This window comes from Amblyomma maculatum, chromosome 5 (assembly GCF_055883805.1).
Source record: "Amblyomma maculatum isolate TAMU_Amacu chromosome 5, ASM5588380v1, whole genome shotgun sequence".
Lineage (NCBI taxonomy): Eukaryota > Metazoa > Arthropoda > Arachnida > Ixodida > Ixodidae > Amblyomma > Amblyomma maculatum.
Window position 1 is genome coordinate 119,398,227 of NC_139348.1, and position 72,089 is coordinate 119,470,315.

Genomic DNA, 72,089 nt, shown 5'->3' on the forward strand with positions numbered 1-72,089 from the left:
TTGCCGGGCGATGTTTATTGGGCGCAGCTAAACCTAAAAAAACACATTTCGGCCCTCCTTTATCAGATCACAGCAGATTGTGGCAAGCTCTCCAAGAGATGAGAGTTCCAATTCACCTCATCTGTCTCCTCAGGAACCTGTATGAAGGGCAAGAGGCCACAGTCAGAACTGGACATGGTCTTACTGATTGGTTTCCGATCGAGAAAGGAGTGAGGCAAGGCTGCATACTGTCGCCCTGCCTATTCAACCTATATGCAGAGTGCATCATGAGGAAGGCCGGTCTGCACGAGTCTTCAGCTGGAGTGAAGATTGCTGGAAAACGTATCAACAACCTTAGATATGCGGATGATACCACTTTAATGGCAGAAAGTGAAGTGGAACTCAAGAGACTTCTGATGCGCGTGCAAGAAGAGAGTGAGAAGTTAGGGCTTAAACTGAATATTAAAAAGACAAAGATCATGGCGTCTTGCCCTATCAAGTCCTGGAGCATCAATGGACAAGAAGTGGAAGCTGTGACAGATTTTCTGTTCTTGGGCTCCAAGATTACCTCGGAAGGAGACTGCAGCCATGAAATTAGGAGACGCCTGCTTCTGGGAAAGAGAGCAATGGTTAGCCTTGACCGCCTAGTAAAGAGCAGAGACATTAGTCTGCCAACTAGGATCCGTATAACTCGTGCTATGGTCTTTCCAGTTGTGATGTATGAATGCGAGAGTTGGACTGTGAAAAAGGCTGACCGCCGAAGGATTGACGCGTTTGAATTGTGGTGCTGGCGAAGACTCTTGAGAGTTCCTTGGACTGCCAGAAGATCAAATCAGTCGATATTGTCGACCATGAACCCTGACTGCTCATTGGAGGGTCAAATTTTAAAGTTAAAGCTCAGCTACTTTGATCATCTGATGAGAAGAGAGGAGTCGCTGGAGAAAGATTTGATGTTGGGAAAGGTTGAGGGTCGCCGGAGAAGGGGTAGGCAGCGAACGCGATGGTTAGATGGCATCCTCGAGGCACTGCAGATGAAGTTATGTGATGTTAGGAAGATAGTGAGAGACCGGAAAGCATGGCGTGACATGGTCCATAGGGTCACGAAGAGTCGGACACGACTGAACGACTGAACTGAACTTATTACTCACGCCAAACTGTGTGTAAAAAATATGACTTTCAGAAATGGCTTTCCCGGCGACGCAGTTAAAAGCTCAAATCAATGCTACGACGGACGAATGCTACAAGGAAATTATAAAGCTAATGAAGACAGCTGTAAAATATTCACAGTCGCATTAGTAATTCCGCACCACTTTCTTTCCATATTAAATAGCCCGTAATTGATCTTGGTGGGAACAAGCTAATAAATCCGAAGCAGACTTTAATGAAAGGTTGAACTTCTCAGAGACAGGGACGACTAATTGTATAATGGACCCGTCAGACTGTTCGTCGGTTTGGAATCGATGTTGTCTACGAAAGTCAGGGATCTTGGAGAGGCGGAGAAACTCTTACGGTGATGAATAATCGAACGTCACCGCCGGAGAAAATAGAAAACAATGAGTAATTTGCGCAGTCCAAAGTCAATATCGTCGCGAACCATCGTATTTATTTATTTAGAATGAGTTTGCAACAATCAAATGACAGATTATTCTAACGCAGCGAATACATAAACGAGCGGCAAAATGGACTATGTTTGAGAAAAAAAATGTTCATGCGAGGAAAAAATTAGCAAAAAGAAGCGCATTGCGATAACCAAAATTAAAAAGAGTGCTTAAACTCTGCCTTGGAACTATAAGCGCTTCCTATGATATTTGAATGCTATATTAAGGCGAAAGCCTTTATTGCCTCATCGTTGCAGTAAGCAGAAGTGTCAGGCTTTTGCAGCGGCTTCGATTGGTCGAGACGGAATGACGTCATAAAGGTCTCGACCATTCACAGAGCACCGCCACAGTATGCACAAATACGTGCTTTATATGGCACATGGCAATCAATGATCTATTACTAATTAATACCTAATGAAGTAATGATGAATAATTAGTCAGTGACTAAATAATGTCTAATTAATAATTATGGCTAATTAGGAACAGTTGTGTAATTAAAGCATTAATTACTAATTAAAAGCATGGCCTTGTGTACCCATATGGCAATCACTGATCAATTACTAATTAATGGCTAATAATTTACAGAATAAAATTAGCGACAGTGGCGTAATTAATTCGTTATTACTAATTAATGGTGTGCACTTGGTAAAGTCAACCACATAAAAGTAAACATAGAACAACTACGAAGATACAAGGATCATAAATGCCCTCGCAGAATGTGAAAGAACAGTCGCTCGCTTTATTTGTAGCAGCATTTATCGCCACATGCGCAATAGACGCTTAGCAGACTGCAGTACGCACGCTTTCGCCTTTCATCACTTTAGTCGCCAAAGTGTCATCGAAATTTTTTAGAACACAAACATGCAAAGATTACTGATAAGTGAGGTGATCGGTCGGCAATTCACAAGCTCATCGGGTAAAGCGTTCCTTGCCCGAACTGCATACAGAAAAAAAAGAATAACAGATATGTCTATATGGATTCTGCATTCCTACAGGAGATCGTTGTGTTTGCGCCTGGCAGGTCTCGGGCTCGAAAAAGGCAGGTACTTAATTGCTGCTGTACATTTTGAGTGAATTATTGAAGAGCCGATAAAAATGATTTTAAACGTAGGAACACGGCCCGCTGGCTAATTGTGGGCAATTCAGAGATTTGCCCGAAGTTCTGGGGGTGAGGTGTACCGATCGTATCTGTAGAAAATATACTGGCTGCTTTACACTGAATGATTGCGTACGGAAACCAAAATCGTATGCTATATTTGAGTACAAGTCGGACAAGCGAGCTTTACGCAAGAGATTTTTATTTGGTCAGGCGCCTTTTAATCCGTTTCAAGGAATCAAGTGCAGACAGTAACGTATAAGACATGTTTTACCCATTATAGGTATTCATTGATGAGTATACCAAGGTATTTAAATTCGGTAACGTTTTCTACCTTAGTGTTATAAAGATAATGGTGAAAGGAGGGAAGCGCTGTTCTTTGAAGCAAAAAGCTTCTCTAGGCTAGTCAACTCCGAGTCTCGCGTATGCTCCGTCGTTAGAAAAAGCAACAGCTGCGCATGCGCAAACCACGTGACGTCACAGAAGAAGAAGAAGAATGATGCACTGCGCCAGGTTTTCAAGCCGTCAGCGTGGCAACGTGACACCGTATGCCGGGAACGAGAAAAAGAATAATGGCTGGAGACGAGGCGTCGGGTGCTGCTGCTCGGGCCGAAGCCACTGCTGCACGGCGGAATGAAAACAAGAGCAGGGAGCGGGCCGAGGAAAGTGTAGAACTGCGTGCCAAGCGGTTTGAAAAGAGACGTATGAGTGACGCAGCAAGGCGGGTGCGTTTTACTGCTGAAAAGAACACTGAATGTGACGATGAGGTTAGCCGTTTACGAACAGTGGACCTTGGCGTTCGGGTGAGTGAGCTTGGCTATGCTACTCGTGAGTTTCAGCCTCGCTTCCCAGACAATCCATTTGAAAGTGTATGTAGTGGGCCAACTACGCCAAGGAACAACAAGCTAAGCCATGGCATCGCCGAACCTTTGCGCTTCTGATATCCAGGCCTAACCAAGCTAAGCCAACACCAATGTTTCTAGTTATTGATATACAAACTATTTACTGACGCTGATGACCATCTGACTACTATCTGACATAGAAGTAGCCTGCGCTCTTCAGATTATAAGGCGACATGCTGTAGAGGTGTGTCCTTAAGATAAATAACTTCTTTTTATCCAAATTGTTTGCTTTGGTTTGTGGGGTTTAACGTCACAAAACAACTCAGGCTATGAGAAAGTCCATACTGCAAGACTGGAACGTTTGACTCCCTTAGGTTCTGTAACGGTCTTTGACATAGTGCAGCTAGAGTACGCCTTGCGTTTTAGCCCAATCAAAAACCTGCCGCCTCAGTCGTGATTCGCTCCTGCATCCTTAAGCACATTAGCCGATGGCCCTAGCAACCGCACAACCACGGTGGGGCTTATCCAAAAGGTTCGAGCGCTACCACGAGTCGTCATATGAAGGACAGGTAAGTGGAAATGTGTCAATGAATTTCAGTCTCCATTGATGCAGCCCCAGCATGCAACTGGAAATATTAAAAAAATACAATGTGCTTAATGACCGCAGTCTCATGCAATTACATCGGTGTATTGATGCTATATTCATAATCCCCCAGTTCAGGGTAGCAAACCAGTTCCTTTACCGGTTAACCTCCCAGTCTTTCCTCCTCATTTTCCTCCTCTTCCTTGATAAGCACATTTATTTTCGTGTCATGAATATGCAATAGGAGAGAATGTCTGCTATGTAAGGACACACTGAAAACATTTTTTACAAGATCAACGTAGGAATAGCGGGCTAGGTAGGTGCGCTCAGTGTATCAACCCTGGTTTGAAGCGAAAGGTTCATTGTTCTTGCTGCCGCGCATTTTGCCTAGGCGCAGTTTGACCTTTAGCCGGCCTTCAGCCACGTGCCTAGCGGCGCGCGGCCTGCTCGCTAATCTCATCTTCTTCACACGTCTGGTGCACGGAGCGGGCGGCGCTCGCTTCGTCTTCTGCTGCTCCTTCGCTTCTTCTTGCACATCGCAGACGTGCGTCTTCTTCAGATATCCATGGAACTTCATTCGTACCGGCACAAGTCGCCGGTCTCCACGAAGCGCTACGCGAGAAGTCATCAATTAGCTATATGCCTCACTACGCATGCGCAGTGGTCTTCTGCTGCTGCGCCGTGGCGGTGGATACAAGCTGTGCAGCAGCCGCTCGCTTGCGAAGGCGTGTAAATGCGTTGAGAATTGCTGAATGTCTGTAGTGCCATGCAATCGATGATGCAACAATGCTTAGTGCACGTGCTCACTACGCTCGGCTTGAAACCGAATCTACTTATCCTGCCGACACCGCTGGCCGTTAAGCTGTGGGACGTAGGCAAAACAAAAATGATAGAGAAAAATGAGTCTCTCGAAGTAGCCACAAGAGGGACTTGCAAAGAAACGGAGCAAAGCGCAGTAGAAGACGATGCGAAAAGAACAACAACAAATAAACTATTCCATCTCATTCACAACAACTACTGCTTTTGCTTGGTATATCTGGACTTAGCTGTTTAGGCCAGTGCAAATGTTTTTAGGAAAGAGTGTCTTTGCTGTTGCAGAATATACAGAACTCTTATAACAAAATGAAATGGCAGAATCCTTGACACAAAAATGACGATGGTGCCCCCTTCCCAAGGGTATCAGGAAAATAAAAAGAGCACCATGAGAGAGACAAAGCTCCCACCTATTCATTATGCAATAGCCCCCTTGGTGTTCTGGGCACGAACTACATTTTCTTGATGTTAGGCAAAACAACCAGCAAAACACTTCTACGATCGTTTGTGATTTATTACGCAAAAGCCGCTGTTTCTTTTCAGTTCAGTTCAGATCAGTCGTTCAGTCGTGTCCGACTCTTCGTTACCATATGGATCTTATCACGCCACGCTTTCCGGTCTCTCGATAACTTCCTAACATCGCATAACTTCATCTGCAGCTCCTCGAGGATGCCATCTAACCAACGCGTTCGCTGCCTACCCCTTCTCCGGTGACCCTCAACCTTTCCCAACATCAAATCTTTCTCCAGCGACTCCTCTCTTCTCGTCAGATGACCAAAGAACTTGATTTTTAACTTTAGAATTTGACCCTTCAATGAGCAGTAAGGGTTTATGGTCGACGATATCGACTGATTTGATCTTCTGGCCCTCCAAGGAACTCTCACGAGTCTCCGCCAGCACCACAATTCAAACGCGTCAATTCTTCGGCGGTCAGCTTTGTTTACAGTCCAACTCTCGCATCCATACATCACAACTGGAAAGACCATAGCACGAGTCACACGGACCTTGGTTGCCAGTGTAATGTCTCTGCCGTTTACTAGGCGGTCAAGGCTAGCCATGGCTCTCCTTCCCAGAAGCAGGCGTCAACTAATTTCATGGCTGCAGTATCTTTCCAGGGTAATCTTGGAGCTCAAGAAGAGAAAATTTGTCGCAGCTTCCACATCTTGTCCCTTGATGCTCCAGGACTTGATTGGGCAAGATCTTTGTCTTTTTAATGTTCAACTTAAAGTCCAAGCTTCTCACATCCTTCTTGTACGCGCATAAAAAGTCTCTTGAGTTCCACTTCAATTTTGCCAATAAAGTGGTATCATCCGCATATCTAAGGTTGCTGATACGTTTTCCAGCAATCTTCACTCCAGCTGAAGACTCCTCCAGACCGGCTTTCCTCACGGCTTTTCTCACCGGCATACAGGTTAAATAGGCAGGGCGACAGTATGCAGCCTTGTCTCACTCCTTTCTGAATTGGAAACCAATCAGTAAGACCATGCCCAGTTCTGACTGTGGCCTCTTGCCCTTCATACAGGTTCCTGAGGAGACAGATGAGGTGAATTGGAACTCCCAACGCTTGGAGAGCTTTCCACAATCTGCTGTGATCTACGCAGACAAACGCTTTCGCATAATCGATAAAGCAGAAGCAGATAGGTTTCTGGAACTCCATGATCCAGCAAAGGTTGGCAATCTGGTCTCTCGTTCCTCTGCCATTTCGAAATCCAGATTTCACGTCCGGAAGCTCCCGATCCACATACTGCTGCAGCCTAGCTTGGAGGATTTTCAACATCACCTTGCTAGCATGCGAAATATGCGCTATCGTGCGGTAGTTGGAACAATATTTGGCACTGCCTTTCTTTGGAATGGGGATGTAAACTGACCCCCTTCAATCCTGTGGCCACTGCAGAGTTATCCCAATTTGCTGACATAGAGTTTACAGAACGTTAACAGCGTCTTTGTTGAGGGTTTGAAGCAACTCAGCTGGAATGCCATCAATTCTGTTAGCTTTGTTCTTAGCAAGGCTGGCTAAGTCCCATTCAACTTCACTCTTCAGGATGCCCGGCTCGAGATCAGTAATCACAATCGTCGTATGTTGGGTTTGCACATCCGGGTCCTTCTTGTAAAGTTCTTCTGTGTATTACTGCCACCTCTTATTTATCTCTGAGGCTTCAGTGAGGTCTCTGCCTTGTTTGGTCTTTATCACGCCCAGCTTAGCACAGAAGCTTCCTTTGATGTATTTGATTGTCTTATACAGAGCTCTTGTGTTCCTCAATTGGCTGTTGTCCTCAGCTGCTTGGCACTGTATGTTCCGGAAGGCATTCTTATCTCTCCTTGCTATTTTCTGAAAATCTGTATTGAGAACCTTGTATCTTTTTCTTCTCCCCGTAACGTTTGCCATCCTCCTTTTCTCAGCTATTCGCAAAGCCTCTTCAGATAACCAGTTTTCTTTCTTGCATTTCTTTTGCTTTGGAACTACCTTCGTAGCAACTTCTTGTATTATATCATGAACATCAGTCCACATCTCTTCAGGCGCTCTGTCTTCTAGATCTAATTCTTGAAATCGATTCCTCACTTCCTCAGCAAAAGCAACTGTTTCTTTTACGTAACCTATTATGTCCATGCCCCTGTCATCTTATATGTCCTTGCCATCAAATACATTGTTTCTTTTCAGCAATAGTCCTCGCTTGAAGCTTATGAATAATAAATAACCCATCAATATGGAGGGGGGGGGTAGGGTAAAACAATTAAAATACACTGGCAGCTCTGAAGTCGGAGCCGTGTTTGCCACAAAAAAGCTTTAAGGTCGCTACAGCCTAGCAGGCTAATATGCCTGTCGTAATTCAGCTTTGTTCTTTCCCTGCATTTTCTACTGCAGTTATTTTTCACGCCCCTCCGGTCACTGCGTACTGCAACAGAAAGAACGTAAACGGGCCTACAGCACCGTCAAATACGAAGCGTTGCCATATTTCAAGGCTAAGAAAGGAGACACACTGCTGGATATTGGCTGCGATAACACTCTGGGCTTTCTAGAAGAAGATGCCTTATGTCTAGAATGTCGCAAATCTATATCGAAACGGAATAAACAATAACATATAATTGATAAAAAATTCTCGCTCTTATTTTAAAAAAATTCTTTTTTGTGTGTGATAAGAATTTGGCTTGCGCACTTACCTTGCCACTAGCACGATAGTACAATTCTACAAGGATCCAAAGAATTTTGCTCCTGTTGATGACAAGGGCACATTAGCTTGATGAAAAGAGGTTCGGTTCATTTGGGTAATTAAAAATCAGCTCGCGCCGGCAGATTCCATGTTCATCTGGCATACTCGCTGTATTGTGTTCACTACCACCAGACATATAGCGCACCGATCAATAGAAATTCGTTGTGTGATCAAAGGGGTATTCATCAAAGTGCACTGTCTGGCAGGAACCCGTCTAGTGGAAACTATTCATGGCAGAAAACATTCGATCGGTAACCAATCATTCTGGTAAGATCCCTGCACTGTCGTTGAAATAACTTTGTTTATATTTTGGACGCTGCTTGGAAGGTTTTTCTCTAGGAACTGTTGTTTATTCGACATAAGTTGCCCCTATTATTAATATACTGTTTAAATAGATGAAATACGAAACGATTCTTTAAAGGTTTCTTCGAGTAAGGAGTAATATTCCTTTGCTAAAATTTCATATTTGTTTACTAATTTGTTATGAGTATTTTCTGTTAAAACTCTGGGAAACCTCACACGTCTGCATAATGAACTGAAAACCATAAAAAATGCTCAAATAAATATTTCTAAGCAATCTGCTGATTTCTGGTAGATAAGAGGGAGAAGAAAACTTTGAGCGAATTATAAAATATTTATATTTCCAGCGAAACGCTCTTATCAAAGCTGCTGAGTATCAAGTGAATAATCTGAAGTTTTGTTCATGGTACCATTACGCTACCTTTGGGAACATCTACCGTAGGAATAGTCAGACTTTGGTTTCACTATACATGTTGTATGACGCTCTAGAGGGGGCTTAGGTGGATGGAGATTTCTGCTGCAATTGCAGAACAGCTGCCAGTTTCCGCTGGAATCTACTTTCATCTATGTATAAAGCATTAGGCAACATTTTTTCTCTCTTCAGAATGCAAGAAAAGCAACGAACAGCCGTACCGCTGCACGAATCATCAAGTGCTAGAGCCGAGATGCACTGGAATACTGCCCTCTCGGTGCGAAGCTAGGCAAGCTGTGTGCCGCTGTGTACCAAACAAATTTCGTAACTCTCTCGGAGAATGCGATGACGAGAGCAAATGCAGTAAGTAGTCCTGTTATCTCACTATCACATGTAATTATTTTTTAAATTAAAGTTGAAATCTTGATTTATGTCAATAACTAGAAAGCGCCTGACATATTTAGGCCATCAGCGGGCATGGTGAATTTTGATGTGAGGTGACTTGTATGGGACGTATTATAGGATTTAAGGCGAACACAGATGCGGAAGCGGGGTTTAGGATATCAAAATGAGAATTTTAATCAGCCGAACAGACCGTCGAAGAACATCACTTTTGCGTCCGTTAGATACCAACGTTCTCGTTCACTTGGGAACAGAGTCCACCGGCACTTCATTTTTTTTTTTCCAGAGAATAGATGCAGAGACATGTCTCTCTCTCTCTCACACACACACACGCATATGTGCGCGCACGCGCACGCGCGCGCGTGTGTGTGTGTGTGTGTGTGTGTGTGTGTGTGTGTGTGTGTGTGTGTGTGTGTGTGTGTGTGTGTGTGTGTGTGTGTGTGTGTGTGTGTGTGTGTGTGTGTGTGCGTGTGCGTGTGTGTGTGTGTGTGTGTGTGCGTGTGCGTGTGCGTGTGCGTGTGCGTGTGCGTGTGCGTGTGTGTGTGTGTGTGTGTGTGTGTGTGTGTGTGTGTGTGTGTGTGTGTGTGTGTGTGTGTGTGTGTGTGTGTGTGTGTGTGTGTGTGTGTGTGTGTGTAGAGCGATGTGAAGACAATCAAATAGTGATGATTTAGGGTGGGGAACACCAACCAAGCTCACAATCCTTATGAAAGTCGAATGTTTCAGCCAATAAATAAATTTACTCTACACCAATATAATCGAACGAACCATCCTGAACGAGCTCAAAGCATCGTTCCGACTTCTTTTTGCGACCAAGTGATATTCGCTTTGTGCGCTGTCTTGCTTAGTGAAGTGGACCTTTGAGAAAGCTGCACCACTTGAGAACTTTTGTAGACAGAGCACTATCAGGATATATCCGTGATTGTAACATAATAAAAATATGTTATAGTCACACCGTGTAAACAAAGCGGCAAACCTGCTCAAAATGTGTCCTCCTGATAAGCTTAGCTTTAATATTCTCTATACGTCGTAGTAAGTGGCTAGGCCCCTTAATATCAGTAGTAAGAAAGGCGGCACCGCCGACAAGCTCGATTTTGTTGAGCAAGGCGTCAGATTGACAAGAGGATTGTAATGTTAGGAATGCCTACTACACTCAGACATCTTGCCCTGGTTAGACGTCTTGCCCTGGTTAGTGAGTTCTATCGCAATTTAACACGAAGTTGGCTCCTTGGATTCTTGCCCTTAATGTTCTGTCACTTTTGCTATGTTTGTCCTTTCCACATGGCAAGTAAACTATTCCGGGTGTGGCGACTCTCAAGTGCATATGTGAAGGCTGGGTAGCGCAAAAAATTATGTACATATATTGTAAAGCTAGGCCGCAATAATTTCACAATGTTCCTTTTCTGAGATAGAGTATCGGGGTTTACAGTTTTGGATTTAATGAGGGATAGTTACACAGGTATTGCAATCCGGGAGGAGGGGGGGGGGTAATGTGGAATTTTCGGTTTTGACACTTGCTTTAAAATATGTGTTTACTGAGCATCAAGGAACATGTTTATGAGGTTCTAAACCTCGGCAATATTTTATGTCAACTTTATTCACAGCGCAGCCCTCTGCAAAAACTGTAGAAGTAGCGCGTGAGCGTGAGCAAAAAAATATCCAGATTTACAACTACACTTTGCAGGTATGTGTAGTTATTTCTCTTTTCCATAAACAAAAAACAAGCAATGAAAGTACATGATCATTTTTCTCTATGCTGCATTATCTTGTGTATAAACCTATTGCTGCGTGAGTATAATCACCAATTTTAGAAACAGATGAATGCTGCCAGCACAGAAACACTGATACGAATTAAAATTACAAAATACTTTGATAATATTAGAAATGCCATAGCCCATATGCTGTCTATATTGCATAACGCACGCAAAAAAAAAAAAAAAAAGCTGAGAAACTCGGCGGCAGTATTTGCAGCGAGCCTCCTCACGGCCGATAACTACGAATGCGCATTGCACTCGTTGGCTTAGGTAAATCCGGCAAAGCTGAATAAAACAACCTGGAATTATGTCGACGCTAACGCGAGTGGCTATAATATTCCCATATATATCGCGGCGCATCTTTCACGGCAATAAAAATGATAAAGACACATTTCTGCTACACTGAGTGTAATCAAAGAAAATGCTCATGATAACTCCACGCGGTAAAACCAGAATAACAAGTACGCATCTCAGCGGCAGTCAGTAGCAACCAATAAACATTACAAAAGTTCAGTTCACCAAAGGCAAGCGTTCCTGGAAGCGCTATAAAAAAAACGCGATGCCCCAGAATTGGTATGGACAGAAGCAGCGTCCCGGAGGAAGAGAGAAAAGACAAAATGTGTATGATTACTGATGCGAGAAAAACCACCACTTAAGTTCCAAATTTAAGAGACATTGGTCCTTTTGAATTATTCCCGAGATAGATATCACACACGCGTTCACAGTACGAATTAAAAAAGTTTCACTTGGGCCAAGAACCACAAATATATTGGCAAATCCTTTCGTTTCACGCTGTGGTAGGCATCCAAGATTTCATGCTCTGGTTTTTCCAGGCTAAACAATAGCATTTTGTACTCCGGCAGGCAAGGCCCGCAAGCGACATGGTTTTTCTGCTGCATTCCTTGCAGTTAGCTGGAAAATGGGTAACTTTAGCAAATGTAATGCCCACGCAGACGCTTATTGAGATAGCATCAGGTTTTCCCAACTTATATCATTCCCCTGTAAGGAAGAAATCAAAATAACACATTGGGGGCTGCCCGATTATTAATAATCATTAAGTGTGAAATATTGCGCGGTATGTATTTTCTATTATCACTGTAATAAGTTCAACCCACCGCAATTTTTGTTCTAGTAGAATAATATTGGCGGCCCATGCGATATTCCTTATACTGGCCGATATTGTTGCCCGAATATTGGTGGCAAGTTATTTTTATTTGCCGCGGCGTATCCAATAATCTTTACCAGAAGTATAATTGGAGGTAGTATGGCACATGCTGGCAAACCGGTACAGTTATTATAAAATATCACAAAAAATATACCCGAATCAAAGATCCTAAAAGTTCTTTCATCTAGAGCAACTCACCCGGCTTCCTGATACGGCTGCGACATTGTTTTATTAGGATATTCTACCTCAACGTTAGCCGACATCGACCAAAACTGAGACCTGTATGGTCCACCAAGATCTCGAAGCCACTTTACGCCCTACTTTACAGCCGCATGCTGCAGACAGCCACCACCTTGATGCTCCTCTCAATTAGGTCGTTATCTTCGGCAAGATTGCCAAGCTACATCTCCTTTCTGCAGCTATTAGTCCTTCCAATGACGGCACGGTTCCTGCTGTTTATTATGACTGACGTACGTATCCCTTTCCACGTTGTCGTTACCCCCGATTGACACACACCCAATAATAGGCGTACGTTTTTCACCAATACAAGCATCGGTCATATTGTTCGGGTTTACACGAAACGAATAGTTTCGGTCACAACACTCCCGGCTTCCAACTTCTTCCTGCTGCGATTACCACTCCAGTCACGTGTCCCGCCATTAGCGCTCCCCAATCACCATCGCCTATTAAGTCAATTTCATTTTATACACTGAATCAGTCCCATTCTTCCCAACTCCGTCGCTTTTCCTCTCCTAGTCCCTATTACCTTTCCGAAAGAGCAGACTAGCAAGCGCAGCGTCTGGGGGTAAGGCTACAGTACGGCATCTGACCAAATACTTCTAGATGTGTTAGCGCCGTAATTTTCTCACCGTACTAGTCGACCAAGTAGCCGTTCATCCGCTGATTGATATAGGAGCAGTATTCTCCGCGACGTGCCTCACCTACCCTGCCGCTAAATAAAAGGGCAGAGACCTATAACCTCAGCCTGCTGTGCATGTCGCAGATGGCACATCTTTCGTCGACGGTTTCCATTCTGCTAGTGGGAGGAATTCTAATTTTGCCCACCATACAACCTATTAGGGCGACAGCCGTTAATGACTTGTGGTCGCGGATAGTATTTGTCCGTCCGTAACGCTTTCGTTACGTGGGAGGCGGCAGCTGGCAGCTCTCATGTCCTAGCACTACCTGGACGTAGGGCTTCCTGACATAACGTTTGGCAGGAGCTGCCAGCTCGGGCCTCTCGATCTTTCATATGGGAGGGTGATATCAGAGCAGCCTGCCAAGACTCTTGCGTTCACGTAATTCTTAGGCACGCAGGTAGTTTCACGGCTCGGTTAAAGGGGGTGTTTATATATTGGCTGGTTGCTTACGCTATCGCGTCATTGCGAAGGCGGGAGTGGAGACAGAGAGAAAGAGGCTTTGGACCACCGCACGATAGAGGCTTTTGCCTCATCGCAGTTTAGTCTTGTAAAGTGCTCCCTAGAATTTTTTTATTTACGGTTCTAAACCACAACCCTGAACATTTCCTTCCTAGTCTTCACTGACTCTATAACCATGCAGTGCGTTTTACTGTTCAGCATAACGTGCAGTAATTCACCAACCGTCTCCCTTCAACCACCTTTACCCATTCTGCATCGCCTTTGCAATGTTGAATTTGTCCGCCTCTCACCTGCAGTCTTAACTTAGGTAGCTTTCTACTCCGCCTCCCATACTTTCTGGCCATATATTTATATTTTAAACAGCCTTGCGACACTTCACATGAAATGTTGCCCTTGCATATGTTCGGCTCACTGTGTCATAAAAAAAAAAAGCATTTTTAATTTTTCTAGTTTGCGTCGCATGACCAGCCACGTCTTGAAGTCATTTCGATAGTCACGATGCACTTTGTAAAGAAATTGAGTTACTGCAAATATCACCAGCTTATCATCATATTCGGAGAGCCATTTCCCTCGATTTTAGGCCTTTTTATGCCACACTGATCTCATGGGATAGCGAGCGGAAATTCTACACCACACGTCCCCGTCTTCAGCGCATTTTTGCTCCCTATGTTTTAACAGCCAGCCCAATGTTACCCTCGCTTCAGATCTCCAAGAGTCCAAGTTCTTTATCGTTCTTCCAAAACAGCGTTTTGTTTATTTTGATGATTACCTTTTGGATCGTACCACGTTTGCATGAGTGAGCCAGAAATAACGGACGTGTCCCAGGCAGGTGATAATTGGCATGCAACTTGACTTACACACACTGTTCACCGAGTGGCTTGATGTAAAGAAACTATATGGCATGGCCGAGTTTCCAGGTGCTGACAACTCGGGCTTCGACTTTGACGCCGGAGGAGGAGATCTAACATCAATGCTCTTGGATTCTAGAATCGCAAGAGAGACGCGCAACTCCTAGACCACAGAGACATTGTAATGAGGCTTTGTGAAAACGGGGCTTTAGATTTACGTCGCGCGAAATTTCATATAATATGGAATATTGCTACTCTATGCTAGTATGTATGTCTGCGTTAATAGTATCCCAAATTAAACTGTCATTAGGCCAGCAGCAAAGGCAGAACATCCGAGAGATCATAAGAAATCGAAGCTATCAATAGCAGTCATTATTGCTATCGTTCCAGTCCCCTTTCAAGGCTGATGTTTACCCCCATTTATATTTACAGGCCATGAAACTTCGATTGCCGTCGTAGCCCCCACGTTGGTCTATGTTTTCAAGTGATTGAGGAAACATCTAAAGGGCATATTGTGCCTTTGGAATGAAAAGTATGGTTTTGGAACCTTTAAATTTTGGTCTATAGATCAACTTCAATCATTACTAACGGGATTGTGCACATACGTCTTAATAAATTTTTCGCAAGCAAAATACCTTCCGAAAACATACCAGCAAATGCCCTCCAACTCCTCGTAGGTACTGTAGCTAATGTAGAGGCACTTTCCACGTGTTCCTTCCCGGTCCCGGCTTGACCAGTCTGACTCAGCAACTTCGCTATCCATCTCTGAGCTATTCCTGCTGCCCATCTAAAGACGCCATCGTTCTCAAACCGCAGGGCTGCACTTCAGATCACAAAATGCCGTTACGCGCGCTGTCAGCTCAATATATTAAGCCATTTCTCAAATGTAGTAGATTTTAGTCATAACCCGCCCCCCCCCCCCCCCCAAAAAAAAAGAAAAAAGAAAAAAAAAACGAGGAGAGAAGCAGGTTGCATGCCTAACTTTAGCAGTTTTTGTTCCAGTGTTCGTACTTCGTTTATTCATTCAGCACTTCACCGTCATCGGAGAACTTCATTAAAGTGAAGTTCTCTTTCGAGGGAACCTCTCAATAAAAAGCCTACTACACCTGTATTATAGGTCACCACTGCAATTGCATTAACACATTTTGATGCACCTGCCTCTAATGAAATTCATACGGCAATTACTACCAGATCGGTTGTGCCCTTTCCCAGCGCCAATCAGGAAATTATCACTTGATCGCCTACGTCAGCCGCCCGCCATCATTTCTAGAAAAGTACTCTGTAAAAGAAGAAGAGAACTTAGCCCTGGCAGGCGCTATTGCTAAATTTCAAGCTTACCTGCAAAGCAGGCCATTCACGGTTTAAACCGACTCTCACACACTGTGTTGGCTTTGTTACAACAAAAGTCCTGCCGGTCGCATCTACGGTTCGATCTTAAGGATTCCCAAATACGACTACACCATAGTCTACTTGTGTGGCCGGTCACACAAGGATCTTAACAGCCTCTCATTATTTACCGGGAAGATACCCCTCGAAGACCTTTCACGATTGTCGTCTTATATCACTCCGTATTAACGAATATAGTCGAACGAAATGCACAGTTAGAAGCTCTTGCTAATTCGCTTGTGTCACCTGCACATGCGACGTCGCACGAGCGAATATACCATGAACTGGCTCCATCTGCAATTCGTTCTATTAATAACTTCGAGAAATCTGGAAATCTGTGCTTGGAAGACACACTTGGCTTGACACAACCGCAATCGGATTTAAGGAGGAATACTTTGCACAAGTTCGACTTAATACCTTCGAAACCTCTCAGCACAATGACACAAACTTTGGTGGCCACATGTGCTTCGTATTTAGAGTAAAATAGATATCGCTAACGGCTGTATGTGTGGTTCTAGATTGAACGGTCCCGTAGCCCCTTGGCTCCATTTCACCCACTCAAGAAAGTACCGAAGTTAACAGCTCCCGCAAACACCGGTATATCTCATGGCCTCGCCACGCGGTCCCTTGCAAGCCCATAACTCACCGACCAATGACCGCCTTGAGATATCACCTGCCAGCTGCCACCTGCCAGACGTATTACACCTGATATTTTGATCACAACACCTGACTTAGAGTTTGTAGGGGATCAGACAGTTAATGCCATTGCATTAACTCTGATCTCAAATATGTTTTTGAGGATGAAAACTAGGCTGTTCCGATGATAGTAAACACGAGAGCGATCAAGAGCAGCAAAGTTTACAAAGTGAAGCTGAGGGCGAGGGATGTCCAGAAAAATTTAGAAAACGTAGGGTGAAGGCAACGAATTGTAGGGGAGGATGATGTGGTGTGTGAAGAGGATTAGGAAGAGTGACGAGTAAAGAAACAAATCTAGTATATTTTATAATCTCTGCAAAATTGTGCTGTAACGCTAGGAATAGAAGTTTACCAGAAGGTACGTATAAAGGCGAATATATTTAGAGCACATATCTTACATAAATATATGCAAGAGCGTACCATGGTTGAAAAGCACTATATTGTCATCTTCTATGCCGCAAAGCGTTCGCAGAAAGAGCTGCCGCTGGACAAGGCAAGAATAATGGCATTGAAACATCACATGTACCCAGTCCTTTATATATTTTGGATTCTCATTCTAATATTCATGCTTCGTTTTATCCTCATGATGAAAGTAAAAAAAAATGAGGATCCTTTGTCGACGCTTTACATCACATAAAGTGATATGTAGTCGAATCTGCAGGGATAAGTTGACTATAAAAAACTTGAAAAAAATTGTTTGCACTAATATATGAGTCTGCTCGTAAACTGCAGAACACGGAATATACGCAGGTTCATCAACATTTGTGAAAATAGTTCATCTTGGAGAACAAGCATATAAGAATGGCTTTTAAGGTCCACTGCAGTCTCGAAGTTTTGAAAATATTTTCCTTAAAAGCTACTTTATTCGCTAATTGTGCCTGTTTTGTCTGGTATAGGTGATTGAAAGCACAGATGCACTAAGTTTACTGACGGTTTTCAGAGATGCACCTGAAAGGCAAAATTGTAAGTGCATGAAATCAATGTTCCTTAGAGGCATTGAAAAAGGCGCTGAACGCACATTGGACTGCTACCATATTGCAAACTTACAGTGAGTATTCTGTCTGAACTCACTAGATTTAAACTTTGTTCGCATCACAATTATTGTGGAGATGTACTTACTGCCTAAAAGAGTCGTTCGCTGAAAGATGCGATGCAATATTTCTTCATTTTCCTGCAACTCGGTACTCACTCTTACTTTGTGTTACGCAAACACATGAAAAAAGAGCATAGAGAACCGCAGCTTGAATATCGTCCGCATCCGAAGCGTTTTCTTTCATATCCGTATTTGAAGAATACAAGCGTTTCCACAACATCCCAACTCTACCACTAGGCTTACCTCCCAACAATGGACACAACTGTACAATATGCTCCATGTAACCTCCAATAAAAACTTATTTCCTACGCCGCATTCAGGTAGCTTTTAAATCCAAAGCGGAAACTAGCACAATGAACAGGGCCTTTTTCAAACCTATGCTTGCCCCAGAGCCCAGCAAGGTGAAAGTTAAGTTTAGTAGGAGTCCCCGATATGGCCCCGAAACCTCTTGGTTGCTGTGCACATTCGATACAGTAGTTTGACCAATCCATGCGAAAGAAGCTGCCATTTATGTGGCAATTGCTCAGAGTAATGCTAAATATATTATCGCAGACTCAAAAATGGTATTCGTAACTTGACATTGCACCGAAACAACGCTCCTGCTAGGCGTATTCCACCGTTCATCCCACATTCTCTACCCGTAATCCCCATCATGTGTTTTCAAGTGAAATTAGGACATATCAGAAGTACAGCCATCCATGAATACGCCCGAGCGCTCCTCAAATAAGCAGTGAATAGCTACCTACGTTACGAAGTGCGCGGGGATGTTAATTACCTACGTGGAAAGTTTAATACATTGACGTTATTCCCGAATGAGCTGTCCAACAGTTCAGAAATCTCTGCCCCAAAGCAATGTGGTTTGGTCCTACCACAAGTGAGCCCTTGCAGACCCTTATCTTGATTCCTAGTTTTATCAAACCTTACCACATTCTCTTATCTGTTCGAGTCCGCGAGCCGCAATTTCCCAAAGTATCCCAAAGAAACTCAGACTTTGCGAGGAGGCATAGTGGAGGTCTCCATATGAAATAGAAGTCCGCCTTCGGGGGCCACTTTTAAATGGATGTGTTGCGCGATGTCAGTGCACGTCAACAAACCACAGGTGGTCGAAATTTCCAGTCCTCCACTCGCCATCTCTCGCAGTCTGAGTTGCTCTGCCCTTTAAATATCAGAAACCTAACCAAAACCAAACTACTCCATGCTATAAGGGCAGTGAAAGACGGGAGTGGTGGGAGGCTATTCTGCTCAGCACATGGCCGGAAGACCAAGTCCAGATCATGCCCTTGACCATGCGCGTCACTGAAGTCCAACAAAGTTCGGCCACCTGGCGCCGCCTGAAATCCTAACCGCTTAGCTGTGCAAATAACATCTATGCTCTTTCACTTCATGTTGTTCTGCGAGTCAATAAATTTGTTCTCTACTCTTCATATAAGCACCGCCTTCACCATGCATGTGATAGCGACCTTCATCTTCGGCTGGATTTAGAATCATCGCTTCTTCACATAAAACTTCCAACATTCTTTTGTCACAATTTCTTAATGAAATTGCAAAACACGACATTGTGCTAAAGACCACCCCATATTGATATAACGCTCCAATAAAACAAGTAACTCGAAACTCTTGTTGTGGTGTAGGATGTTTCTACTGGTGCACAAGGGGCCTGGTGAATACACATTCCTTCACAATTACATGCCATGGGGTCGTTTCAAGGTATACAAACCTACGACCAGTGGCTGCTGGGCTTTGTCAGCTGCTAGTTACTGATTGGTAGATGCTTGTCCTTGATCGTTCGCTATGTATGTTCGTAGTGTATTTACTGGCACATATACTGCAGATACATTAGGTCCTGCCAGAAAAGAGTAAATCAAAAGTGACGGCTTGTACTTACAAGCATAAGTAACTCTCGCTCTTCTTGTTAAGGACCCCTGGCCAAATCTTCTGTTTATACTCAATCATACCTTTGCTACGAGGAAATGGTGAATGAACAAAAATTTAGCTGCACAGCAATACTGTGCTGCTGGCATGTGGGTGTTCTCTTGGGCTGTACTCTACGAGCCGAAAGCCATGCCGCTAGCTAATGCCCCATCCATGCCAGGAAAGGAAGACACATCAAAGCACGGCCATCGGGCGAAGCGGTTTATTTGGGTTCCGAATGTTCTTCCTCGGTCTAAGCAGCGTGTCCGAATGCCCCGACGTAGCGGCGTCGTCACCCCCTCCGCTCAGACCGGAGTGGGAAGGAGGGGCCGCCCGGTGCATTACGCCAGTCACTCTCACCCCCACCATCTCCACAGAAGCTCCGGGAAAAGAGGCCAGAATGGGAAGGATGAGAGCTCCCCTCGCAAGAGAGGGGGAGGATGTTCGCCTCATCGTGCTAGCGAAATGAATACCGAAACTCCAGAGAGTATTTGGCCAAATTTTGATTGAATTTACTATCTAATACAACCTCTTTACACCCAGGAAGAGAGATTGCTTTCAGTTAATATATATTACTGTTTCATGAGTAAGCTAGATCATGCTTGAATATTACAAGCGAGATTTTGTATGCCTTTTATGCGTTTGGAACACAATTCTAAATATCCTATTTTTATTTTCAGAAACAGGCCAAACGTGATGATCAAATCGTACGTATCTTTAAGGCATATTTGAAGTGTTTGTACAATTATGAATTGAACAAGAAAGTACTTTGCAACGTATCAACAATATTTACGTTGAAAAAACTGCGGCCTGGCACAGTGAACCAAATGAACGCGAAATGACTGCGATACTAATGGAAGGGAATGCGGTGTTAGTTACGCGGCTCTGTAAGTGCAGAGGAACCTACCCGCGTATTCTGCGGTCATTCTGCTGACTTCACACCTCGTCCGGAGCTTAGCGATAACTGTCGCGGTGACCCCCATGTTTCAAATGTGCAGGCCTAGGATGCGAATGATGTCTGCATCGGATTGTGGGTCTTTGTTTGGAACTTGACTGGAAGGTGAAAAATACAGATTAATCCGCAGTCTGTGAGATAGTTCTGCACACTGCTGGCTGCTTTCTGGAGTACATCATTGATCTGTCGTGCGCTATCGGTTGTTGCCCAAATGGTGATGTCTTCTGCACACAAGGCCTGGCTTAGGCCTTCTATTGCGTTGAGACGTCCAGTAGGTGAAAAAGGATAAGGTTAAAAGAAACGGGGAAAGTACTGCTTATATAAAAAGGCCTAGTTTTCCTAAATACAGTAGAAGCTAGGGAACAAGTGGCGCGTCAGCTACCAATGCTACTGATAGTGCCCTGTTTGCTCACAGTTATTTTTGTCTTCGCGCCACAGGTGAAAATGCTTTAATGTTTCGCTTTCATCCCTTTCACAACATTTTTCATTTTGCTCTATTTACTTGTTTGTTTATACGCCTCTTAGCAGCTATAATTATAACTTCGCATGAACTGTTTATTGTTCTCTTCTCCCTATGGTCTTTTTTGTGATTCACAGAAGAATCACTTTGAGAAGGAGGTCCGTTATAGTATTTTATCTGTCTATTATGTACTCATAATCATTTCAAATTTCTTTTCAGCACTGCACAAATAAATTTTGTAGTGATCAAAGACAACAGCGAGACACATATTCAACTCACATCAGCGAGCGGGGGTAAGTTTTAGATTTCTACAACTTACTTTTATGTCGTATCATGTTACTGCAGAAATAAAAGCTGAGATGTTTCCTTTTTTCGCAATGTATAGAGCAGAGAAGCTTGAATGTATAACAAAACTAAAAATACGTACCCATCTTTATACACCCACTTACGTGCCAGCGGGAAGCACATGGAGCATTATTTTGGTTAGAAAATAAAACGATTACAAAAACTTGGGCCAAACCTTCAAGTCATTCTACCACCACCAGGCTCGCTGCTCTTTATAGTTGTAACCGAAATTCACGCGTCGTAATGCCTCCTGAGTCAATATGATTGATCATTTAGACATTCAACTTCCGAAAAACGCTACCTCGTGAAGAGCGAAGAGCTGCGATTGTCGCATAGCCTCTTTTCTTTACTGATATCTAGATTGTTATTTCTTAACTAATACACAATGGCTGTGTTGCAAAATGAAAGGTGAAAGCAAGGAAAGTACGCAACATTTCCGTCCTTCAGATATATTATTGCTAAAAGCAATAAAAAGGTAGAGTGCCGTAAATAATCTTATGATATTTTCTTGCAGCAGCCCAACGCCACACTGCGCAAGTGAGAGCAGTCGGGCAAGTCCGGAGGGGCGCCAATTAATATGAGCGGCGCGGCCGCCTCAAAATATTGCACGGTAGATTGTGCTGCCCATTACGTCCAAACGCAGGCGTCATTAGGAAGTTTTAGAATAGGGGAACCCAAGGCTTGGGGCCCCCAAGGTAATAGCGTGCGGCGGCGCGGCGTGCTAGCCTAGCGGCGAGTTTTAGAATAGGGGTTTTCCCGACGCAGCTGAGCCGGGCTTGCGTTCGTCGATTACAGCGCCACGACGGTAAACCAAGACAAGCATTTAAATATATAAAAGCCAACAACGCTATTTTATTAATCAAAAAGTACTATTATTGTGCAAAAACTATCTTAAGACTACCGGTTATATAAACCGTTTCAGTCAGACAAGACGAAATCGGCCAATTGTCAATCCAGGCCGAGACCGGGAGACCTCATTTGAACCTTCCGCGCTTTCCGCCGTCTGGTTCCCATGGCAACCAAAGGAGGCGAACTCGCTAAGCCTAGCAGCTCGGTAAATCCGGAAGCAATCAGAAAATATAGCGCGTTTTATCGCTAAAATTTGGTAGTGCGGGCATCATGAGACATAACATAAGCTTCGTTGGCCTTTCGTTTTCCATGAACGCGTGACACCATGGAACGGCGACGACGAATGTGTGCCGAGGCGAGCGGCCGCCGCTTGGCCGAACGCCGCCATGTTGCCGTAACCCAAACGACCCAATGACGGCTTTGGGCGAACGCTATTTCCGAAAAATAGGGGCCGCCCCTAGCGTTAACCCAAGACCCCAAGCGCGCCTTACGTTCTGCGCATACGCATTTCGACGCCCCAAGCTCCTTGGGGGCCGCAAAGCTTGGGGCCCCCTATTCTAAAACTCTCTATTGCCTCGACCTAACGTTGCGACAAAATGTCACCGCATCGTCCCAGAAGCGTCGGAAAAGAGAAGCACGTGATTTTGTATCAAAATATGACGCAGCTGTTCATTGTATCTTGTTAAATATGATGCCAAAGCACTTCACGTCTCATTTGCCGTCGAAAACCTTGGAGACTAGTTTCGAATTGATAATTATAAAACTGACAGGATGTGTCTCAGACTGTATGTCCTAATTGTAAGTGCAGGTTTCCACCGAGAAGTATTGCAGGTACTGCACCATTATTTAAAAAAACAGACAAACTAAACACTTTTAATCAATTGCTAAAGTGCCTGACAGTGCCTTGATGTCAAACTGCTGAGCAAAGTCATAGTCACAAGCTGCCTCACCTATAGAGCGGTAGTTACGGGATCTCCAGCATCGCATATGAAGCGGAACTTACGGGATCTCCCCGCTCCTCTGAGCAAGCTTCGACATGAATATCGGGACAACAACCGGCAAGCGAGCGTCCTTGACGATGGGCTGTAGCCGAAACAGCCGAGTATTAAAAGGCACATCGCAGCAGGAACGCGGCAGTGCGCTCTGGGAAGATTCAGTCTTCCGGGCCTCTCTCGCGGCCGCTCTGAGACAGCGCCTTGTTTTTCACCAAGCCCGCGATGAACTCATCGTCTCTCCTCATCTTGTACTGCCGCCGCTACCGATCAACTCTGCGACAACGACTCCTCAACGAACAAGGAAGCCGTGAGAAATCCTCCTTGCCCCAGACTGTCAGTTAATAGAATATTGTTTTTGCCTTTATTTAGACCTTGATCTGGCTTAGTGTTTTACGCCGTGTTTGCTGTGTAATTTTTGTCCCTAGCTACTATATCTGGAATAATTTTGTTATTCTTATAGTCTTCTTTCATGGCAGTGTTTTGAACATTAACGCTTTTTCTCTTGACATTTACCGAGTAGTCTTTTATCGCTATCGTGTTGTTATGTTTTTTCGGTTCTAAAGTTATTATGCGGTGTAAAATGAACGACTAGCTATAAATATCCTTTTGTTTGTTGAAAAAAGTGACTTTCTTGGACGTACTCCTCAATTCCACGCCAATATACGTACTTCACTGGTTGGCCGGCCTAACTTTTAACTCTGTTCTCAAACCTCATAGAGCGACGCTGTGTAACCGTAATGGGGATCCCGCGCCTGTTCTGACTGTAATGGCGGGAGTTTGTGACACCATGCCAATCTGTTTATTCGCATTATTTATTTTATTTATTCGGAAATAAACAGTGGCTCATTTTTCGAGTACGCAGATCCACCAGGTCACGGGAGGATTCTATTTTAGTACCCTGGCATCGCTAAAGAGTTGCCAAAAATGCATGAAAGCAACGAACCTTATAATGCCACTTCTTAAGAGTTTCCTAAGCGTCTTCTAAAAATTTCGCCACTGTTTCAGCTAGGAGGGAATTCTCAAAAATTACCCCACTGTGCTTTAAGCATCATGTGTAGTTTCCAAAACAGTGTATGTTCCCATGGTGGCTGATCAGCTTCGGCTTTTATATTCTGCTTCTAAGATCCCATATTCATGTCCTATGAAAAGCTGCAAAATTTCGATGGATTGCAGATATAGTTTTTGTCGTGTGGGGTGTCGGCGCTTGCAATAAAATATCAGGTGGTAATAATAATCTTTATGCTCCATTTAAATGGGGTAAATATATAAATGTTGCTTTGTGGCATTCAGGCTGACATACACATACAGCTTCTGTAAGCTGACAGGTGACTTCTCCTAATCTGCGAGAAACTGAAATCTGGATTGGTCGACTATTATTGCATTAACACCCTATTTATTAAAATCGGGTGTATTTTAGCAGCAATTTCAGCCACCTAAATCGTGCCGTTCAGTAAATTGCTAGGTCGGAAGGTGCCGTGGCTGCCTCAAACAAAGTAGCTAAACGTCGGGATTCTGATTGTTTGTGCACCCAAGGTAAATAACTGGAACGAAAGGTGTGTATTTATTGAGGTGGTATAATATGTAAAGATTATGAAATGCTGAGATAACAGATTCACGAACAAATTGCACTCAGTGTTTGAGTTTGAGTTTGGGGAAGATGCAATACATAAAATAAAAGATACCTACGAAAGTGCGCGATAACTAAAGGTCTTAATCTGAATCGTGCGTCGCATGTATGAGACGGAATCTGGGATATAATTAAGGACAAGCAATGTCTAGATGAGACTGAGGTGACCTTGCGATGGCTAGGTGAGGACAAAAGGAAGAAAACATGGGGTGCAATTTGAATTGAATATATGAAGTTCTTCACAGCGTCTCTTATTGTGTCAGTCCCCCTTCCGGGAGAGAGAAGCGAGATTGGGAAATCTTCGAGCAGCTGTTTCTATAGACGTGAATGGACAAGGCCACTTGAGAGAATAAATATGAATTTCATGTGTTATATATTCTACAGGAATTTATTAAATACTATTATTCATGAGTGGAAAAACTTGATGAATGCCTGAAAATGTCTCGGCCAAATAAATATTTTCCCTTGTGGGCTGTATAGATGTGTCAGATGTGCTGACTGGAGGAAAATTAGATGTCCAATAGAAAGGCGTTGGTCGCGATATGCAGAACAGAAATTTTTGCTTACCCGTCTTCGGGGCTTGAGAAGCCCACGTGCCGAATGGACTGCTCCTGAGCTTGTGTCATGCGGGGCGCCGAATGACAGGGGTTGCAGGGTATTTCAAATTGGTCATGCAGACGGTATTCTTGCGATGTCATTGCACCTTGGCGAGGAGGATGCGGGTTGCATTCCTTTTTTAATACTTTAAAAAACGACAGTTATCGGGCAGTCATTGCCGTCTTGAACTTTGCTCACTCACAACGAACTGCAGATTTGCGCAGTTTCCTCGGCCTGGCGTCTTATTTCTGTCGTTTTATAAGGCATTCTGCAACTATTGCTGCTCCACTTCATGAACTACTTAATGCACGCAGCCCTTTCGTGTGGACTGAACAGTGCGAAACTGCTTTTACCGTCCTAAAGCACGCCCTCACATCAGATCTTGTTTTTGGCCACTTCAGTTACAGCACTCCAACCATCCTGCACACTGATGCCAGTGGTCACGGTTTTGGCGCTGTACGTCTGCGGTGCGGTGCAATTGCGCGTGAGAAAGTGGTTGCCTTCGCCAGTCGGACTATGACTCCAGCTCAGAAAAACTACACCATTACCGAGCAGGAGTGTATTGCAGTCGTCTGAGCTGACAAAAATTTCGCCCTTACCTATACCGTCAGCACTTCACAATTGTGATCGATCACCATGATCTTTGCTGGCTTTCTTCGCTCAAAAATTTGACAGGCCGACAAGGATACCATTTCGACGTCACTTATAAATCGGGTCGCCAACACCAAGACGCTGATGCTCTTTCTCGCTGTCCACTTTCGGAATCAGCTTGCTGTTTTTCTTCCCAATGCATTTCCACCTCTGACCACACTCGACCATCTCTTTCCCCGACGTATATCACAACAGTTTCGTTTGACGACTCTGAGACTAAACACGCTCTCCGCTCTCCGCTCACTGCAATTAGCCGATTTCTACTGCCGTCCTATCATCGACCGCCTTATCGGCGCTTCGGACACACCCAATGCTCGGCTTTGCCTACAGCTTCGTAATTTCAAGCTCGAAGACTACATCCTACGCCAGAATACTTGTATTGCCCTGATAAAATGCGCTGTATTCCACTCGTGCCGCGTGATCTTCGGCCACTTATACTGGCGGCTCCCCACGATGACTCTACTGCAGGTCATCTTGGTTTGACAAAACCCATGACCGAGTGAAAAAACGATTATTTGGACCTAGCCTCTATTCCAGCGTTGCCAAATACGTCGCATCCTGCCCTCTGTGCCAACGTCGCAAATAACCGACTTCGTCCGCTCGCCTTCTATAACCTCTTCCCTGTACCGCCACGCCACTTAACGTAGTCGGCATCGACTTATACGGTCCCCTACCTCTCTCCGATGGGGGTAACCACTGGATTATAACAGCTGTCGACCACCTTACACGATACGCTGAGACAGCACCTGTACCGACTGGTTCCGCTCAAGAAATCGCTAATTTCTTTTTGCGATCACTTGTATTGCGTGATGGCGTTCCACAGGTGCTCCTAAGTGAACGCCGTACGCCCTTCTTATAGACAGTCGTTGTCGAAGTTCTTCACGCGTCATCCACCCTTCATAAGACAACCTCGAGCTACCATCCCCAGAATAACGGTCTGACTGAGCGATTTCATCGTGCCTTATCGGATATGATATCCATGTACATCACACCAGATCATCGAACTTGGGACGCTATTCTACCATTCGTCACATTCGCTAATAATACAGCAGTACAGTGGACTACCAGTTACTCTCAATTTTTCCTCGTCTAAGGCCGTCCTCCCACTAAAATTCTCGACACTTTCTTCTTCTTTACGCCCTACTGATCCACGTTAGTACCTACCCAATTCTTATCGCGTGTGGCCAGATGCCGTCATCTTTCTTGCCCCAACACAGCAGCATGACAGGAAGACCGCAAGAGTCTCTACGATTATACGTATCGCCTGGTCTCTTTTTGTCCTGGTGACGAAGTAATGCTTTAACACCACTGCGCACCCTTGTTAACTATAAAGTCATGCCTGTTGATCCCCCAGCCGATCGACGCCACCGTGGAACTAAAATTGTTCATGCTTCTCGCTTGAAACTGTTTGTGCGCCGCGGTACATCGGTTAGTTAGGAGCGGCCAGGCTGGCCGCTGCCGACCCCCCGGGCAGATTGTATGATTCTTTCATGGACCTTCTTTCATTTGTACATGCCATCATCTTTCATTTGAACATACCATCTTCATCGTCCTGTGGCGCTGGCTCCAGCAGGCGCCTGGGTTCTTAATCGGATTAAAACGCTAGACAAGGCAACGCTGGCCTTGCCATCACGACCTAGCCTTCTTTCCCAAGATTATATATATATATATATATATATATATATATATATATATATATATATATATATACTAAGGTTATCAGCAATACAATTACGGCAACATTAGACTCCCGCCAGCCAAAGGATCAAGCAAGATTTTGGAGACTACTCCACAATCAATCATATCCACACTATGACCCAGGTTATAGAAAATTGCGTGGAATATAGCCCACCCTGTAGATAAGATTTATTTAGTACGAGAAAGCATATGACAAAGGAAACAATATTGTCACTCGTGCAGGCATTGCAAAATAAGGATGTATATGAGCAGTATATGAGCGTGCTCGAAGATAATGGCAGATATAGGAGCACAGCAAGAATACTTCACTATTGGTATAAGAAAGCCCTAATATTTCAGGTAAAAAAACTGCTATGCAAGGAGACACGGTCTGCCAAGGGCTATTCCCTGCTTGCTATAAGAAGGATCCAGAGACATAAAATGGGAGCCGTTGGGTATCAGGATCAATCACGAATACCTTATAAATCTGTGAATCGCTGATAGCATCGCCCTACTACGTAACTCAGAGGAGGAATTACAAACAATGAATAAGGACCAAGACTAGAAACGCAGAGTTAGGCCTAAAATTAATATGCAGAATTCAGTGGAGAAATCATAGATTCATTCAGCCGCCTAGCCTATCCGACGCATGAGAGCATCTGCCCGATCTAATGCGCAAGTGCGCTAGCTCGGGCCATGATGGCCCTTCTTTACTTTCCGCAACACCCGTGCCCGCCACCGTTGGTTATTTGACCGCCTCCAGAAAGATCAGCCGCTGAACAGGACGCCTCATCTCATGCCTGGTGGACACCAACAGAGCGCATAATCAGGCTATGCTGTTCCGGCCTCGGAGCACGCAGGTGACACCGGCAATCTTTCACAATATGGCAGGAATGTGTTCATCGTGCACGACAACCACATCCACGACCTGGAGCAGTGCCGGGGCTCAGGAGGCAGCTTGATAGGCGGAGCGTGAAAGGAGGAAATAGATACACCGCTATCGATCCACACATGGTCGATGACGACCTTTCGATGGAGGGCGCGCCTTTGAAGGCCTACTGATGTGGATGATGGTTTAGTGCACCAAACTACAGCGAGGCATGCAGCACTCTTTCCAAGCAGGAAATGAGCCGGAGTAAGTGAGCCGTCTCGTCTGGGGCTCCAGTCATGTACGTCAATGGCCGGCGATTGTTATTGGCTACTACCTCGCACAACACTGCAGCTCGTCGAATGTTCAAGCGCTGCGCCCAAAAGTACGCTTTAGTGTATCCTTGGTGAGCCGGATCGTCCCATCCCATCATTCTCCCCGGCAAGGCGATGGCACAACGTTACCGTTCCACTTCGAATGACGCTCACTGCAGCAGTCTGGCACACGAGCATCAGGAAATAAGCAGTACAGACGGGCGCAGTGTTAAAAGGTGAAGGCTTTCATGGAGTAAATGGTTTAGGGGATCCCACTTCGCACAATGAAGCGTCGAAATGTCATGCGAAACTCGGAGGCAGTCATGTTTGACAAATGTATATGGATGGCTAGTGTGACACCACCCGATAAATACTATAATATAAGCTTCATTGGCGCTGGTTTCGATGAGAAGAGAAGAATCATACAGAGTGCTACAGAATCGACTCCGATTATTGAAATGAATGCACTTTGGCTATAAGATCCCGAGAGAAAGGGGAGCCGGAGACAAAGATGGCAAAAACCCCGGAGTGGGCTTCACTGACTGCCGTCCTCTCAGAACCCAGCACTGCTACTGAATAACTACCAGCGACGCTTTTGTGCGCGAGTGGAGAGTTGGCTCATGATTATCGTGAATGACAAGCCACTTCAGGCCGTGTCGCGCTGAAAGGATAATAGAATGCTTGATCTCCGTGGTACCTCATAGTTATTGTATAGGAGCAGCCCATACGAAGAATTACACTCTCGTCAAAAAATGGCATCAACCGAATAATGTGGGACTATTGCATGACATCCCCTCCGGCCTCCAGGTCCACTACTTTCAAAGGAAAGAGCTCGTGTTACACTTGGCGAATCCAGTAGTCATCTGCGCTTAGAAGTTCCGATGATATTGGGTGACCTATCGTAGAGTTTTTCCAAACGCTGTGTTGGCTAGGAAGCGCCGCCACGCGCAACAAACGACAGTATTGACTGTAATAAGCAATCGAACGAGACTCCGGTTGAGCAGTGGTCACAAGTAAACAGGTCTCGGCTCTGCAGAGATCCCACGTTTGATGGGGTCCGCCTGGAAGTGTTTGCTGCGACAATGAGCCCAGAGCTGAACTTTGGTCAGCTGCTCAATTTCTCGTACTTTGTTCTTGACAAATGGTTGTCAGCGCTCCGGTTATCTCAGTACCCAATGGAAGGCTATCTTGGAATTGCACCAGAAGTGGGCCGTGCTTCAGCCAGGCACGGAATTCGCACCAATTAGGCCTAAAGTAGAGCAGCTAGCAGGCATGAAAGAAGCTCAAGATTAGTTTGCAACATGGCTTTTATCAATGTGGATATGCGCCTTGGTGATCAGGAGCTGCGTGCTGTAAGCGCCCACCTGGTATCGGAAATAGGCGCAGCTCCATAAGCCTGTGTGCTTGCGTGAGGAAAGATATGTATCTCAAAATGGCCTCTAGAACAAGCTTGTGGAGCTGAAACAGTCCCAGGAAAGCGAAATGCGATAAGGCGGGAAGCTCATTGAACAAGACATTCCAGTCTGCTTGCAGTCTTGTCGAAGCAGGGCTTCCAGGGGGTGTTGTAATTTCGACAAATCTTGAAAAGTAAGCTTCGCACAAATACAAAACCGGCCAGGAAGCTTAACGGGTGGTAAAGTTCTGCGAAAGACTACATGGTTCTTTTGGTAACAGGCGTTGCCGACACAAATGAATGGACGTGTAGCCCGCCGGCCTTGTGTCGTTAGATGGCGATCCAGGTTAGCCCCAGGAACTTCATGATGCTTTAGTGTTTGCTTTAATTTTTTAGCGCAAATTTGTTTCGCAAAAAGTCATCTTGCAGTAATGAGGTGTTTTAAGCTTATTTCCGCATACGCGTATAATACCAGCATGAGCCATGATGATTTTAGCTTCCTTGTAAATCTTTTGAGCGTTGATGTCTGCAAACAACCACGTCATCGATGTAGAATGCATCACGGAGGCTGGCAACACTCTCGGGAAACTTGCTCCCTTGTGCACGCTGATGATAACTGATCGCTGCGGTCAGAGTGAATAGCCTCGAGGTTGCATCAAACGGAACTCGAGTCATTTGCTATTTGACGATGGGAGGGTTGTGTTCCCGCTGGGTCGGTAGATGATCGAACCACAGGAATCGCAAGGCGTGTCTATCCTGTTCACCAATGACCATCTATAAGTATGCCTTCCTGATGTTGGCCAATAGGACAAATGGGTACCATTAAAACACAAGAAGCCTCAGGAGTTCAGGATTGAAATTGGGGCCCTTCGGAAGCACGTTGTTCAGAGGCAGGTGATTTAGTGAATGGGAAGAAGTGTCGAACGCAGCTCGCAGCTTTGTGGTTACAGAATTTTGATGCACGATGCCGTGATGCGGCATATAATAGGCGTTTGTTTTCAGGTGGAAGTCATCCTTGACCCAATCAGTGTGACTAGCGTCAAAATAAGCCCTAATTGTACAGCCATTCTCGAATAACATGCGCGGGTTACTAAAATACGAAGCTGTGTGAGTGAGCAGCTTTTCTCTATGAAGCTATAGTAATCTCAACTCCGGTGAATGCCAGGTGGCAGAAAGAGAAAAGTTTCTTAATACTTGCACAATTTACGAAAGCCGCCTTCAAATTACACATCACGGGATTTGACGGTTATGCTCATCGCGGATTGAGCAGCATAGTAAATACGAAGGGCTCCGAGGCGCCCCATATGGGCTGCAGCCAAGCTATCGGAGTCCGTTTCAGGCCATTCCTCTGCCATAAGGAAGAGTACAGTAAAACTTGAACAGTAAGCCTGCGGTTAAGGACTAGCAGTATTAACACATTTAGTCGTCCATCCAAAGGGGCTTTAGGGGGCAGTGAGACTGGGTATTGGCCTGCAGATGCTGTCAGTGACAACCGGAATGTAGAAGTTGGCACCGGAAAGAAGGCTAATTTGGTTGTCCAGGGATGTGCTGCAAATAGAGGCAACCGCCACGGCAATGCTTCGGGATTTCATCACGGTGACGGTGCAGTATCGAGACGAGTGTTCACCGAGCATATCTGAGATTTACAAGGCAGCAACAGAAATTGTACATTTCTTATGGTGGCTCTTCAGGGTCACGGTAACTCTTACAGGTGTCGGTGGTTCGATAGCGAGAACAACCGAAGGCAAAAATGTGCAGCTTTTCGATCCCTTGAGCTCGAAGGTTCAAAGAACGTGCCACATTACAGCGAGTAAAAGTGTGCTCACTTCCGTGTCAAGAAGGAAGCGATCTTAGAGCTGCTACACACAGCCCGCGCAGAGTTTGTCGGTAGAAATATCGGCAAGAACCCACTTGTTGTATTAGCCGCGGACGTAAGGGAGAGTCATGTGCACTGAAATGCACCTCGCTGACATGGTAGCCTTGGCTGCTCCATTCTTGTCCCGTAAGCAAAGTCGTTACACGTGTGGGCAAAACAAGGTCGCAGAGCACTGTTCAATGGTTCACCGAACCGCCGCTGCACACCAAGTTCTTTACAGATCGGCATACTATGTCAGTATGATTCGACTTTCCGCACGGAAATCAACCCCGCGAGCTTGCATTCTCGTTCCTTCGCGCTCGGGAAAGGTTGACTATGCAGTCTGAAAGCGAATGGCTAGGGTCACCGCACAGCGGATTTGGCGAAGAGAGGGGCGCGGCAATCGGCTTGCAATACAATCTGCGACGGAGGTTTAGTGTGCAGAGGCAACAGCTACGTCTTTCTGATGAACCGCGAGGAAGCCCTGCCGGAGTGGAAAGCTTGCCCTACCAAGGTACTTTGTTGGGCGAGTTGGTACTTATTCATTATTGATATAAACAGCGCGAACACAAAAACAGGGGACAAGAAACAAGAAAGCCACAGTACATGCGCTTGGATTCTGAAAAAATCAAGGATCAGCTTACCTTGCCTGCTTCCAGCTGCTGGATCCAGTGCCGGAGCTGACCCAGGCTCTTTGACCTTTTGGCATTAGAGGACGCCAAGTTCATGCGGAAGTGTTTTGATTAGAACACAATGAAGGACGACTGAGTCCTACTATTGAGAATTCCTACTTTTGAAGACTTTACCTTGCCGGTCTGGCAGGATTCCAAATATTTGAATTTATCTTCTACAGGGTAAGATTTGCATGAATCGCTGCTTGGTAATTGTCTGAAACGTATGCCAGTCTCCTTGGTCACAAGAGAACATGTGTATCCTAAAGCTTTGGTAACGAAAATGAGTCGAGCCCAGCAAATGACTGGGATCCAGGTAAAAAAAGATGGGGTACCCGGAGGTAGAGGTTCGGAGCTGTCAGGCGGCGCTCAGCAGCTGGAGGGCCACAGCCTGGGCGGCGTTATGAACGCATGTTTGAAAACAATTACCTTGCAGTCATATACTAACATAGATTCCGACTCAGAATTGAGCTCTTTCTGCACCAGGCTCTCAGGCGATACTTTGGTTTCGGGCTATGAGCTCAATGCACTTTGCAAAGATGAGGATGAGGTTCATGCTGCGGTTGAGCGCCGGCGTGGTCAGATGTTGAAGTGTCGCTTCGTGGGAGCCAACGCTCTTTGTAATCATAGTGCGCATGGACCTTCGGCAGCGTCGAATTTGGTGCATAAGTGTGGATCAGGAGCAAACGGCGATTGCTCGGATTTTGGTCCCAGCAGATGTGGAGGAATCAATGAATAACGCAATCAGCTATGTGGCCTGTATCACTTATGGAAGCATGCACCCGAGCCCATGGGCGAGCGCGCTAGCTCCGGCCAAGGCGGCGTTTCGACAATATATTCAAAAAAGTACTAGGTAATGTTCAAAGCTAGGGAAATTGACAGACGCTCACAATAGATACCGCAGTACCGAACGTCGTACGCGAGAATGTCTACATAGGACAGGTAGCACAGCATGAAGATGTAAGGGAAATAACTAGCAGATTAAAGTTTGGATGAGGACTATTTGAAAGTACTAAAATATTGCAAGCAGTTTACCAGTAGTGCTCGAAAAGTAAGTACGAGTTGCATCTTCCGTACTCACGTATGGCGCTCACACTTGGATGCTAAAAAATGGTCCTAATTAAATTCAGGACAACGCAGACTGCTACTATGGAACGGAAAACGGTAAAGTGTAATGTTAAGAAATAGGACTCGTGTAGAGTTGGTCAGAGAAATAACTCGAGTTAATGATATTCTAGTGAAAATCAAGAAGATACGGGCATGGAAACGCATGCAGTGAAGAGAGAAATACGAATGGTCGCTATGAGTAACACATTGGATACAGAGGGAAGGAAAGCATAGCAGTGTGGGGCAGAAAGTAAGGTGGGCGGATAAGGTTAAGACATTCGCGGGGGTCAAGCCGATAAAGCTTGCACAGTGCCAGAATAATTGGAGAATTATAGAGAAGCCTTCGCCCTGCACTAGGTTTAATGCGGCTGATGATGTTGAGTATGATTAGCCATGGGTATGAGAAATAAAATCATAATTATCATGACTAATTATGAGTGCTTTATTTCATTAGTATCAATCTCTGGATGATTGACAGGAGCGATGGATGATTTCTGTTCACAAAAGGAATAAGGCAAGAAAGGCTTCTGTGTTTAAACACGCCCTATGTATTGCACGAAATGTAGGGTGAAGCTTCTGGTAAAGATCCACCTGGCTTTAAGCTACTAGTCATCCTCGACTATCCTGCGATTTGCGGACGCTTCAACCCTGCGACCATTGCCGAACAGCAGCGTGCAGATAAATTCCCCGACATCTGTGGCTAATGGGCTCGCTACTCGCTACCGCATATGACCGCGTCCGCATTTGAACCCACTCACATGCGGTGGTGGATTAATCCACGGAGGATGACAAAAATAGACATCAAGCATAGTCCCTGCTGTAGAGCTTGGGGTCATCACCTCTAGGCGGATTTGCCATCTACCGATTGGGACATAGCAGTCTTGGAAACATCATGTACTGTGATTGTGACAGCGTCAGACGAGATAGTGCCTGAAATGCTCAATTTAGGGGCCTTGGGTCTCGCCGAAGGCAGATGCAAGTCGACTTATTTTAGAAAAGCAAAGCCTCTAATGTGGCCGTTCAAGAGACGAAGGTTCCAAGATAGGAGGAGACCGAGAGGGCATCACAATACTTTGTGACAATTCCATTATCACGTTGCAATCATCCCTGTAGGAGAGTTGATATTTTCACGTTGTAGTGGCAAGGCCGTGATCACGAGTGAACAGACCAGATATTTTAACCAGAGCTGATTCTTTTGACTCAATGTTTTCTTCACAGCATTTAATTTGAGAGCCATTTATTTCTACGTTTACTTTTTGTATTTTGCATCTGAGCCTTGTATTTATTATTGTATTTTGTGTTACAACTTGTATTTAACATTTTTCAATTTTGCTAATCCTGTTCTTTTTGCATATATTATGTATTCGCCCCTCCTGCTTGGGCCTACTGTAGGCCTGCAGTATGTTCTAAATAAATAAATAAGTATAGAAGCACTGAATTTAACTCTTGTTTGAACTGAGGTACGCCCGCAAAAGAACTAAGCGATTCGGCGGCAGCGACAGCAACAATCGTGCTCGGCGGTCTTAGAACAAGCAATGCCCGTCGCACGTGTCAACGCTCAATTTAAAGGCTGCTCAGAACCATCTAGATAACTTCCCAAACTGTTACTAGCACAGCCTGAAACATTGTAGAAACATACACGAGTGGTCGGAATCTTTGAGACAGATCTCCGCGCATCTTGCGCGAAAAAAGAAACTAATAAAGGTACTCCAAATAAAGAAGTAAATACTGGCCGAAGGTTTAGAACATAGGTAAAGCAAATTTAAGCGCAGGGTCACCTGAGGCAAAATGATTATCTTAGTTAAATGATGTAAAATCTCTCAGACGCAGTTCTCGACTAATAGGTGATTATAGTATGCATTGTGGTTTCGGCTTTTTTCACTATATGCCGAATATTTTGAAGCAAACATTTTTGAAGCTCCAAAATTTTGGAACCGAATGCGATAGTTAGCCAAAGTATGCTGATGAAAGTAGACTGGGTGTGTCATGCAGCATCTAAATTCATGTGCAGTTATTCGCCGCGGGCGGTAGGGGTCGCTGACCATTCAACAAAGGTAATAATTTTGCTGGACTATCCCGAGCCGTAAACTGTCATGTCGTCTGGCGGTGCTTTTAGCGTGGTCGACACAGCAAAGTACTTTTTCCAGCGACATCGGCAATGCTACTATGCTGAAAGTGCTTAGGCACTAAATGGGACGCGATGTTACAACATGGAACGAATAGGGTCTCAGTCTTGCTATAACGTTGAATCTAGAGTACGGTTAACACAGCAAAATAAAAGAAAAGAGTTGAGGAAAACTTTTGAAGGGATACACATTTTGTCGGTACAGCGAGTGTATATGTGCGATAGTCTCATCTTTCTTTTTTCTGACTGATTATGGTCTCCAAGCTCAACAGATTCTTTAAAAAGTCATTTTGAGAATGCTGTGCATATTAAAGTGCCTCTGAAGGCACCTTTAGATTGAGAGTAATGAGTATAAAATTTTAATGCAGTTACCCCAGCCTGTACTATGAAAAGTATCTGCGCTTTGTACTAAATATCCTAAACATTGCAAACATAATTGATAATAATGCACGACATTCCATTGCCATTTTTTCTTGTAAAATATCTGTTCTGATATTCATCCCACTTGGTGCTATATTTCACACAGAATATGATCTGTGATATGCTGTCTACCTATTATTCACCTTTTCTTTCAGGTCAGCTTCCTTTTCACTTAAAAGAACAATATGAAGTGCTAGCTGCTCAGGAGACTTGCTTGGTTTTGAAAATTGGGCAGCGGGAGGACGGTACGTAGACTTTATATGTACCAAGGCGAATTGAACAGCAGAAAAGAGAAGGGAGAAATGAGCCTGGGAAGCGAAAGAACTGTAGATTGTTCTAGGATTCTATTTTCAGCACGATAACAGCTTCGTATTTCAGCTAATTTTACAAGAAAAAAGAATTTTTCAATGCCCGCGCAGGCTAATAATTTTGTTTAAAATACTTTTTTTTCCTTCATTATCAGTCTTGTCAAGGAATATTTATTTTTGTGATAGTAACTAACTTGGCAGTCCTAAATCTGTGTTGGTTTCACTAGACAACAAAAAGTCTGTCTCAAATATCTGAGGAACATTTATTATGCCTTTTACTTTTGCACAAAGCAGTTGAAGATCTGCAGAATGTAGAACTGAAGTAGAATCAAACAATAATATTTTGATAATGTTGTATATTGGAAACGATGTGGTTGTACTCATTCGGAAAAGGGTGAAGGCAATAAGGATAAAAATAATTTTGTACATTGCAGCTAGGCACTGCATTGTACTCATCAGTACCTCTTTCAGGTAAGATATATTTTTGGGATTTCAGCCGCATCCTGGAACGAATAAATGTAAAACGCCTCCTTGCCGTAAACACTAACTCCATAAAGATGCCTCATATATTGCCGCGAATACTTATTTGTTGTTTTAAATGTCGCCAGCACGCGGCCTTACAACAGTGATTTAAGCCCACGGACGACCTTTGGCTCTTTGTTCACGCTCGGTATTGCAAAACACAGCTTTATCACTTTCTTTATGACCGAGATTATTATGGAATGATCTCCGACAAGCTCAGTTGTATGTGCAATATTACCGGCTTTTCTATTACCCCCCAGTTAGCTTATCCCTATGTTTCTATGCCTAATGTAAATTGAGTACTGCATGCCGAATGGAACGGCGTTTACTTATTCGGCGACAAGAAAGCATGTTTCCTGTTGCCGCCGCCTCCTAGTTCCCTATTTTGTTTACCGATGCAGGCAGTGTGGGCCTAGGCCCCGCGTTTTATCAGAGGAATTCTACATTGGAAAAGGTTATTGTCGACGCCAGCAGCTTCCTCTGAAAAGCCGAAGCCAATTACTAGACTACCAATAAGGAGTGCCTCGCGATTATCAGGGCCACATCGATGTTCTGTTCGTACCTTTACTGTTTACCATTCAAGGTAGTAAATGATCATATTGCGCTTATCTGGCTCTCCAATTTGAAAGACCACTCCAGCCGCCTCGCTCGGTAGAGCTTACGTCTTCAAGAATTCGCCATCACAGGTGTTTACAAGTTCGGCCACAAGCACTCTATGCAGACTACTTGTCCCGAGCCCCGCTTGACTAGCCGGAAAAAGACGGCAACGAAGGCGCATCCTTGGGATGGCTCAAGAGCCCAACAACAACAATAACAACACCAAAAACGATCAGCGCCAGCGTTTATGCACAGCAGCTATCGAATTCTTGGGTGAACGTCTTAGCAGATTACCTTGGAGGCAAGATCGCAAGGCGTGCCCAGTGTAGGCGCGTTAAAGAAATGTACTAGCCGTTCCCTTGAAGCGTTTGGTCAAGATGCCTCTCTCGGAGGAAATGCTGATGGGCGTTTGGCAGGACAAGGGGAAGGGCAGTGCAGGCAGTGCAGGCTATTTGGCGTTTTTTGTGCACCACCAGACTTGTTTCGCTTCTTTAAATCAAGTTGCCGTGCCTGTATATAGTTTCCTATGCTTTCGCCCACATCGTCACCAATCATGATCCTCTTTCTTCTCCCCTTCCCAGTTCTTAGTAGCAGGCCAGATTATATGCATTAAGGTGAACATCTCTGCCTTTCCTCTCCTATCTATGCATCAATCCATTTATTTTCCCATCAATCCATGGGTCGATCTCTGTCTCGGTCTCTCAGTCTGTCTCTCGGTCGGTCTCTCCGTCGGTCTCTCGGTCGGTTTCTCTGTCTCCCGGTTTCTCTGTCTCTCGGTCTCGGTCCGAGACAGTCCGTCCATCCGTCAAGACTGCTACCCCTCCCAATGTGTTCTGGCGTCCTTTGTCGGCGTTTGGCTATGACGCCCTCGATAAAGGAGACCTTCGCAACCAACGGGACCACGCAGCTTCTTGTGCCCAAGAACCTCAGGCTGGAAATTCTGCGGGCGTTGCACGGTGACCCGACAGCAGGACATATTGGGCTTGCGCGCATTTCGTACAAAATCCAGGAGTATTACTGACCACGGTTATCGGTCCACCTTGCTCATTATGTGAAAACGTATCAAGAGTGTCAGCAACGCTAGTCACCTCCGCCGCTACTTGCTGCGCTAAGAACCCAATACCAGCGTCGAGTAAGCCATTTCAACAAATAGGGGTGGACCAATTGGTCCTTTCAGAATCTCATCAACGGGCGACAATCGAATCATCGTGGCCACCGGTTACGTTGCCCGATATTCTGAAGCGAAGCCCTGCCTAATGGTTTTGCAGCAGAAGTCGCCAAGTTTTTCGCCATTTCATTCTCCTGCGGCACGGCGTCCTCGAAGTGCTTATTACGGACAGGGCAACAGCATCTACGGCGGAGCTGGCACAAGCGATCGTAACATGTCATACAAACCAGCGACAATAACAGCGTATCCATCCGCAAACGAACGGACTAGAACATCGCAACAAAATCATCGCTGACAAGATTGCTATGTACGTCTATATATATGCTGAACACAAGAACTCCGACACTATCTTGCCCTTCGTGATATTTGCCTACAGTTTCGCATTATTTTGTATATTGCACTTCTCATTTTTCTTTATCTTGAGGCTTCATGTCAGGTGCGTGTATAAAAAACACCAAAAGTACTGAAAGCAAAGGTACACCAAATGTTACTCAACGACGAGCTGTTGGAAGCTACAAGGAATGTTATACGTGATTAGCAGGACAGAAGTGATACTTGCTGCCTTTTGGAAAAACAATGCATACAAGGTGAACTACTTGGAAGTCATACACTCATCTAAAAAAGCATCACTTCTAGTTTTCGGAATCAGAATATAAAAAAAGTAAACTCTATACTTTATTTCAGTATTTCCCCTCGTATTCAAGTAGCATGCCATTGAGTCAGGAGGGTAGAGAGTGAATTTTAGACAACTGCATGTTGGACATGGGACATTGCGGGAGAAGCACACAGGGGATGGCTAAGGCAATGCAAATCATTCAGTATTATCCCCTTGCAATAATGAACCCAGCCAGAACAGCAAGAACGACACTACTCACCTGCATTTCTGTTACTCCTGAAATTATTATGCTGCGGGCCACATCAGCCTTGCAATTCTTGCCTCCTTTTGTCTAATACTGTCCCTGTGCGTGTTACAGGAAAACAAACCTTCCACAGCGTTAACAATTGATTTAACTTGACTGTTTCTCTGTGCATGCTTTTGCCTTTCTTGTGTTGCTGTTACTTCTTACTTGTTGTGTCCTTAATGTTACGCTTGGTTTCCCATTTTTCTCATTTGCTCACCAAGCGACAGATTTGTGCTTTGTGTGACGTGTACACTGGCTAATGGGTGCTCAAATGCTACATTAAAAAGACAATTTCTTCTATAAAATGGCTTCCATACTCTATCTAGCACATTGATATAAGGCATATCTCATATTCACTCTCCATGTGTCTTTTCCTTCACTTCTCAAACGTGAAATAGTATATATGAAGACATTTTTCTCTAGCCGACCTCTTCACCCTTCTCTTCACTGACGAATCTTGCTTCATTGAAAGAAACTGCCAGACGCTAATGCTAGTGGAAAACTAGCAAACAATAGCAAAGGCACTAGGCTATGCCTGAAATTTTTTTTCACTGGTGACATTGTAGTTTGATGTGTACCTGCATCAGACGAGCAGTGTTGCTGCATTTATGAAATGCTTTTAGTCAATGCAACATGCTCAGAAACCAATGAGAATTACCAACAGTGTCCTTTTATTTTAACAAGGGCAATAATCTATCTGCCACAATGTCGGCTCATTCTGCAGCGAAATGTGCATTCAGCATGCTAATCAAGTTTGTATACTTCAGTACACATTAAATGTCGTCAGTGTGAAAGCTAACCTGTTTCTGTCAGTGGTAATCTGGCTGCGCTTCTTTTATTGCATTTCCATTGCTCCCAGAAAATCATATCTCCTTATTTTGATTTAGCGTTAGTACTTCGTCACGAAATGCAATGTCACGTTTTTGAGTGCGGCTGGTTGCAAAAATCCCCGTATCGATAACTCAGTAACAGTTATAGGTGCTCGGCTCACCGACCCGCAGTACGTGAGTAACCCAGTGGCGGCGATTGCATTTAGATGGAAATAACACGCTAAAAGCGCTCCAATGGGAGCGCAGGTTAAGATCGAGAGGTATGGTGTAATCCACGAGCTCTTTACTACGCGTGTTTCCATAGCTCGATCGATTAGCTTGCGCTCAACTACGCCGCTCCACTGGGCCAATACCCGCTGGCTACGCCACTGAAGCCGATACATAAATTTTCTGCTGTAGCAAACTTGTAACTATGATAGAAACTGTGGGCTGCTAAGGCAGTTTCGAACGCCAGTGATAGCTTGAGAATGCCATTGTTGTCGTCGGACAGGTGTGTCTCTTCTGTGGGGGCAACTGCAGCCCAAAACCCTGCCGGGCGCTTCCTTCAGCTTCAAGGTATTCATCAACAAATTCTTTGAACGCACTGGTAATAATTGAATATCCAAAGTTGCCGTTGATCTTTATGATACAGTTCATGTTCCGCGCCGATTTGTTGGCGCGACTAAACTCTATATATGAAATTTATGCGCGACCACATACACATCTCAAGTGCAGCGTCGTTCACATTTGACGACCGGCTGTATTTGGGGTCTTTCGCGTCGAATACCGCTGCTCGTTGAGCCCATAGCTGCTACCGGATGTCTGATAGCATGTGTGCTATGATGTGCTGTGATCGCAACCGCCGCAACTACATGTACAGTGCAACTGGTACAGCCGTGTCTACCATCTTACCACCTCTCCAGTCTCGCTGTATCTCGCAACGCGTATGCCAGTCTCGCTTTGCCGCGCGACGCGTATGCGCCGTAAGCCCAGCACGCATCGACTCTATATCTGCTCGGCATCGAAGCGTTGGCAGTTTCCTATTCGGCGCTAATCAGTAGGTGACGGCGTTATTTTTGGTATTCTTTTTGCTGTTAAATTTCATAACCAATTTTTGTGTATACGTGTTTTCGCGCCGCCTCAATTTACACGTCCCGGGTAAGTCATCCCATGGCCGAAAAGGCAAATTTCGAGGAAGGGGCTCCTGCTTGTTTGTCAAAGCGAAATAGATAGATAGGGATGAAGATGGAAGCCAGGGATGTTAATCAGAAAGGCCTCCGGTTGGCTACCCTACACTGGGGAAAAGGGTAAGGGGATTAAAGAGATGCTTCGTTAAAGCTTGTGAGTGCCGTGCCGGAGCTCGAATTTTAAAACTGCTTTGGCGTCAATAAGAAGTGAAATGATAGCGTCGAGGCTAGGCTGCGTGATCACTACATGCATGCGCGTCCTATGCATGTTTGCCTGAATGACTGCCTTAGCGGCTTAGCGCTTGTTCTCCTTAAGGCGAGGTTTCATCCGAACATCGGCGCTAGAGGCCGCTTTTAGTTGCTCGCGCTCGCTGGCTGCCATGCAGCCATGTAGCTCCCTTGCTCGATGCGCGGGCCATCTACTTCGTCGACGGCGCACGTTCACGAAACATGGCGTCTTTTATCACATCTTTGAGAAATATTGCAGTCTCGCTTTTTACTTTGTCCTTTTTGGCGATCAGTCGTGCATTCGTGCCTGAGGGGAATGACTGAATGGGTTTTTGCGAACTGCTCGAAGCAACCGAAAGGGTTTTTGACGAAGTAGTCCTGCTTATCCGCCTCAGCTGCTGTTATTTCACTGTAGCTAAATTTGCAATTAATATGCCAGCGGAGAGCGTTACAACTGAAACATGGGCAACTTGTTTATTGCCAGCAAACAAATAACGCACGCCAAATTATGAAATGTTCCCTTTCAAATTACACTGGTACTTGAAGAAGCCAACTTTAGTAGCTGTGATGCTTGCCAAATGGCAAGCACGCCAATGCATAACTATTCACGGAAAGAGACAAGATAAAAAAACTGGACTAACATCCTTGAAGGTGCGAGAAAAGGTGACGTGCTCCGTAAATATGTGCCGTCAGTACAGTGACTGGCTGCGCATCGAGAAAAAAGGGCGCATGTCTGCCGGCGAAAGTGAGAAGCCAAAAGTGCCCAGCAGCCCCGAAGTTCGGAGAAAGCCTCGCCTCAAAAACACAAGCGCTCAGGCGAATACAGGACGCGAATACGTGTAGTCATCACCCAGGGCATCATTGATGCTATCATTTCGCCGTCTAGTGACCCCAAAGCAAATTTAAAACAGCGCTCTGGCATCCCGCAAACTTTTGCCTAAGGCTGTACTACGATGAATGTGAAGTACTCAGTTCTATATATTCTAGCATTCGTCGACACGTAATCTGCGTATGCGGCTTGAGAAGAGCTAAATCAACAGGCATAAAAAGCTGGACAAGGTACCAATCTTGTGCAGTCCTGTAATTCTTATAGCTCGGAATAACACAATATAAACGCGATTGTATTACTGCGCTTTCAACGAGCATTTATGGTTGTGTAAAGGCCGAAACCATCGTTATTGTCTATTTATTATTTATTCTTATTTTAGCAACTTTTTCCCTCTCCTGATGTGCATTTCGAATTAAAGATCACTCACTCCGTACATGCTTGCAACTTTTATTTAGCGTTAATTTTTCATGAGTAGCGTACAGATTTTGCGCACATACCTTGCAGAAAGAGAATACTGGCGCAGCGTGTCGAAAGAACTGACAGAAAAAAGAATACTGCCGCGACTGGGTGTCCAACCAGCGCAACACTAAGAAGTGGAGCTTCTCTGGTCCACACAAGAGCGCACAATAGCGTCGTCGCAGCAGACCACGCGTATCGTTTAAAATGCCAACACACTCTCGTGCTCTGCGATGAGCACGCATCTTCAAGAAATTTTAACTTCTACACTCCTTCACTTAACGCAGGTAACTACGCCATACACATACTCAATCTGGACGAGGGCTTTAGAGGTCCGCGAGCGTCGTCTCTAAAGAATCCGCAGGGCAACCGGACAGAACTCGCCATGTTTTCGTATTCCCGCGCGTAAGAAGAATTAAGTGCACTGTTGTAATACTTATAAACAATTTTTTCGACAAAGACTAGTCAAGCTGTAATCATGAGGCGCTCCGCATATATGCTCAAATCGAAAATCACCAAACATACACCCTCATGAGCATGGTGAGATAGTCATCCGAAATCAGCAGTTCACTCCAAGCACCAAACTACAAGGCTGCAAAAGGATTCGAAATGCCTTTTCTGAGAACCTACAAACTGCACAGTATATTGGCGTGAACGATTGCAAGCCCCGTTTGCTGTTTTCAATAGACACCGGCATGCGGCCTTATCAATATGATCGCAGCTCTCGTAACGGTATTTTGATCTTATTTCAGATTCGGTGACGCGAGATACGGCTGTATCATTGTGATAGTTGTTTGGAATGATTGCAGCTAGACATAACTGCTTCCGTATTGTTACATGCTGTCTAAATATTTTTGTGTAATTTAAGTTCAGCGCTGCCGAATGCTGCGTGATATTTTAGGTCGACGATCGCCGAGCACGCTGGCAGCTATTGCCACCTCCTTGTTACTTAAGAGAAGATACACGGCGCAAAATGAGCAGGACGAAACACATAAATACAGGGCCAATGCGCTGGTTTAACTGAAATTTATTGCTCAAAGTCGAATCTTATAGAAAGGTGCGAGCTCAAAAAAGCACAAACAAACCAATTGGTGTTCCTCTTTGGCGACAAGCTTGTGGAATCAATGGATACGACTGGTCAGGAACAGAAGTTCTTATTCTGTCAGCGAAATGGACTAAGCCAATAGTCGATTCTTCGGAGCCGAGGTAACCTTTGAAGCGCCGCACTATGTATCAGTACTATAAAAACTGATATGGATAATCTGCATTGGTCTTCTAAGTTAACTATGATCAAAAATTGGGCCATATTAACAAAGACTTTTCAGTTTTTTTTACTTGTTCTATGTTCGAAACATTGATGTTTTCCATATGAAAAACACAAATTTTGTCTGGAACTTTTCTTGACTGTTAAATAGGGATTGCTTACTCATGTTAACAGAAGTATAATTATTAGGGTCATACAAGACCTTTCAAAAGTATAAATGTTTATAACATTGCTTGAGCAATTTTGTTTTCATCTATACGTGCCGTTGGTCAGTGAACACTTCACAAGCCATGCCATAGTATGCTGGAAAGCATTTCGTATGCAGGCGCTTTTTGCATTGCTGACACTGGTTCGTCATGTTTTTCATGCACTCTGCACACATCCTCTGAGTTTTGAGATGATGTAGTGGCCATCAGTTTTCCTATCCTCACGTCTCGGATGAACCCGAGGTCCAGTCCGCACTGTGATTCTCTACTTGAGGTGCAGCAAGGACATGGCGACGTCCCACCGAAATGCTATGTTCTTCATGGCGGCATCAATTCCCTTGTCAAGTTCGCAGTGAACCAGCCATCTTGCGACGACAGCCATATTCCGACCATTGCTGGAAAGGTTCCAACACTATTGTTTGATTCGAAGTCTTGGGCGATAACTTCCGGGGAGGCGGTCAAGGACATCTACTCCCCGCATGCCCTCGTTGTATTTTTGATCGAATAGGGCTCAGGAACGTCTACCTTTTGTCGCGCGTCGTGAGAAGTTTTTTTTCAATTCCATGATGCTCATGAACTATTTGGTTTGAAAAACTTGTGAAAATTGCATTATCGTTCTACCTGCATATGCAGGCAACTCTGTCACACTTGTATTGGAAAGAACTTCTTTCCTCTCTTCTGACGTCTTTCCAGCTCTTCAGTGTACAACCACCGGTACTTGTATCTCGTACAGTCGCTGTCGCTTGACTCCTCTGATGAACGTCTTCATAACAGCACTGCATAACTTAAACGTACCCGCAAACATAATCGGGAACAACTTCAGAAAATAATTTTCCTTCATGCGGTCCTCCTCAGTAATATTGCCATCTTTATCAGGGGGCAAATGGCATATAGAACCACCTTCGTGTTCATCAGGAAGGCTGAAGAAAAGGTCACTTGCAGCCTTCAATGTGAGGAAGCGTTGTGGCATGAGGCTTATTGCGTAAGAGAAGTATAGTACTACAATATAAAACTAGCCGCGAAGTCGTTTTCTGCTTACATTCACAATCATTGATGCAGCTATGCGCTGCGGTTGAATGTTGCTGCTTCCACGTGCCACGCTAAAACGCAACTTCAAAATAACGGCAAGGAAAGATATTGTTCAAGTTTGTGCCAAGCGACACCTAGACCGCGACATCAACATGCCAAAAAAGAAGAAATATACGGCGAAATGCATGCGCGAGTCTACACTGCTTCCGAGACCGTAAAACACCAATCTTCCAAAAGTGGAACATTCACATAAAACTCTAAAAACTGAAAACTAGAGTTTCTTTACTATTTTTGATTTTTTGTCCAATAATAACTAACTATATGCCTTTATTTAGTTATGCTTTGCTCATTGCAATGTTACATTTTCCCTGCGAAATAATTCAACAAACGTACGGCGCTGAATAAATGCAAAATATTCATGCTTGTGAGCATTTGCCCAAAGCTTCTAAATAGGTGTATAATAAAAATTAAAATTGCTATGCTATCTAGAAGTATCAGTGACTACGCGAAAACAAAAATGAAAGACCGCAATGGATGGGGAAGATAATAAAAAATCATGTTTCGTATGTTCTACTTTTAGAACAAATAAAATGTTAATTAGCTGTTTTGCGGCCTAAAATCAGCAACATAATTTGTTTGTTTTAGTGCACTCTCAGAGTCGTGATTTATTGTCGTGGGTCTCGGCACCAGCACATTACAATATTCTTAGAATGGTCTTAAAGAGAGCTGAAATTCTTTACATAGGTATTTTTTGAAGAAATTATGAACGCCTTGCTTAAAAGTAATTTCCCCGTATTGTACGAGACAGCTGAACATCTTGTCATAGCAAGTGTTGCTAACAATATGTTTTCCTTTGCCTTATTTTGGGGTTTCAATGATGCCTGTTGACTGCCTTACTTTTCAGGAAAAAAACAATGCATGCTATGGGGACTGATCAACGACAATGAGAAGCATGAAGAGGAATGTTTTGCTGTGATCACACATATGTGTGCGGAGAACTTCGACGTATGGGAACAGAGTACAGACTGCTGGGAACATGACAATTTGGCTCAAAGTGCAAGACAAAAACTTGACAAAAAGCAGACATAGACCTTTACATTGCATTTAATTCTAAGGCTGGAATATTTGCGTATATGCGAGAGCTGCTGTACCGACGTTATCTTTATATTAAATAGAACAACAAACTCTTCTCTTATTCTTTTCTTGAACGAAAGATTCACAAAATAAAGCCAAAGTGTTAAGCGCTCAAGCTCCTGAGGTGCTGCAGTCAAGCTTCGCTGTATAATTATTGGCGCATTCAATTAGTCGACTGCAACAATATGTATTAATATCAGCGCAACAGAGCAAGCGATACGCCTTAGAAACGAAGACATGCAAGCGCTTAAATTGAAACTGATATTTATTGGATGAAATGTTACTTATATAATGATTTTCCAACAACATTACGGGAATATATTCCGTTTTGATTTTGTCAAAGAAGAGCAACTCAGCTTTTGTTAAAGCGATCGAAGGCGCAGTAGCATAATGTTCATGCCGACTGGCTATCTCGGCCTCCTCCGTAATCTCCCGCACTAATTCGAATACGTGTTGATTACCGAATATCTGCAATGTCCGGTGCGCCCTATGTTTTCTTCCCACAAGCTTGCTCTTCGATCTTGCATTCTCGACGATGCAGCCTCAGATTGCCTGTGCCTTTTTAGAAGGGCCTGTAATGATATTCTTTGAGGCATTGCTCCAAGCATCTACATATCTGACCAACGTAAATCTTGCCGCACGCAAAAAAAAAAAAAAAATGAAGTACGCCACTCCCTCCACACACCCAGCGAAGGGGTTCTGGTGTGCCGTCTTGTACCACAGACGCTAGGCTTCGCCACCGTTTACAAGTGTGCACAGAGTACGCAACTTTATAGGGCCCGAGAAGGCGACGTTAACATCAGTACGGGGTCCAATCTTGTTGAGGCCGTGTGACACGTTGTGCATATAAGGCACTACTTCTCTCCATTTTTGCAGCGGCTCTTCAACCCCGTTGCTAGCGCGTTCATTTTGTTTTTCTTTTTTCAAAAGACATTCGGCAACTGAAGTAGCGATAGTCTTGAGTGCCCTGATTCAAGAAGACGTGCCAACTGATCGCGTAAAATTTCTTGCGTGGAATGACCGCAAGACTTATGGATCGCTTTCTTCAAGCACAGGCTGGCGATCGCTCTTTTAGATTGAATTGACCGATCTACACTCCAGCAGCTGCTTGCAGCTGCGAGCCTCGTACTTTGAGCAAGTTTGAGTTTTTTGAAACCTTGAGTGGTTTACTCCATTTCCCTTCCATGTGCGACCATATTGAAAGAAAGGTATATGATATTTGTATGATCTGACACAAATCAAGATTTTATGAAGTTGTTGCATCATACACAATACGATATACCCAGCTCTCTGAGATCGATAAGCATATATGATTAATACGCATATATGATCTATAGTCACCATCAAAAGGTCCCAGCTATATTATATTACAAATGCAAATTACATTGCAAGCGCAATGATGTATTCTTAACCCAAATGATAAATAATGTAAATAAGTCGCCTTGTCACGCGCAGCTGCCACTTCATCAGACAACAGCGAAAGATACCATTGTCACTGCCTTGAGGAAGTATGCGTTATGTAAAGGCAATATGTGCAAAATATATGATTCGTGCTTCCAGTAAAAGTGTGCCGACCCTCACAATAGGGGGTCAAAAATACAAGTAATATGCTTGTAGCACTTGAAGAAGTCTATGTCGGGCCATTCTGTGTCTTATTTCAGGCGTAATTAGTGCTCCCTGAAAGTAGCAGTAAATTGAAATCATATAAGCCAACCGAAGGATATCAACACTTCCACAGCCTATGTATTTCCTGAAAAGAGATAAACCTGGCTGGTGGTATTTCTTGCACGATTATTAGTAGCACGTACATTAACCGGTCATACCAAACCCTCGCCGAAAAGAAGTTTAGAGCAGCAAGGCCTTTCAATATAATTTTCTGTAAGAAACATAAGGCAAGAGCATCATGCAAACTAGAATGCCACTGCTCAGCTACTACTCTGCGGCGTGCGCGCGGCAACAAAGATGTGAAATGTAATTATTCTTTAATCTGAAGCACACACTGCTAAATCTGAAAATATGATCTAATGGTGTACGGCCTCGTATGACGGGTCAACGTCCTCAAGGAGACAAAGGCTGACAAAGGGGACAACATGGTGCATGGGTGCCTTTTTCGTTTCGCCTTCACTGAAATGCGGCCACCCTGTCAGAGCTAATGAGTCGCTAGAAGGAGAGATTTAAATTTAGATTTGCATTTACTCATCAATAACAATACACTGTACATACGCATATGTAACAACCACATTGAATTCATCACTGGCCACTACTGAATTTGCAGGTGATATTTTTCTCGTCTGCTTTTTCGGCTTGAACAACTGAACAATAGCTTTGACATTAATGGGGCAAAGGCCAAGCGAGGCACAAGGAAACTCAACAAAACCGCTCATATATATGGGTGTGTTCAGAAGAGAACAATAATCGAGGTCCCATAACCATTTTTGTTTTCAATGAAAGTTTTATATTTCGTGGTAAAATGCTTCTACACGAAGGAATAACACCTAGTTTTGCGAGATCCGGTGTAGTGTTTCGGGGAAAAATTTGTGTATCAGTAGAAGTGGAAAACGCCGTGTTTGTCACTTGGAGATAAATTGATATCCGCCAGGGGGGCGCAGTGGTTACGGCGGTCGACTACTGTTCCCAAGGATGCGGAATCGCATCCTGGCCTCCACGGCCGCTTTTCGATGCAGGCTAAAAACAAAGCACCCATGTGCTGTGCGATGTCAGAGCACATGAAAGAGTTCCAGGAGGTCAAATTTTCCGGCGTCTCTCATAGCTTTAGTCAATGTGGGTAGTTAAGCCCCAGACACCAAATCAACGAAATAAATCGATATTTTGATCACCGCAGCTACTAGGCTATTGAATAACATGTGCGCGTAGCATCGCGTATACCGTAAACCCATGCGAAACCTTTAGCATATTTACCGAGAGCTATCATTCCCGCGAATAAAATCCCTACAGTGGTGAGTTCCGCACAGAAAGTGAATAAATTTTACATACTGCTCTAAAATGTTCTGTTTTTTGTTTTCCCAGCCCACATTTTTGCCCCCGGTTACCCAAGTTTTACCTAATTTTGCACGTTGCTGTGGTAAAACCGCTTTCTTTTACATGTGTCCGAATTGTCTGCATGCATTTATTTGCGCTCGTGCGGTAATGTTCTCCCCCCTTAAAGGTGCAAACGCTAAAGCATAACAGGTTGCGCAGGTCGTTGCAAGAATACGGCTGAGTAAGGCTTTTTCTGCTTTTTCTAACACGATGAATTCTTGTTTCTCATGTAAAATGTCGTAGGCCGTGAAGAAGCATGGAAATGTCCAACCTGTAAAACGACAAGAGGTCATCGCAGCAACTTAACATCAGAAAGCATTGAGGCAGAGGTAGACCCTCATTTAGAAATTGCAGATTTGCTGCACGCTTGTAAAAGTAAATCTGTACAATTGAGTAGATGTACAGTTTGGGGGAGTTTGTTATGCAATTTCTGATAAAACAGCGCGATCACACAGGACAAAGAAGGAAGAAAAGACACACTGGGTGCCATGTGACTGATTTTCTTCTTCTTCGTCCCGTGTAATCGCGGTGTTTTATAACAAAATGCACAATTGGTGTAAAAAATAGAATTAAGTCATAGCACGTATCCGGTGTTGAAAAGCATGCGGAAAAGCTTGAGACGAAGTTAAAAATTTTTCTCCCTCGTCTTTTTGTTTCTTTCTTCTCTATTTTCTTCTCTGCCCGTACGAGGTAGCGGAGGTGGCTCAGCTACAGAACCAATAGCAGTACCGTTTATTTTCATTTTCTTTTTCCTACTGTCGAAATAGCAGCAACAAAAACAGCAAGTCAAACAGCTGAAAAGAGAAGTGAAAACCTTGTAAAATATTCGAGGTGACAAAACCTCGAAACGAAGCATTTTCAAGTGCTTCTAGAAATTATTCTAGAAATGTGAACATCTTGGTTAATGATCCCTACCTTCCACCGCTTTCCGAGTCTGATGTGGAAGCAATACACCGCCTTCCTACAAGAAAAGGCGAAAGCAAAGTTGACGATGCAGCTCCAGTGCTTTTGTCTCAAACGCAAGCCATTTGTGTCAGACACAAATGGCTTGAAAAAAAGACAGAACTCAGAGATGCATATTTGAAAATTATTTTCAAAAAAAACGCGACAGCTCATAACAAAAAGTTACTGTGGCTCATGAATAAATACTTTGTCTCGGTGAAAAACGGAAAACTGTTCGTGCGGCACTACGTGCGTGATACGATTATGAACATTGCAAGCATTGAAGAATAGGAACTCGTATGGTAACCCATGAACATATTGCACTTTAACAGTTGTCCATTTAGAAATGATGGCTTGCTTTTCAGAGCTCGATCATCTTCCAGCTTTAGGCTATCAAAGCACAGATTCCTTCAGGCGTTGCAAAAATCAGAATAGCGCTAATGTTTCATTGCTTTCTTTAAACGCTCGAAGTTTAAGAAATAGGGACCTGGTGATCTACTTCTATAAACACTGTGCCATGAATTTGATCTCTTGGCATTTATCAAAACCTAGCTCTCAAATGAACAGGGTGTTATTTGTTTTGGAAGCCAAAAAATATACATCAGTATTTCGAACAAAGAAACGTGGGGCGGCGTTGCGATATACATAAAAAGCAATCTTAACTTTTGTGTTTTCAGAGAATATACTGCTACAAATTCTAGTTATAAAACAATCATAATAGGCTGTGCTAACACAATTTTTGAGGTTATGTAGAGGCTTCCTAATTGAACAGTAGGTGAATTTATTTAGAGTTTTTAGAAAACTTACTAGAACACTTGAGCAAGCATGTTGTTGTATGGTGAGACCTAAATATTGATTTTGCTTATTCTGAGCCTAACAAGAAAATGTTTGAAGATATCTTCGTTTGCTTTCGATGAGAAAATCTGCTTCATGTACCTGCTAGAGTAACAAATATCTGCGTTCTCACTGGACGTGTGTTATGCAAATTATGATATGAATGACTTAGAAGCTGGATTGTTATTATATGACATAAGCGATCACCTACTAAAAATTTTTATTTCTGAAACATATTAAAACTAATGAAAACCAAAACAACGGCACCTAAACCATTGAATACAGAAATTAGTGCAGAAAAATTAACACTGTTTCAGAAGATGCCTGCAGAAACAAGTTGGAAACAACTATATTGTTTGGTTAATCTTGTTCTAGCATAGTACATCTTTGTCAGCGAAATTAAAAAGGTATACGATCTTCCATTTTCTGTGCATGAAGTTTCAAAAACAAAAACAAAAACACTAGGAAACATTGTATTAACGCTGCACGTGATCCAAGAAAAAAAATTGTGACAAGACCTTTGCACCCTTTTTCAAATCTATATATTCAAACAATTTAACCCTTTTCTAGAAATTCAGAAATAAACTTATTTCTGAGTTTATATTGTGATTTATTAGCGAGTAGTGATTGGTGATGTTCGTGTAGTACTTTACAATGAATCGAGGCACAATGTTTCATTATATCGTACTTGACTTGAGGGTTAAGCAGATTAAATCTAGCATTGACAGCATACTGCCCGGCAGGTTGCCTTAGTTTGAGTGTAAATCAACTCTGGCTAGACAACCAGGTACAAGTATTCCCCAAAAATGAGATTACGCCAACACTGTACAGGAAACTTCGCCGCACAGCAATGTTGACTGCTCACGTGTAGAGCGGTGAGTGTATTGAGTTTGCCGAGCACACAACAAGGTGGATGCTTATTGCGGCAGGTAATCTGGGGTTGCAGAGTTAAATGACTCTAAATGATTGGGATTCTTGCATCGCCTCGGCAGTGCTCGACGGTGCAGATCCAAGATCCGGTTTCTTTGTCAGTGCCTGAAGTGCTAGAGAGAAAGGGAAACGTAAAGATTTTCGTGTCATGTCGGTAGCCGACGCCCTTTTTATAATTTGTAAGTTAGATAGTTTTCGTTGTTTGTGATAATGAACACAACTCCGTGTGGTCCCTGCATCCTCCAGAGAGATTCCATCTCGATAGCCGACGTCCCGTTTGTAATTTGTAAGTTACATAGTTTTCGTTGTTTGTGGTAATGAACACGTCTCCGTGTGGTCCCTGCATCCCCCAGAGAGATTCCATCTCTGTAGCCGACGCCCCTTTTGTAATTTGTAAGTTACATAGTTTTCGTTGTTTGTGGTAATGTACACGTCTCCGTGTGGTCCCTGCATCCTCCAGGGAGATTCCCCATCACACGATTCAAATTAGTATACCTGGAGGGGTCCGTAGATTGTGGAAACAAAAAACCTCATCTGACACGTCGTGAGACCGGGTTTGGGAGTAGCGCCGTCATTTCATATCCGTCATAAATTCCTAAAATACTTAGTATGGGACACTGCGTTTTTTTTTCGGCAGCAATAGAGAATGAGAATGCTGGGACGAGTTTATGATAAAAACTCTTTTTGATAACTGTGAAGCTTGAAATCATGCGCTAACCAACGCTGCAAGAAGGGTCAGAATTTTAAATTTCCTCTTTGGTGAGTCTAATCCTCCGAACATGGACCATCCTTGTCATGCCATCTCCCATCTGTTGCCTTAGGGAGCGCCTCGGTCATACACCATTCGTTCACTAGAAATCAGACGGCTTGCTCTTGCAATGCAGCAGGCCATTTAAGGCTAGTTCAAATGGAAACAATAGACTAAATTTCGTTAAAGCAGGGGCATTAAAGAGAAATATTTCGATCTTGTTACAACCAGGTCGTTCTTCCTTCTCGAGCTTCCACAACCTGTCGGTATACCTTTGTGCAACGTTACGGCAGAAATGGCGAGCATTTTCTTTTGCAATTATATGCCTAAGGAAGTGCGTGAAACTTGCGAGCTCTTCTTTCTTTCGCATGCACAATTTTAGGCGCACATAAATTGCTCCAGGTGTGCAATTCCTACTTCCACCTTATTGTGACGAAGTTTACTTTGAATCAGAAACCCATAAGTCTGCTTTTTCAAGGCGGTGCCCCATTTGATATAACAAGTTATGTCTCTCTCGAGCTACAGCGCTAGCATCGACGAAGGTATGCTGTTCTGCTTTCAATTATGCTGTACAAATCAAATCAGCACTATATTCTCGCGTTCCGCAAATTAAGCAACTTGTTCGAGTGTCTGCATGAAATTAGAAAACGAAACTCTATTACGATCATTCTGTAGCATCTAGCATTCATAAGTTGGTTATGAGTTTGTTGTACCTACTTCTTTTGGTACTTGGTGACTATGCCTGTATTGTCCTCACTCGTACCTTCGCGTAGTGTATAATAAATAAATACATAAATAAACTGCTCAAGAAGGTCGAACATTCTCTCTCTCTCTCTCTCTCTCTCTCTCTCTCTCTATATATATATATATATATATATATATATATATATATATATATATATATATATATATACGAAAGGCTTAACATATAAGATTTCAATTGCTTTTGTTCTTTAGGAAATGTATATTTGCAGCTCAGACAATTTACATCAGCATTTTAAATCAAAGCGATTAGCTACCCGGCAACAGTTTTATTGATTGCCGTACACTTACATTCCCCAAATAACAAGAAACGTTGTTCACGTTTTTATATTTTGCTTCTATTGCTGCAATTTTCTTTCCTATTCTCTTTCATTTTTCACAACCCTTCCGTCGTTTTCTTTGAAAAGATATACATGACCTTGGTGAACATTATTATGCAGTTATCTGAGATTTTACTGCTGGAAACAAGTCAAGAGGAGATACCTTTCGATCGGACCAGAGTTCTGTTAATGTTCGAGGCCATCTGCTGTCAAGACCCAGTTAAAGACTTCCAACCGCCTACAATGTCATCTCGACATCAGGTGGTCAAAATTTCTGGAGTCCTCCACTACGGCGTCTCTCATAGCCTAAGTCTTTAGGGACGTTAAACCTCACAAAGCAAACCAAACCAATAAACACAGCATACCAACCATCACAAGAAAGACAAAGTCGGGGCAATAGCTCATAGCAGTTTTTTTTATGAAAGGAGCTTTCTCACATTTTAAGATTAGCATTTAACTGCTTTATAATTCTTGCAGCATGGTAAAAAAGACATTTATCATCCAACGTCTTTGCTTGTGCATTTAGACAGTTAATCGGATTTCGACGTGTTCAGCAATGCTTGTGTGTGGGCATATGTTTGCTGATACCATAGTGAAAGCGAGGAATGACAGCTTCTGATTCCTAAAATTTCAACATCAAATGGTTGCCGTATTTATTAGATCGAGAAGGCGTAGGACTAAGTTATTTGGTGAATTTTGCTGTTTGCGGTAATTTTTCGAAAATCGCTGGGCCGAGTCCTTAACTCTCTAAACAAGGATTTCGCTCCTTTTGTCTGGGGCCAAGAACAAGATGCATTCGCCAACCTTCAAAGGCATCTCCAGTTGTCATTGATATTAGACTGCTTCGAAGAGGACGCCACTACGGAAATCCACAAAGACGAAAGCAATTTGGACATGATGACGTCCTAACACAGTGCCAAGATTGCAATCAACAAGCTTTCGCCTATGTCAGTCATACACTCTCGTTTCGACGCCGGTAAAAGAACATATTAATTTTTGGTGTCAGAGCTCATTAAATTTGGACGGTAAGTTTCTGGCGGACAACTGTTCAGGGTCGCCAATGACTACACTATCAACTCCTAGTGCTGGTTTGCGAACTTCAAGGACACTCTGGGCGCCTTGAACGGTGGAGTCAGCTGACCAAGAGTTCAACGTTACGGCGGTATATATATCCGGCTAAAAGCACATCAACGCGACTGTCTCTCGCAACACTCGATAAGGCTGATGGTGGTCTGGATGATGACGCCTTCCTTTGAGCAGTCACGTCAACCCTCGCTCAAATCCCGCGTGAAAACCCTGAGCTTTGTAAGCTCGCTGACTTGATTGAATTCCGCACACCAATACCACATCGCTGTTTGTCGCGTGTGCAGGCCTCGTTTTTCCTACAAACTATCTTGCACAAATGCACACTTGCAGCCCCTCATCCCATGCATCTAATAGTCGTGCCTGTGGCTGTGCCGAATTTCTGTGCGCCCGTCACGGTAAATCATCGTCAAGACATCCTGGCTACAGAGGCGCATGTGCATGAATACGCGAGAAGCATTGCTTGCCCCAACGTGCTTCCACAACGAGAGAATATGTGAAATCTTGTCGTTACTGCCAGCGCCTTACGAGGCACCCTCTGAAGCCTGCGGTGTGCTTCATTCCATTCCTCCACCGAAATTTCTGTTTCAGCAAGTCGTTATTGACTTATTGGGGCATTTCCTACGTCATCTAAGGCCCGCAAGTAGTACGTTTTTGCCACAGATTACTGATCTTGTTGTTGTCAAATAAAAGTCCTCCAGCTGCTTTTTTATTGATAATATCGTGCTTCTTAATGGCAATTCAGCTGTGCCAGCTGAAGCGCTACGCCGTTGGATACAAGGAATAGAGGTTCGATTCCTGGTGGAAACACATTTTGAAGCGAAGGCATCACTACGCCAGGTAGCTCGAATCGTGAAGTGGCACGGTTTTCCTCTTGAAGGAGATTTAGAGATTTAGATGTTAAACTTCTGTGCTAATTTTGGTGTTCGCCATGTGACTCTGGAGCTGACATATAGACCACAGGCCACAGGTTGATTGACAACGCTATTGGGACGGAACGTGGACGCCGTATGAGGCATGAAAGGCTTTCGGCCTAATATATCAAATGTACGTTAAATGTGGCCACAGTATAGGGGATATCAAACGTATTGTTGCAGGGCGTCAAGCCGATGCACGCAGATAACAAATAAAGATGATGGTCGATGCCTGAGAGATGATTTAATGAATTGCGGTGGGCCTAGAACGAGCGCCCCTGCTCGGACCAATGTCCGCTTCTTCATCGTCCGTAACAATATTGTCCTAGCAAGCACTGTTTTCTTAAGAATCAATGCGCCAGTGAATAGAAAATAGAAACAGTTGCTGCCCAATTCTAGTGTTTAAATGGACGCTTCTAGCTTTCCCGTGACGCATCGGTGCAGATCTGATTCTCATATCACTCACTGGCAAAGAAATTACGCGAATAATGTAGGGTACTGTTAAAATATCGGAATATAACCAGCCCTTATACATAGCATTCATTGACTACGAAAAAGCATTTGACTCAGTTAAAACATCGGCAGTGATGCAGGCATTGCGAAATCAGGGGGTAGACGAGCCGTACGTGAAAGTGCTGGAAGATATATATATATATATATATATATATATATATATATATATATATAGATATATATATATATATATATATATATATATATATATATATATATATATATATATATATATATATATAGTGGCTGCACAGCAGCCATAGTTCTGTATAAAGAAAGTAACAAAATTCTCATAACCAAAGGTGTTAGGTTGGTTGGTTGGTTGGTTGGTTCATAGGAAGGGAAAGGCGCAGTATCTGTCACACTTGCTTTGTGGACACCTGAACCGCGCCGTAAGGGAAGGGATGAAGGTGGGAGTGAAAGTGGATAGAGAGAAAGGGGGAGCGTAGTGGAGGGCTACGCAGTAATTTCGACCACCTGGGGATCTTTAACGTGCGCTGACATCGCACAGCACACGGACGCCACTTCGTTTCGCCTCCATCGAAACGCAGCCGCCGAGGCCGGGATTCGATCCCGGGAACTCCGGCACAGTAGTCGGGCGTCTTACCACTGCACCACCCCGGCGGGGCAAAGGTGTTAGGCAAGGAGACACAATCTCCCCAGTACTGTTCACAGCTTGCTTAGAGGAAGTATTCAGAGACTTGGAATGGGAGCAGTTAGGTATAAGGGTAGATGGAGAAAGCCTTAGTAATCGGCGATTTGCTGATGACATTGCCTTGCTAAGCAACTCGGGGGATAAACTGCAAATATTGATTGATGACCTAGACTGGAAAAGTAGAAAAGATAGGCTTGAAAGTCAATATGCAGAAGACTAAGGTAATGTTCAACAGCTTCGGGAAGGAACAGCAGTCGTTAGGAAGAGAACCACTCGAAGTAGTAGGCGAATATGTCTACTTAGGACAGGTAGTAACCGCAGATCCGGACCATGAAAAGGAAATAACAAGAAGAATAAGATTGGGATGGAGCTCATTTGGCAAGCACTCGCAGATTATGACTAGCAACTTACTGGTATCGCTCAAGAGGAAAGTATACAACAGTTGCATCTTACCTGTACTCACCTATGGGGCTGAAACGTGAAGGCTAACCCAAAGAGTTCTACTTAAGTTAAGGGTAACCCAGAGGGTTATGGAACGAAAAATTGTAGGGGTAACATTAACAGATAGGAAGCGTGCAGAGTGGGTCAGAGAAATAACTCAAGTTACCGACATTCTAGCGGAAATTAAGAAGAGGAAATGGACATGGGCAGGACATGTAGTGCGAAGAGAGGATAACCGATGGTCGCTGAGGGTAACAAACTGAATTCCAAGGGAAGGAAAGCGTAGCAGGGGGCGGCAGAAAGTTAGGTGGGCGGATGAGGTTAAGAAGTTCGCGGGGGTCAAGTGGATGCAGATATCACAGAACCGGGTTAATTGGAGAAAAATTGGAGAGGCCTTCGCCCTGCAGTGGGTATAGTCAGGCTGATAATGATGATGACTATAATGATGATGAGTGTCAAAAATTTGAAATATTTTTTTGAAGGCAGTGAGAGACAGTATTCACTGCTGCCTCAATTTTAGGCTTCAAACGAGGCCTACACATTACCAAGTTTACGTACCCCATACCAGCCAAACAGAACCGCAAGAACGAAATGAACAAAACGATGAATGGAGCCTGCCGAGTGATCAGTCACTCTGAGAAAAGCGAAGCATACAGAGCACACGTAATGTATAATACGCTATGCCTTTTTCTGCTTTTACGCTATTTCGTTCCCTAAGTATAAACCAGCCGTGCCCAATATTTACTGGATAAAAACTTGGGCAGAGAATGTTATCTTTGGATTTATTTCTTAAAAGTTTTGGTTGTTGCATTTTACCCTTTCGTTTTTTCTAGCCTTGCATTAATGTGTTCAGCGTTTTTATTCAGTTAAAGTACACGTCAAAACACGAATACGTCTGGGCTCTATCACATGTGGCTTGTAATTCTGAACATATATAGTAGTAAAAATTGTTATAGTCGACAGTCATTAATGCATGAGTTCGTTTGAGTGTTGCTTATGCAATGATCCACGTATTCCACTGTGAGCTCTTCAATGTAGTTCTACCTTATGGTATTCAGTTTTCTTGCAACCCCTAATGCCCCCAATGTAATGTTTTTCTGAATTTCCCCATGCTCATGTATGTGTGGACAGTAAGGACATCTAGAATGCCAATATAGCTTCTTTAATGTGAGAACTTCCACATGCAGTTTCTGCTCAGCGAGTACTTGCACCACTCACATTAGAAAAAGTAAACTGGAATCGAACTGGCTCTACAGTCTTGCACATTGCTTGTTCTACGCCCTCATCTCCCCGTTTCGATATCCACCAAGTTATACGCAGGGTGTCCTCTCAAGTGGCCGGTGCCCCTTCGCTGTCTGATGTGCTATCTCGAAGAATGAACTTAGGCTCCTGGTGTGTATTGATAGGCGCTTTAACACCGCGGCGCATAAACAAAATATTAACGTACACGCTGGTTCCTTACACTCTGGACGATCAGTAAGCACACGGGCTCTACTGGCTGCAGCATGATACTAGCCATGAACACACGGCACGCATATTGGAGGAGAGCTCAGATCCTGTAGCGGCAGTTAAACAGCGACGATATCGAGGTCATCGAAACTTTGGGGACTCATGAAGAAGCGGCTGTCTTCGATAGCTGTAGGATCCACTACTGCTGACGCACTGTGGTTACGCATCAAAAAGAAGTAGGAGTCAATGCGCGCTGCTACTGAGTTGGCAATACCTCTCCACCGATCTGTAACTGGACGCCTAGAGGCGGTTATTACCATGAAAGGGAATTTCTCGGGGCATTAGAAACGCGAGTCTGCATTACGGGAACATCTACTACTTGTTCGTCGACTTAAATAGCCCATATTCAGGCTTGTATTTGTCATTTGTTTTGGGGGGAGAATGGGCCGAATGACATGCGCATCATCGCACTCTGTTTTCCGAGTTCCTTGATGTCTGGCACACAACTTTAACAGGTACAGCCTCTATGTGCCTAGCGCACTCCAGTTCACGCCAGAACAGCCGCAAACAGAGATTGCTGTCGACGCCAAGTTGACTGGTGTCGAGACGCTGGGGCTACGTCGACCCGGCCTTCACTTGGTAGCGTGCAGAGACTCGGGGTTGAAGAAGGACTGAATCTTCGAAGTTGGTAAAATATATACAAGCAGGTTTAATGGCACTTTGAGAAAACCTATTTACATGATTATTTACACGAAAAAGAAGGGTACATCAGCAAAATGACAAGCGTTAAGAGTTCATAGCGAGAAGCGACTGGATGAGCCGTTTACCCAGGGCTCAGAGCGACATTTCGTGCTCTGCAGCGTCCATAAAACCCCCTATATCCAGCCCCTCTCTGAAGATGCTGACCAACCAAATCCAGGGCACGCCCCTCAGATATCGGCATCCAATCGCACACATCACTGCACTGATGGTCTGAAGCACTGACTGGCCCGGCATTGTTTCGTTGAGCCTGGTCACTTGTTGGCGGGAAAAGCTTGGGAACGGCGAGGAGAGGAGGTACATTTCTATTCTTCAGCAAAGAAACCACAGGCTGGTTCCGGCAAGTGGATTTACTTCTCAGAAACCCAAGTACACGTGCGCGCCGCATACGGCTCCCAGCATTGTCCCTTTTCGACAATTGCAAATCTTTCCTGCATTCCCGGGAAATCATTTAATGGCCGTATGCGTCATGCTCCTTTCTTGTCCGGCATTCCCAGGAAATCCTCTAATGGCCGTAATCACCTTGCTCCTTTCTTGTCCTGGACGTCAGCGGACGTGTCACTCTGTCGTCTCCTTTGTCCAGTAGGCATTCCTCACTGGACGATAGCACTTCTCGACGGGAAGGGTGAACAAAAGAAAGAAAGCACTTCCGGCTATTTCCCGCAGGGGGACGTTTCTTTGTGTTTTTCCAGACGTTCTCTTGACAGGGTCAATTTGGCATTTGCAGGGTGTCCACAAAGCAAAACAGGCTTACAAAACAGGATTCCTGGAAACAGGCTCACTTAGAGCCATTGGACCATCACCACATATCCACAGCACTTATCCATGCCCACAGGCGAACAATAGAGTGCGCAAATGCGGATGCACGGTCGTAACAGCCTCCTCCCCCGCCAGAAGAGTCTCGGAGGGCAGCAGTCGCAGCTGCTGCATGAAGAGACGACTTAATGGCCTGCACGTGAACGCTTGAAGCTCGCTGTTGCTTGTCGCGTTGTCTTGATTGTTGTAGGCCAAATTGCTTGAGCTATCTGAAACTCAACCACATGTCCAAGCAAGCACTCGGCTCCCGTCTGAAGAGACCAGGTTAAAAGAAAACTGCCATTGTTGTTCGAGAAAAGCCCACACTCAAGACGTTAGGACCTACGTATGCCTAGAAAACCAAACGTGCTGCTTTACATACTCACACATATACAAGCGCACGAAAAAAAAAAAAACCTGATTATCAATTTGGATACATGGTGAGGAACACCTCGGACTGCTTAGAAAGAGCGGCTAAGCGCGTCCGCATTCCCATTTAATTTCCCCTTTTTGTATCTTATTTCAAAATTGTACTGCTGTAAAATCAGGCTCCACCTAAGAAGGCGACTGTTCTTCGATGTCGCAGTTTGCAGCCAAGCCAGGGGACAATGGTCCGTCTCTACGGTGAATTTGGCCCCTCCAAGATAGCACTGCAATTTTTGAATGGCCCATACAATGCAAGCGCACTCTTTCTCTGACGCGCAATAAGCCCTCTCTCTAGAACTCAGTTTTCTGCTCCGGTAGAGCACGGGGTGCTCATTACCGTCTTCATCTCTCTGGCAGAGAACAGCACCTAACCCTCGATCACTGGCATCACACTGGACCGTGAATTCTCGGGCATAGTCTGGAGCTCGCAATACCGGACGACTAATCAGCACAGCCTTCAGGTTTACGAAGGAGGCTTCCTTTTGTTCGTCCCAGACTACATTTGTCGGTTCTGTCTTGCGGAGAGCGTCGGTCAGAGGGCTAGCCAAAGCTGAATAGTTAGGGATGTAGTGATTGTAGTACCCAGTCAGACCCAGAAATGCTCGAATTTCCGTCTTCGTGCTCGGCCGTGGGTAGTCTGCCACCGCAGAAATCTTAATCTCGCTGGGTTTCCTGAAACCTTGACCTACACTGTGACCCAAGTAGTCCACGGTCGCCCTTGCCAGGCAACATTTCTCGGCCTTTACGGTTAGTCCAGCTTGACGCAAAAGGCTCAGTACAGCTCTTAGATGTACCATATGGCCCGCCCATGAGTCGGAAAAAACCGCAATGTCGTCTAAATAAGGCACCGCGAATGTTTCACACCCCTTTAAAACCCTATCCATGAGTCGGCAAAAACAAAATGGAGCATTTTTGAGCCCGAAACTCATCATTGTTGGCTGGTAGCTGCCCGTCGGAGTGACGAAAGCCGCGTATCTGCTGGCGCGTTCAGTGAGCGGTACTTGCCAGTATCCTCGAGTAAGGTCCAGCGTAGTCACATATACCGCTCTACTGACCTGTTCTACTCTCTCCTCAATATTCGGAATAGGATACACTTGATCCCTGGTGAGAGAATTTAGCTTTCGGTAGTCTACCACCGGCCTAGGGTCTTTACCTGGAGCTTCTACTAAGATCATAGGCGGAGCATAATCGCTTTCCGAGGGTTTTATTACTCCCAATTCCAGCATGCGAGTTACTTCCCTATCCAGAATTTCTCTTTGCCTTGCAGAGAATCGGTAGCACCTTGATCGCACTGGCACGTCTGAAGTCAGCTCAATATCGTGCTCAGTCAAATCAGTCTTGCCTGGCCTGTCCACGAAGCAGGCCTCAAACTCTGTTATTATCTCGCCCAGATCGGACAGCTGGGATTTCTTTAGTTCTCCTATCTGCTCCGTCTTTCTGAGAAGCTCCTGAGCGTTGCTTCCTTTTCCGCTGAGGCAAATCAAGTTGTCCCCAATCTCCTCGGGAAGGTTTAACGTTAGATTTACCTCGGCTTGCTCCATAGCTAAGTCCTCTCGGGTTCCACTTAGTAGTCTCGTGAGATTACTAGAGACTGGCGGCAAGAGGTTACTCTCAATAACGTCCTCATTCCGCGTCTCATCAAGCTCGCTTTCAAGTTGACTTATCTGAGATGCCTCGCTCTCAAAGTTTTCCGACCCGCTATCTTCCGCATCGACCACTGTTTTAACTGCCGTTTCCTCCGCTGTGGATTTTTCTGATATGAGCAGTGTAGCTAGTTCTCGCGCCTTTGAACGTGTTAATGCTTGCACAACACTGTCTCCGAAAAGGATGCCCCTCTTTCGCAGTAGCATGTCCGATTTGTTGGAAAACAAATACGGATAGCACTTAGGCAGCTTTTCTGAAACGGCAGCCTCGGTTGTTAACTCGCCGAAAGGGCCCTCGATGACCACGTTCGCGATTGGCAAGCACACACTCTGTTCCTCCACTACCTGGCGGATCCACGCACACTGTCCTGTATAGTCGGAAGGTGACACATACGCCGGATGGACAACATCCATCGTTGCGGCCGAATCGCGCAGTACCTTGCAAGGCTTCCCGTTGACTACTAGGTCATGCAGGTAGGGTTCTAAAAGCTGCATATTTTCATCGCAGTCACTGACATACGAGAAAGCAATCTTTTCTTTCCGGCAGTTGACGGCAATGTGACCCTGCTCATTACACCTAAAGCATGTGAGCGGCTTCCTAGCCCCAAGCTTGTTCTTTGTGTTCTGCGCGTTGGTCACTACCCCACTTTTCTCATTGTCGTCCTTTCTAGGGCGTTTGCCTGAAGAAGCCTTCCTTTCTTCGTTTGCAAATCTAGCAAAGTGCCTTTTCTGACGGTTATTCACACTGAACTTGGGATTGCGGGGCCTATCCACTGCTGGGTTGCTGAATTGTCGGCGTGAAGCATACTCCTCAATGAGTTCGGCAGCTTCAGTTGCCGACTTAATTTCGCCTCGGTCCTGCAACCAATTTCTTTCTTTTTCTGGGAGGCAGGTATAAAACTGCTCCAAAAGAATTCGCTCGACTACAGCGTCCCTATCACTGTAGGAATCAGTGCTCTTTAGCCACTCGCCCAAATTAACTCTTAAATTGTACAGGAATTCAGGGTAACTCTCGTCCCTGGACTTAGTAGCGTTCCGAAAACGTTGTCTGAACGCCTCGGCGCTAAGCCTATACTTTCTCAGAAGGCAAGCTTTGACCTTCTCGTAGTTGTCCGCGCCCTCCTTGCTTAGCCGCGCGACAACCTCAGCTGCCTCGCAGGGCAGAACCGTCAATAATCTCTGAGACCAAGTGTCTCGCTGGAAGGATAGTTTTTCGCAGGTTCGCTCAAAGTTAGCCAGATACAGACCGATATCCCCTGATATCACATATGGCTGCATGTACTTTGACATCTTGAAATCTGCCTCCTTGTTGAGACGAGGTACCGCTAGCTGGGGACAATCGCCCGACCTCTTGCTCAACTCTAGTTCTAATTTCCGGAGCTCAATTTCTTGGTCCAGCTTTTTTGCTTCTCTTTCAAGCTTCTCACGTTCGTGCTCCCTTTCCTCTTTTTCCCTCTCAAGTTCACGCTCACGCCTCTTTTCCTCTTTTTCCCGCTCTTTCTGCTGTCTGAGCTGCTCCTCCTTTTTTTGGGCGATGAGGTTCCATGCTTCACTGAGCTCCTCATCATCGGCTCCCAAATCTGTGATTGCCTTTATAATCAAGGGTTTTCGTGCCAAACCACTTGTATCAATTCCCAATTCCTCACACAATAGCAACAATTCCGGTTTCTGCAGCTTTTGTAGGTCCATGATCGCTCCGAGTGTCGGCTACTTCCAAAACAACAGTGCAAACTACCAAACCTAAAGGCGTTTCAACACTTTTTACCAGTTCTAAAATTTAACCCTGTTCTAGAACCTGGTCCACATCAGAAGAAAAGCCAAGCACTCACCCACACATGCGATCGATGTTCCGAGCTGCTCTCTTGTTGGCCGATTGTTGCTCCTGCTTGTTGCTTGAGATGCCACCTCCGATCACAAGATGTGGCTTGTAGATTCTGATCCACCTCGAATCACCAGTTGTTGTAGCTTGTAGATCCAGATCCCACCTCCAGTCATCAGATGTTGTGGCTTGTAGATTCAGATCCCACCTCCAGTCATCAGATGTTGTGGCTTGTAGATTCAGATCCGAACGCTGGTCACCAGTTGTCGAGACGCTGGGGCTACGTCGACCCGGCCTTCACTTGGTAGCGTGCAGAGACTCGGGGTTGAAGAAGGACTGAATCTTCGAAGTTGGTAAAATATATACAAGCAGGTTTAATGGCACTTTGAGAAAACTTATTTACATGATTATTTACACGAAAAAGAAGGGTACATCAGCAAAATGACAAGCGTTAAGAGTTCATAGCGAGAAGCGACTGGATGAGCCGTTTACCCAGGGCTCAGAGCGACATTTCGTGCTCTGCAGCGTCCTTAAAACCCCCTATGTCCAGCCCCTCTCTGAAGATGCTGACCAACCAAATCCAGGGCACGCCCCCAGATATCGGCATCCAATCGCACACATCACTGCACTGAGAGTCTGAAGCACTGACTGGCCCGGCATTGTTTCGTTGAGCCTGGTCACTTGTTGGCGGGAAAAGCTTGGGAACGGCGAGGAGAGGAGGTACATTTCTATTCTTCAGCAAAGAAACCACAGGCTGGTTCCGGCAAGTGGATTTACTTCTCAGAAACCCAAGTACACGTGCGCGCCGCATACGGCTCCCAGCATTGTCCCTTTTCGACAATTGCAAATCTTTCCTGCATTCCCGGGAAATCATTTAATGGCCGTATGCGTCATGCTCCTTTCTTGTCCGGCATTCCCAGGAAATCCTCTAATGGCCGTAATCACCTTGCTCCTTTCTTGTCCTGGACGTCAGCGGACGTGTCACTCTGTCGTCTCCTTTGTCCAGTAGACATTCCTCACTGGACGATAGCACTTCTCGACGGGAAGGGTGAACAAAAGAAAGAAAGCACTTCCGGCTATTTCCCGCAGGGGGACGTTTCTTTGTGTTTTTCCAGACGTTCTCTTGACAGGGTCAATTTGGCATTTGCAGGGTGTCCACAAAGCAAAACAGGCTTACAAAACAGGATTCCTGGAAACAGGCTCACTTAGAGCCATTGGACCATCACCACATATCCACAGCACTTATCCATGCCCACAGGCGAACAATAGAGCGCGCGAATGCGGATGCACGGTCGTAACTGGGCATTAGTATCGCAGAGTGCTGCAGACACGGAAAACATATAATTGAATTGTTTCGTAGAATTAGGATTGTACCCATTTCTTTCACCCTACAAATAAATCACACATTTCCATCAGTGTTTACCATCACGACATGTTTCATGAAGGGCTTGTCATTCCAATGTTCATCGCGACCGGGAGCAGTTGGTTAACATGGCATTCGATCCGTGCTGTCCGTTTGGTCAGCGTGGGCGCATTGAAACTAGAGGAAAACACTTGCGAAAGACACATGAGCTAAAAAAGAGGAAACGTAATTGAACGATGCGTCACATAGAGTCGCTTTGCCTCGAAAGCCGGCGTGCAATCTGCTTCTCCCATCACAGCTGCTGAGGCTAGTTATCAAAGCGGCTGCTGGCACGGGTATGATGTGCGTTCGGCGTGCGTAAGGTAGAAGTGAGCACGGGAACGGGCATGCGACAGAACGAAATTTTGCCTCGACTTGCTACGTCTGGCAATATTGTGAACGGAACAGTACATTGTGTGCTGCTGTGTGATTCTCTATACGTGAAGATAATACGCCACTGAGTACGCAACCTTTCTGATTTCACGAAAAAGATAAAATATCGCAGATTGCTTTCTTTTCTTATTTCTACGCTTTTTAAAACGGCTGTACTTGAACCGGTATAAGAAAATATTCTCTTTGCAATAGTCCGAATATGAGGAATTTAAAATTTGTGTAGGACATTATCCGAATGGGCACAATGCCGACGGTCACAGGCTCCAAATATTCGAAGCGTGCGCCTTCAAGACGCCTATAAGATTTACATATTATTAGAGGAGCAAATGTATCACTCAGAACTTTAAAGAGTGCCCAAACCTAGTTGAACCTGGCCAATGTCGATTATGCGTGGAAGTGAGGCGCATGTTTGAGCACCTATACTTGACAGTTGCAACGGCAAATGGTCAACAGAGCAATTATGTAGTATTATCCGGGTGTCAGCATACTTATTTATTACAGTTGCTTCATACTAACGTCTACTTCTCCTCCCATCCTTCGCTCGCAGCCACCATGTACAGACGATACATTGCGCAAAGATAAAAGGAGAAGTCACGCGTTATTTGACGCAAATATAAAGATCAATTTTATCAAGAAAATCTACATTGATTTCCTGCTTAGCAATCACGACGACGCCTCCACCACGTGAGCTGCAGTCTTGTCGATATGGGGCACAGCCCGGTTGCACAATTTCGTCAACAAAACTATGGCTGTACAATCATGGCTGTATATGGCATTACAAGCAATCAAAGATATGCCATGTCATTGGCTCGTTTCTGGCGTTTGTTTTGCCTTCGTTCCTAGAGAATTCCCATTGATAATCTTCTGAAGATGATGGTAACTGTTTAATTCGATGGGCAGCACTACGTGCGTTGAAAGAAGGCCACATTAAATTTGAAGTTGTGGTTTGCAGAAGCAGCGCACGTGCATTTCCTTCGCGGACGATCTGAACGTTTTCTGGTTGAGAGAATGTTCTTACTTTGCTCGGAAAGTTTTGACCGAACGGGAAACGGCATCGCTTACTATGTAGCTTTCATTCCTTTCGTTCCACGCATACACCACTTTGTTGACAACTAATTTGTGCAGTCGGCTTGTCATCAGAGGAGGCCCAGTCTGGCCTGCGACCCCACGCAGTCGACTCACCACCGAAGGAGGCCCGGTCTGGCCTGCCATTCCGTGCTGTCGGCGCGTGACTGATTCAGGCCCGGTTTGGGCCTGCCACCCAATGCAGTTGGGTCGTAATCGCAGGAAGTACACAAGGGCCTGCGACCTCGGGGAAGTCGCCGGCCTCCATATGACAGCCGGGGTGGCCATTCTGTGTGCTGCCGATGATCCGAGCCACGCATAGGATGGCTCGAGGCAGGTCTCCGCCAGAGGAGGCGGCTCCGCCAGGAAAAACGCCTCGATTCGGGACGCTTCTCGTACCATGTTTTTAGAGTCCGTGAATGGGCGGCGCCTACGGTATGATTGGTACTTTGGACGGCATCGATGTATGACATGAGCTACCTTCTCTGGCTCTGGAGAGCCAGAATCTGCCGTCTCATGCAGCTCTTGAAAACTACGCTAGAACTCGACCAAACCCTCGTCTTCGACTCGCGTTCTGGCAGGAAGCTCGTCTTTCGTGCGGAAGACATAGTCAGGCGGCAACAACGGTTCATGAAAACGCTCTATAAAACTCTGCTTTGTTGTGAACGGCCGCTGTCTGCCCCTCTAGGTTGCTGCGGAACCTACTAAGTCTACAGGAAGCCCACGCGTGACCAGAGCGCTGTCCAGAATTGCCATTGCTATCTGAGAGTCATCAATTTCATGAAGAAAATCGCAAACAAACATTGTGGCGGCAAATATTTCAACCCTCGGTGCGAGAACATTCAGCTGCAGCTGATTATCTCGATAGAAGGCAGTGGTCACTAATAAAACACTCTCGTTTTCCAGCATTTATCTGACATGTGCGTTTATCTCAAGGCAGTGGTCACTAATAAAACTCTCTCGTTTTCCAGCATTTATCTGACATTCAATTAGCTGAGACAACAGGTCAAGCATTCTGTTATCGAAGTCCGACAGTTCGTTTTTCCTGTCCTTTAATGGCTCGTTCGCCAGCGACAATCGCGAGGCACACCAAAGCTCGAGCAAAAATCACGTTATAGGTGCCAGATTAAGGCCTCGCTTTCTAGAAAATGGGTCCGTGAGCTATGGTATCTCTCGACGAGTGACAAATCCAGTCTCTTTCAAAAAGACTTAGTTTCCGCGCCGATAAGATGCTAACCCCTTGATGGACAGCTCGCTCGTGCTGCCTGGGCAAGCACTAATACAAATAGGAAAAAGCGCGGGCGGTTTGTAACACTAAAAGGGGCTGCGGAGCCCCACACTGTTTAATTCGATGCTCATTTATAAGTGCTTTTGAAAGAAGACCGTATTAAGTCTGAAGTTGTGGCTTGTCAAGCAGAACCAGCGTAGGTGCATTTCCTTCGCGTACGACCTGCACATTTTCAGGTTGAATGACTGTTGCTACATTGCTTGGAAAGTTTTGACCGATATCGCGTGAAACGGCATTGCTTACTTTGTAGCTGTGGTTATTTTCGTGCCACGCGTAGTCCACATTGTTGACAACTAGTTTTTCATACTTAAGTTACACTTCATCCTCGGACTTCTTAACATTTTTAGCTGTAACCTACAGCAACTTTCTTATTTCTGAACGTAGGCTAGGCAAAAGTAATCTGAAATTGAGGTTTGACTAATTTTCAATTTTGAAGCCTTTCCGAGACCTTTTCACGGAAATCAGAAACCTGAAAATCAAAGGACGCTTTTTATTTTCAGCTTTGGTCCCCTTCCCCCCCCCCCCCCCCCCCCCCCCCCCCCGAAGCGGTGCACCCTCACTAAACTCCCTGCTTTCATTTTATGTTTGCATTGAAGATTTCCCTTCAGACATGTTCCTTAAGGTCATGTGCCATTTTTCTTTCTGCCTCTGAAATGCCTTAAATTAGCAGCTTTTTTTTCGGCGAGAGTAGTTTTCTAGATGTTCAATATTTATTGTTAGCAAAAATACTACTGTATCCAATTCTGCAATTGCTTCCTTGATAGTACTTGATAGTACCTTCAGTTTGCCTTCAGTCACAGGCAGGCTCTGATTTATCGCTGTATATGCAAGTAAAGTTCTCCTACAATAGATTGTAGTTCGCGCGATGAAGCTTTTTGATCCTCGATGATTTGCTCGAATTTCCCTGTAATATCTGGCCCGGATTAAGCTCAAAGTAATTGCTAAGCAAAAGTGCAAGTAAACAAAGGGAGTCAAGACACTCAGCAAAAGTTTGTAGAAAGCAGCTGGGGAAGGCAGCACAAGCAAACAAAGGTAATCACATTTAAATAAATGTGGTTTACGGTATCTACGAGCCTCCATGAAAAAAAAAAAACTTAATTGTGACTACATCCCGTGGATGCTGCCTTACCCACTGGCAAATAAAGCGCCCAGGACGGTTCCCGAAAGGTTTGTCGATGTTTTTTTGGATATAGCAAGTGCGAACTTTGAAACATTTCAGAACCATGGTCTTCGGTGCCGTTGAGAATTCCGGTACCGCAGAACGACCTTGATGCTCTAAACCTTTCTTTGAGTGAACAAAATAAACTTTGCCGCTTACCGGTGATCTCAAATACGAAGATCATGTATAAGAGATTACGAAGTTACGCAACCTTACACATAGCATCTTAAGTTATATGCCCGCCCATATTCTCAAAAATAGCCCCCTTTTAGTATCCAAGCAGTGATTTTCAAATGCATAAACATCCAAATCTTGTGGTATAATGTTGTTTTCGATAACAACAATGCCTAAACAGGTGTTCTTGTTTTTACAGAGAGAAGTATTTTATAATGACGCTACACCTGAAAATTGCCAGATAAGGCGATCTGCCGATAAAAAGGTGTTTCTTGTAACTTTCGAATTTGTTTCCGACAATGAGTTCGGTGAGTTGTGTATTGCTTCTGATGACGAGAGCGATGGTGATGACGAGGTACGAGGACTGCCAAGACCTGGGGTTCCAGAAACAGCGCCCTTATTTGAGGTTTTGCGCGAAGTTATTAAATACTGAACACAAAACTTTGCTTTCTTTGGACGAAGTAACTCATGTGCACTTTTAAATGTTTTAGGTTCCACTGAATAAGATAAATACTTCACGTTTTAGCACGATATTACCGATAATTATGGTATGCATTTCGAGAAAGCCGCTGTTAACTGCAGTTTTTTTTTTTTTAAGATTTCCGGAACGTTTAACCGGAAGGCACTAATATATTTTGAAGACAGACTAACCGGTGGCGATGTGTTGATTTTACTAAGCGTGAGCGCTCCTCCCCGCACTTTTTTCCGCTTCATCCTCAACAGTAACAATTTATTTTCAAAATCACAATTGCATAAAAATAAGAATGACCACCTAAAATAAACAACTACTTCGGCACGTTTTTCGAGAGAAAAATTTGCATTTTAAAGTGTGGCTGCTTCCGTTTTCGAACGTCTGAGATGAAACATGCCGCATTCTTGGGCAAGTAGTGAAGAAAAAGAAAATATATAGGTAACTACTTTGCTCTGAATATTTTTCGAAGATAATCGACTACGTGGCCTCTGCAGCGACTGCAGTGAGATGTTGTCATCAAGCTGTTTTCTTTTTAAAGCAAAAGGCTTTCTATGATCAGCGAGCGAAAATCTGCGGGGGAGCTGTGCGCGCTATCTGAGCCTCGCATCTGTGCGCTCATGTGTCACTCGCATAGCGGACGTTTGAGGAGGGAGATAAGGAATGAAAACAATTTACGGTAATAGGTAATGAATACAAGTTAGAAATAGACATCGATAGAGTTATTGAATAATACAAATGTCCAATGATGGTGATTAGTAATGACAAAAATCATTTGTAATTGCCAATATGTCAAAAGACATGTAATGACCGCAACAGTCGAAATAAAAATTCTTAGCTGTGAGTGCTAATTACTACAGTGACTACGTATGACTTATTATGACTACGAAACGGTCAATATGTCAAATGACGACTTGAAATGACCGAAAATGATTGGAAATAAGTCAAAGGAGTAGGCACGACTCGTCACGAGGGCTGATGACTACGAAACGAACAATATATCAAACGACGACTTGTAATGACGGCAACTGATTAGAAATAGTAAAAATGCTTAGC

General features: G+C 44.5%; 1 protein-coding gene across 1 annotated transcript; it reads left to right on the forward strand.

The window, feature by feature from the left end:
• The first annotated feature begins 9,029 nt into the window (after nucleotides 1-9,029).
• LOC146189340 (uncharacterized) lies at nucleotides 9,030-47,116 on the forward strand. The gene is made up of 6 exons (XM_084603246.1): nucleotides 9,030-9,195; nucleotides 17,356-17,507; nucleotides 20,144-20,170; nucleotides 21,098-21,171; nucleotides 36,528-36,617; nucleotides 46,782-47,116. Exons 1-6 carry the CDS (start codon nucleotides 9,178-9,180, stop codon nucleotides 46,964-46,966), a joined length of 546 nt encoding a protein of 181 aa, XP_084459372.1. The 5' UTR covers nucleotides 9,030-9,177; the 3' UTR covers nucleotides 46,967-47,116.
• The last annotated feature ends 24,973 nt before the right edge of the window (nucleotides 47,117-72,089 follow it).

Excerpts from the sequence above, each read along its gene's own strand:
- LOC146189340 (XM_084603246.1), top strand. Across the intron at positions 20,171-21,097 it reads CCAAACGTGATGATCAAATC|CACTGCACAAATAAATTTTG; the intron begins GTACGTATCTTT and ends ATTTCTTTTCAG. Across the intron at positions 36,618-46,781 it reads AATTGGGCAGCGGGAGGACG|GAAAAAAACAATGCATGCTA; the intron begins GTACGTAGACTT and ends CTTACTTTTCAG.